A 60,948-nucleotide genomic window follows, 5' to 3' on the forward strand; every position below is an offset into this window, starting at 1 on the left:
TCTTCACACCCTTTGAAGATTGATATTTCTTACCCCAATACATCATAAAGTCTCTCTTTAATAGCTGATCAGCTGGTAGGTGAAGAATTTCCTGCGGTCAGGTCAAGAGGTGAGAGGAAGGGTGAGCTAGTGAAAGAGAACATGGGAATTAATGAAATTATGCATACACTAGCTGGGTCCCAGGGATAATGCTGGCACTATTTATAGTTGAGGCAACATGCAATAAGCTCCTCTCACTGTTTCGTATTCTTGAAATACATATCCAAATGCTTTACTGACTGGTGAGGTCATGCCAACCCTGTGTTTTGTATTTGTCATAACAATCTGATATTAATAGGCCCCTTTTCTATTCTGTTGGTTAAAGTTTCCACTATAATTACCTTTCACAGGCATGCCACTAAATTTATAGGGGAGACTATACATTTTTTACAATTCTAACTGTTTCTTTTTTTATATATCTTGATTTGCTGTTAAAACATAAACATACCGACTTGGGGGAAAAAAAAGTCACTTACATCTTGGATGGGTCAGTAAAATTAACAGCAAATTTCCATTTTTGGGTGAACTATCCCTTTAAATCTCCAGTTGACAAACATTACATCTGTAATATAACAGCAACATTCAGTTTTAACTTTGTTTAATAAACTTAATCATCATTTATGTGATTAGTGTCTCCTATGGTCCCTGTGTTCCTAGTGATTGGATTATTAAAGATTATTATTATAAAAGTTTTTGAGTTAATTCCTACCTCTCCTCGTCTCCTCATTCCCAGTTCCTGAGAAGTGTGACAACAGTTACATCTTTAAAATGAGGCAGAAGTTTAAAAATAAAAAATTAACCAGGTTTTACAGTATATAAAATCAAGTCAAGTCACCTTTATTTATATAGCACTTCATACAATACTAAACGTGTCAAAGCAGCTATACAGAGTCAATCAAAAATATTTTTTTCAGTAATGAGGACAAAGAGGACAAGAGGACAACAACAAGTCATTTTTCCAGTTAAAGTTCATTGTTGATTCAGTGATGACATCATCCGCTTCAGCTCGCTTCCAATAATGTCTGTGAAATCAGCCAAGCATCCCCAAATAAGCAAGCCAAAGGTGACAGCGGAAAGGAACCAAAACTCTGTCGGTGACAGAAATTGAGTAGAATACCTTGGGAGAATCCAAACTTAGTCAGGAGACCAGTCCTCATCTAGCAAGACAAAAACAGCATAGTGTGGTTTAATTCCAGGCTGCAGCACAGGTCAGATTGAGCAGAGGACATGTCTGGTTCTCGTGGTCTTATCCCAATGGCCAATGAGGTCTTCGGAGGGGATCTGTCTCTGGAAAATTGTGTGCATTATCTACTGATTCACTATCTAGGGAACTGATCGAGATTCCTTGAATGGCCTAGTGAAACGATTTAGTTGTTCAATTTCATTTTGAACGAAAAACACCTCTTCGAAGTTCCTTCACGAGACTGAAAACGCAGTTTGAAAAGAGTGACATTTCACCATGGCTGGTTGTTAGCCACGTTAAATGTCATTTTTTTCAAAAGTTTACACATGCAAAAACCCATTCAAATGAGCGCATTACTGTGGTAGATTTCGGTTAATGTTAGTTGTAAGCATAAAGGCTAAAAAAAAAAAAACCTCTTCATATATTTTCATGTTACAATGCCAGAATTAGCTAAAATTCATTGTAATAAAAGCATTTAACATGAAGGACCCTATAATACACCCGGCGCAATGCGACGCAAGGCGCAGTGCAAGTGTGTTTGCTAGATTCAGTCCGGCGCCGTTGTAATTTTCCCATCCAGCGCCACGTTGTTTAATTAGTAAATGCATTTGCACCTATTTGTGCACCCATGGGCATGCTGGTCTAAAAAAGGTGTGTTCAGGCGCATTGATGGCGCAATGCTATTTTAAGGAGCTGAAAATATACTGCACCATAGACCCACTCAAACCTGGTCTAAAGTCAGTGTTTTTTTCTTTGTTATTTAAAGAACGTGTTAGTATAGGCGGATCCACAACGTGCGTAAACGCTGCTTATTAAACACAGGGACGCACAGCAGCACACAAACATGCCAAATTCCAACATGTAAATAGCAAATCCGTTATGGCACGAGCGCAACTGCCTCTTAAAGGTGCCATCTGTAATGTTTGGCAAAAAAAATCAAGTCATACTCCACATTCCATAACAGATGGGGGCAGTATGCCTCAATAAAGTGAATTGGTCTACTCTAGAGTAACAAACGAGAAACGGCATAGTCTCTATGCTCCGCCCCTACTTTCACAACAACACTACAGCCATAGCCGAAGCCTAACTGTGCGTTCACACCGCCGGCGTCTAGAGCGTCAAAAATCGCTCTTGCCGCTCTGCTCACGACGCTGCAGAAAGATTTGTGAGCGCTCAGACGCTCTAACGTAGATCGAATGCTTATTTTGTATTTAAAGCAGCCGCAAAGCAAACAAGCTTGTTGATCTCGTGCAGACTAACCACAAGGAGTTATAACCTCATTAAATATTGTTGTGGACGAAATATTAGGATCCTTTACTTAAAATGAACAATCTCATACACCTTGGTCCACGTATCACTTTTAATTAATTTTTTTATGTCCCTGTAGGCAAACAGGGACACATCATAGATTAATACAAACGCTTTATTCTGCTTGGGAACTAATGTGCCAACTCTCAAGCATTCACCGTGAGACACACGGAATTGACTCTTTTCACACGCTTTCACGCCACACATCAATTTTTTCACGCAAAGAAAAACCACGAAGCAAAGAGGACACGGAGACCAACAGACTAGACAGAGCAGGTTAGTTATGATAATAGGGCTGTGCAAAAAATCGAATGCGATTTTCATGCACCTCTCATCAGTAAAGACGCTCCTGTAATTAGAAGTATATCTCCAGCCTGTGCGTTCAGATCAGGGTTGCCAGGTTTTCACAACAAATCCTGCCCAGTTGCTTCTTAAAACTAGTCCAAAACTAGCCCAATCGCGTTTCCGGGAGTTTCCCCGATAAAAATTGCTGCCCGGATTAAAATATAAATTTTTGGGAAGGGTTTCCCTGGTAAAATTAGCATTTTAGGGGCTAAATATCACATTATTGGTATTGGGATTGCTTCAAACCGCGGACATGAAAAACAACCGCAGACTTGGCAACACTGGTTCAGGTGGAGCGGCAGTAACTGCACAGAGCCTTAGTCTACCGACAACTAACACAAAATCGCTTTCAAAATCGACAAAGAATCGCCTGCGATTTTAACATCGATGTTGTGTAGATTGTCAGTGAATTACGGCTCTGTGTAGTAAATGCCAACCAGTGTTGCCAAGTCTGTGGCGGTTGTTTTTCATGTCCGCTGGTCACAGCGACCCCAATACAAATAACGTGATATTTAGCCCCTAAAATGCGAATTATACCAAGGCAACCCTGCTAAAAAAAACTATATTTTAACCCCGGGAAGCAATGTTTTATCGGGGAATCTTCTGGAAGCGAGATTGGGCTAGTTTTGAGAAGCAACTGGGCAGGATTTGTTGTGAAAACCTGGCAATCCTGATCTTAACACACGTACTGGAGATATACTCCTAATTACAGGAGCGTCTTTACTGATGAGATGTACATGAGTAAAGACATGCACAGCCCTATATAATAAAATGGGTAACGTTAAGTTATAGCTAGCTAATTATCAAACGCAGCTACGGTTAGCCATCGCTAACATTAGCACGTTTATCGAACAGCCTTCGATACATTTCTATGTTATAACTTCCCGAAAACAAATACACAAACATATAAAACAAACTTCTAGCGAAATACTAACAGCATCTAACTTGCAAGTTCAGAGTCGAACCTCATTTCTTTCAGGTCCATCAGTTGTCTCCAGCGATTAAAAGCAGTGCCGATGTTTACTCTGGTATTCTTATCGGATCTGATTTGTGATTCCGAGCGCAGTTGTTTCCCTGTAGCGGGAGTTGGTCTCTTGCCAAGGGCTGCAGCTATCCTTCCGCTCTCTTCTCTGAATTGAAAGTAGTGGGCTGTACTTTCCACACGATTGACATCAGGTCCAGGTACGCCCTGCGAGTTATTCGTGTATTGTAGGTTGGCTGGTGGTAATGTCGCCCGCATACCGCCTCCCACGGCCGAAACTGGTATTACAACACCTGCCGGGCCGGGGCTAGTAATGCTAATGCTAATTAAGGTTGATATCTCTGCAGCACTATAACTTGACATTTTTTTAATGACATCATCGCCCTTATTTCTTCTCATTCTTTTGATGCGTGTAGGTCATGTTATGGATATTTTTACCTCAATTTCTGCATATGGCACCTTTAAAGGGAATGGAAGATGAGACTCTGAGTGGTTTATTGCACGTTACGCCCCAAAACACCCATTACTCATTAAGAGGATAGGGACAACCCGTTTAGACCATGCGCCCGGGCACACCAACCGTTTTTCCATCGTTAAAATAGCAAAAGTGGATTTGGACACGCCCTGAGTGCACCTACACCGTGCACTTTACACATTGCATTTAGATCGTAAAAATAGGGCCCTAAGGGTTTTATGGATTAAACAAGGTGAAAGACCACATTCCCTTAACTTAAACTTCCCCCAGACATATCACACAATGCTTATTCAATGTTTTATATACAGATGCATCTCAATAAATTAGAATGTTGTGGAAAAGTTCATTTATTTCAGTAAAAACCCCACCAATTCACAATCTCAGCAAATTAGAATACTTCATAAGACCAATAATAAAAAATAAAAAAATGTATGGCCTTCTGGAAAGAATGTTCATTTACTCTACATGTACTCAATACTTGGTAGGGGCTCCTTTTGCTTTAATTGCTGCCTCAATTCTGCATGGCATGGAGGTGATCAGTTTGTGGCACTGCTGAGGTGGGATGGAAGCCCAGGTTTCTTTAGCCCCTTTCACACTGCCATTCCGGCATATACAGGGGTAAAGTGTTCCTGTAATTGTTCCCTGGTCGCTAGATTTTGCACTTTCACACTGCCAGTGATGACCCGGTATATGTGCGTGCTTTCACACACAACCCTTGAAGATCCCGTAACGACACGTGACATCAGCGCGTGACGTGTAATGTACGAGTCGACAACGCTTGGCACGTTATACTTTAATTGAAGCAAGCAAACGATCTCTGCATCAGCGCGGAAAGTGAGGAACTAACTGATCTCTGCTTCATTACAGTTTGCACATGTGTTTTCGTCGCGAATGTTGATCTTCCTTCAAAACAGCCGGTAAAAGAGTCGCATCACTTCAATACGGAATTAGATCTGGCTTTTGTTCACACAGCGCTCGTTCCGGATCGATTACCGCAATGTTACTAGGTCCCCGACCCTGGTTCAATTCGGTAATCAATTCCGGGACGTGGTTGCTTTCACACAGAAGGCGACCAGGCAATGTTACGGGAATATTGCGGGTCCGACATGCAGTGTGAAAGGGGCTTTTGTCAGTGGCCTTCAGCTCATCTGCATTTTTTGGTCTCTTGTTTCTCATTTTCCTCTTGACAATACCCATAGATACCCCGAGATACCCCATAGGTTTAGGTCTGGTGAGTTTGCTAGCCAGTTAAGCACACTGTTCACTGTTATTTTTAACAGAAAAGAATGCAACTTGCTCGTAATCAGAACTTCGTAAGTGGGAAATTGGAAGTGCCCATCAATTGTTGTCCCGTTCCGCTGTTGCGTTGGGTCCCGCAATCGTGCAGGTCTCTACTTGGAAGGAGCCTGTTATAATGTTATGATCGAGGCTCTGGACTCTGACACAAAATATAAAATATTTTCTATAAAACCATTAATGCCCTGACAGTGGAAAATATCTAAAGTGTTTGCACACCAAATGTTACTGCACTTTTGTTCATTTAGCTGTAGCCTACTTTTAAATGAAAAATTTGCACAATACACTACTTTTGAATGCATTACTACATTTTGTGCATTTGTGAATTTTATAATTATACATTATTATAAAAGTATAATTATAATTTATAAATGTTTTAATACTGTATATGTTATCTTATAAATTTTGTTATCTTACCAAAATTCCCAATCAAATACCTACTGTACACAGAAAAAAAAAAAATCAGAAATAATTCACTGCCATTAATTTGAGAACTAACCCCACTCTGCAGTGAAATACATTCACATTGTATTGACACGATCAAACACCTTATATTGAAAATACAGTATATATTTATATATGATTATACTAGGGCTTTGGCTGTTATTAAGGATTATCTTGCTTGTTGCATGATGATAGCTGAGTTAATGCGGCTCCATGTTTTCATTTGACTTGGCTTTACAGCTTTGAAAACAAGGTGTGCATGCCAGCTGCTTCTCTGTACTCTGTTTTCCTTTAGATATGAGTTTGCCATCTTCCTCCATTTCAGAGTTGGCCATCTGTGTTTCTTATCTCTCTGGTGCATGGCAGTGGTGATGTTTTCTAACTACAAGGTACATCGACCAGTTCTGCGTCAATCAGCATCTTTTGCACACAGCTGCAAGGTATGACAAAAAAAAAAAAAAGGTTTTGTTTGGATTTGTCCAAAAACACATTGTAGAACATTTCTGACTCAAAATCCCAATTGGATGAATCACGTTCGAAGCCATACTTGTGCTTCACACACATAAATAGCAACATTCTTGTAATGCAAGTGTGCGTGACTCTGTGTGTGTCAACATTTCCAATTTAATGAAAGGTTTTAATATAAGATGGAACGGCACGTATTGTAAGGTCATTGGGAATGACCCGCCTAGATTTATTTTCCTCCCCAAGTTCCATGATTCATTTTATTGCAGCTGACATCTCCATCCCCAAGCAGCAGACCTTCTCAAACTTCGCACAGCTGCGCACGACTTAAAGACCGTCCCTCGACACCAGCGGTACTGTAGCCAAGTGTGCGAGCGCATTCGCAAACGCTAACCTGTCCCAAGACAGTCTTCACCTTGTAGCCAGTAGCATCTGTGCACGTGTGTCAGCATGGATTTGCACGAATAAATTTTGTGTGAAAATATTTTCTCAGACCTGCCCTGAGGTGCAGTTACCATTCATTACCTCACTAATGGATGTTTACTGTGAAACTCAAACACATTGTTAGTTGTGAGAAAACTGTAATGCACTTGAAAGGAATAGTTGAACCAAAATGAATATTCTGCATGGCATGGGTGTGTGTTCGTGTGGTTTGATTGGAAGGTTGTGCAGAAATGTGAGAGTGTTTGTGTTTGTGAGTATGTGTTTCTTGCCAAATCAGTCGTGATTTGGGATGTTTTTGTGAGAAGTGTTGACATGTCTATTGAAATTGGAGATGTAAAGAGAATAAGGACAATGGTGATGTTATTGTAAAAGCATGTGTTGATAGTTTCTCCATGTTCAAGCCAATCTGATCGTTTAATTATTGTCAACAGTACATATTTAAATTAACTTGTTGGCCTCTCAAAACCCTCATTTTACTGAGGGTTTTGAAAAATGTTCCCATTGTCCCACAGAACCACTTCATCCACAAAAAGAATGGCAAACCATTCAAAAATAAACATTTACACATACTTATATCATCATCTGAAGTATAAAGTAATAGATTGAGAAAATTATAATTTGAAGTATCAAATATGGAACTTCTTTCTAGCATATTTGTATAATGTATAGAATATGTTCTTAAATAAAAATGCACTAGCATTTAACAGTTAGTGGTCAGAAGGAATGAATGAATGAATTCATTAATTACATTTGTATTCAGCAAGCACACATTGACATGTTCATTAACATTATTATGTAAACACATTATAATGTTAGAAATGATTTGTTTCAAATAAATGTGGTCTTTTTTAACTTTCTATACTTCACAGGACTAAATAACATTTGAAACATTAACTATGCTTTACTTCAACTTTAACATTTTGCATAAGGTTTGCATAAAAATACAACTTGATCTGGAAAAATAAGCAGGTATTAACTTTAATCTGTGGGAAGGTCACCCTTTGCTTTGTCAAACCCACAACTGAGATGTGAATCTTGAGTGTGTTGCCCTCAAGACCAGGGATGGGTACTGAAACCCGGTATTAAACTGGCCCCGGGGCTAAATTATGAAAGACCGTAGTATCAGTAAGATTTGACAGTATCGGTTCTGCTTTCGGTACTGGAGGAAAAAAAATAATGTACTATGTATTTTTGCTTAATAATGTTGTCGTGCACATTTAATCTCACCAGACATTTCTAATGTGTGATCATATTAAGACGTTTGTCCGTTTGATCTGCGTGAACTCTCATGCACGCCACGGAGGCTGTCTGTGTGTCACACACACACACACACACACCACAACAAGCGCACGCACATGCATTAACTGTACGTAAACTCCTGTTAATAATAAAGAGTGACGATGGCGAAGAGATTTGCTTAATGTTATCGTGCACATTTTATCTTACCAAACATTTCTAATATGCCATATTATTAAGACATTTGTCTGTGAGATCTGCAAGAACTCGCATGCGCGCCGAGGAGGATGCCTGTCAGTCACACACACAACAAGAACGAGCGCGGTACACGCATAAAACTCCCGCTTAATACAAAGAGTGACGATGGCGGAGAGAGCAAAACGTTCCGAAGTGTGGTTATACTTCACTAGAGTTAATGCTGACAACCCTCGTTGTCATAAGTGCAAAACAATATTTGCATGTAAGGGCGGAAACACAAGCAATCTGTCAAAGCATCTTTCAAAAGTGCATTATGTGTATCGAGTGCCTAGCTAGCTCGTCTATGGTTGTTGCCCCATCTACGTCAGGTATGTATGCTAAAATCATGTTGAATCAACGTTGTTCACGTCATTTAAAATAAATGTAAAATCTCCCTGGTTTGCTAACCTTACGCAGAAATTCTGTTGATTTCTTTTGGGAAAAATGAGAATGAAATCAACATATTTTCTACTTGTTTTTAAAATTCCAAATAAGGAAAAATCAGTATGTAAATGTAAAAATGTATTTGGCTAACTTAAATACACAGCACCTCAAGTTAGTTTACAAAATAGCCAATTGCCACATTTTGCAACCTTTTTATTATATATAATTTATTGTATGTATATATATATATATATATATATATATATATATATATATATATATATATATATATATATATATATATATATATATATATATATATATATATAATTTATTTTTATTTATTTTTTTAAGCTGCAGCTACTATGAACCAACCAACTCCTCCTAAAACCTCTGGTCCAAGACAAGCCCATTATTAATTTTACATAAAAAAATAAAATAAAGAAATGTTAATTCTGTTCTCAACTTGTTCTTAAAAACACACACACACACACACACACACAACACAAAGTACCGATAAGAATACTGTTAAAGTACCGGACCGTTAAGCAGTATTGGTAAGAGTATTAATACCGTTAAAACCTTAACGATACCCATCCCTACTCAATACCGCAGATACAGAAACATGTTCTATGTTAATGGTGTTTTATGGTTAAACCATTTCAACATACTTTAGACAGACATGTCCATTTCCCTCATAATGCCCTTCTCTCTTTGCACTCATAAGTGAGCGCCATGAGGATTGGTGTTTTTGGTTATTCTGGTTTAATAAATTCCAGAGCATGAAACACCAGGCCATTGAGTTTAGAGAAATTTAGCTTTGTGTGTGTGTGTGTGTGTGAGGAGCACAATGCTTCTGTTTGTAATTTTGTGTGTGTGTGAATTACTTCTGTTTTAACCATTAATCTGTTCAAACTGATTTTGCACACTAGAGAGTCATCATATCCAGTTTGAAGTGTCTGAAAACACAATTTCAGCTGAAGCATTTCTTCATTCATCAAGTATTCCAGCTGAATAGAGGGAAAAAGTCAAATGAGTTCTTCTAGATGCTATGAGCAGAAAGATCCTTTAAATACCCCATGAAATCAAACTTTTTGAAGTTATTTGCATATGCTGCTAGTGTGAAAAGTGAACATTGGCCTAAACATATTAATGACTCAATCTACATTACACAGATTTTTGTACATTGAAATGCTCTCACCCCTAATACCTAGAGAAGGTATTAGAGGTGAGCGTTATTCACCTAATACCAGAAGCTCTAATTATAGCTCATGTGACATAAAAATAAAAGGACAATCCCTTTAATCAATCAATTTTTCAGTAGGAAGTAGGTCAAAAGAACTGCTTTTGTGATTAAACTACATAGGAGTATTTAAAAAAAGGATTGAAAGGGGGTAGGTGTGTGAGGTGGCATTCTGGGAAATTCAAGCAAGACTTAAGCCAAATGCTGGGGTAAAAAAAAAAAAAAAAACATCTAAGAAAGAAAAAAGGGGATTTTGAACTGTATTCACTTTTCAGCTCTCCTGTCCTCCATAAGCTTGATCATTGTCTGTCCTTGCAATCCAAATCATCATGTATATAATTCTTCAAAGAGTACCTAGGCATTTATCTGTTTAATTTATTCTTCAATCAGCAGATCCAGAAATGGCAGTCTTAAAGATATATGGTGGAGAAATCATACAGGAAAGTGTCTCTGTGGAAATTCTCCTGTAGTTGAGGCCAGGTTTCCCCTGTATGCCTCAGTTCTGGCCTGGAGAAGTCTTCAGGAGCGGTACACAAGGGAGCACCCTGCCGTAGACTTATACATATATCTTCTTACAAAAACACTGGTCCGCCACTGTCTCCAACGGCACCTTGATAAACAACTCAATGTGTGTTCACCTCAGTCTTTGTGTTTATGGTTTATAGACCGTGTTAGCTTATTGGGTGTTTAAACTATGCAACTTCTTAAAACGGTTACTTCCTCTCCTCAAATCTGACTGGTTGAGTATCGTTCCAATAGTGCTGATGTATAGTCTGAGTTTGCATGTTCCCATCAAATTGTCATTCTGTGAATTAGTAATGTGGATTTTTTTGAATGATTCTTTCTGCAGGTTGCATCTTTAAGCCAGTAGTTTGTAACAAGTATCTTTATAAGTGTGTCGAGTCATTCAACTGATTCACAACAGAAATGGTAGAAATGACTGGCGTTATCCAAAATCCCATACTTAATTAAAAGGTTTTATTTTATATTTTATTTTTTTCTTAAGTACATACTTCATAGCTTTATGTAGTATGAATGTGTGTAGTATAAATGTAAACCAGATGTACTACATTCATCATGTTGTCATTTTAGTAGCTCTTCCAGAGACTTTTTAACGACTTCTTTATGAATACTGTGGCTTCAGGCATACTGTTCTAGTTTTCGCCTGCTATTTAGAAAAGCTTGCATATTCTGTTGCATTCCTTTTATTTATAAATTATTCGTTCAGTCATACATTCAACAAATTTTTATTATTCATGTATTTTCAAAATCAGATTTGTTCAGGAATAAACCTGGCTTTCTTTATGGAGTCATATAATTTGACTGATTCTTATAAAAATGCTGATTCAGTTAGAAATGATACAAGTGAATGTCTTTATGAAGAGTCAGTAAATCATTAATTCAACTGACTTAAAAAAAGAAAATGAAAAAAGATTTAGATGGCAATGAAACATTTGGCTGTATTTACGAATGACTCACTGAATCAGTTTTGTTCAAACTGATGTTTTGCTTTGAACTGATTTGTTCAAAACTGTGATTCATTCCACAACAATACAAGTGATTTGATACAAGGGATTTGTTTTAATGAGTCACTGAATCATTCCTTCAGTCGGTTTATCCAAAAAATGCTGACTCATTCAGAAACAAAACACCACTGCTACTTTGCTTGGAATGATATTTCCATAAATGCTTCCATGTTACTCCAGCAGTGTTTTCAAGCTTGGACATCTTTTGAACTACCAATGGCATACTTTTTGGTTTTAAATTATGTAAATTGTCTGTTGAAATGTTGTAAAATAACTTGTGTGATATTGCTTTATTATGATTGCTGTATATGTTTTGCATTGGGAATTTGGCAGGTGTAGAGATTCTTATTTTTTTTCTTGGTGGTGTCAACACACTAATGGCTGAGTTCTTCTTCTAAACGTAGCAGGGTTAATGACTGTCCTGCATTTCGACACTCCAAGAGCAAACACATTACTAGCTGTGGTGACTAACTGGGCACAAAAACTCCAGAGTCTCAGCCAAGACACCAAACACGCTTTAAGAGCTAATCAACCCTGGCTCCATCTGCTATTCTGTAGAGGGCCAAAGTGTCTGCCCTATATGTGTACTGTAAGTGCATATGTGTGTTCTCTCTCATTCTCTCTCCCTCTCTCTGCTGGATAACAGGAGGCCAGTCCTGCTTGTTTCATAAATCATGGTATTATTCATGTTACTCCTGACCAGTCATTGATTGAAGCACAGGTGTCTGGGTTAGTTTGACTCGAGTAGTTGACATAATGCAGCTGGCTCTATTAGATATGGGGTGTTCCTTCACCCGGTTCTGTTTATAAAGTGCATGGTCTGTATAAGCAACTGTGTATATTTAAAAATTTTGGCTTATGATAACATGTAGACATGTGTTTTAAAGGATTAGTTAAACCAATAATAAAAATTCTGTCATCATTTAGCCAACCTCATGCCATTTTAAACCGGTTTGAGTTGTCTTTTATTCTTATTCAAATTTTACATTTTTCATTTTTATAAAGCCATACAATACTCTTCCATAAATTATGATAAAAATAAGTTGATATTTTGATATTCTTTGCTTCCAATGAGCTGTTAAACATTGAAACTGAATCATAGACTTGTGCCGGTATTCGGTAATGCGATATATCACTGTAATGAATAAGTACAATATTGTTATCGTGGGCACTTCTAAATACGTTGAATAATTATGTATTACAAATTATTCAGAATTTGGAATGCATTTTAAGAATACTATTCCCATCAACTGGTCAAAATGCACAACACCGCTGTATGCTGCTTGAAAGAAGTGTGCGCTCTGATGTAAACACAGTTGTTGAATCTGCAATTACATCAGAGTAAAGTCTTACAATCCTTGATGCCAGGATCTTTAACTCTCCATATTTCCTTTTCTGTTTTCCATTCTTTTCAAAAACATTTGAAATGTTTAGGATTGATGGCCTGATAATGGTGCTGACAGCTGATATTTAACTTGGCAAATACATGTTTATTTTTACCTCTACTGTAGATAAGGATTGAATTTCTATTGTATGTGTGTTTCTTTTGAATATTTCAGTTTTTTTATGTCCTTGTGGAGATGAAGCTTCCCTTGATGAATAGTCAATCCTGGCATCTCTACAAGGACAAAAGGTTCACAGGGGGTTTAAATATTTAATTCATGTTTAAAACTATTAATCTAACACAGCAGTGTATTATGGTTTAAAATGTTAACCAATAGATACAGTTTACTCTTTGAAATGAAGACTAAACGTATTTGGACTCTTTCAAATGTTAGTGGATCATGTTCGTAGTTAAAGTGTTTCTCTACACCTGTGGTTACATTTTAATAACATCTGCATAAACATGAGGAGAAATGACTTTATACATATACTTTACTATGCCGATTACAATACAATAAAAAGTGGTTCAGAAAAGTGAAGTTGTGAAAAAAAAGATCTAGCTGCAGGTGCAAATTGCTTAGATATTCAGTTATTTAATGCAATGATGTTCAAATACAGTTCTGCTCTAAAAGTGTCAGAATCTGTCTAGGAGTCACTATATTTGAACAGCATATGAATAGGAAGCTGTTAACACTAAGCAGGCAAGTATGTGTGTGTGAAATATAAATGTTAGGGGATTCAATAGTCCCCTGTTGCTAGTGTTAATTCTCATTGAGTGAAGGCCAGAGTGAGGGGAGGTGTAGGTCAGTGACTCTCACAGGACCAAACCATCTGATAGGTCACTGGATGATGTCATGCCCACCCCATTAAAACAAAAAGAGAATTAAAAGAGATTTATTCCTATTAAGTCGTAAAGACTTAAGACTTTATAGACTTACACATAAGTCATGTTCCCTGTTCCCTCAGTCTAACAAAATAAACAAATAAAACCAAAAAATTCAAAAATAAATCGATTTAGCAGCCCAGTGAGCCAGGTTCAAAAATGTAGTTTACTCTGTTGGGAGACCAACAGCTGTACAGTATGTTTGGGAACATATTGAGTTACGTAAGATAACCTGGCTCAGTGGTCTCTATATCTCTCTACTCTCTCTCTCTGTCCATTGTGTCTTGAATCCATTGTTGATCACTAATGCTCTTCAAAAGCAAAATAGTAATTTAAACGGGCTTTGTCATTGAATTTTGGTTGAGAAATGAATACATTTATTGCAACCAAGTCCACTGGAAAATGTGCCTGTGATGTACAGTAAACGTCAAAATGTGTTGGTTTACAAATCATGCACTATCATGCACATTTCAACTGGAAACTGTTGTGAATTGTATGTATAGGTTCATTTTTGGAGTTTTGCAAAAGTATAGTTAGAGTCATGTTTTTCCAGTGAGCATAGGTCTATTTGTCACATATTAGCTTAGGAAGCACTATTTTCTATTAACTAGTTACTTATTAGGATGCATTTTACTAGCATATTGGTTGCTTATTAGTACATTCTTAATACCTTATTATGCATTCATATTCTAGATCCCTTAACAATACCCAATACCTAAACATAATTACCCCCTTGCTTACTATCAATGAGCATCAAATTAGGAGTTTATTGAGGGAAAACTCAAAGTGAGTATGTGTTCCCTAATCTAAAGTTTTACAATCTGTTCTATACTGTACTGCACTCTACTGAACTCTGTTCTACTTTACTACACTCTACTTTGTCATAATCTACTTTAATGCACAGTGTGTATGTCAATTACTTATGGATTATACTTACATTGCTCTGTAACTAGTGGAAACTCAGAATCATTTTTAGAGCAGTGCTGCCATAGAATACTTATAAAGTATCTGTGAAAATGTCAGGTTCCTATCTGATCTCCCACCAGAGATCAATTTTGAAAACAAAAAAAGAAATTCTCAAACTGAATCTCCAGCATGCACAATAGGCTTAAGACCATGCAAAATGACCATAAAAGTGGTATTTTGATTATAACATTTGGACTTAGGAACAATATAAATATCAGGAATGTGCATAATGTTTATACTTTATATGTCTATAGTAACCCTTTATTTATTTATTTATTTTTGACATAAAGATGATTGCTGTGGTTAAAAAAAGTTAAAAGAAAGTTTTGCAATACCAATACAAAAAATAAATTAAATCAATCAATTTCCTAGGTTTTGAACTTCTTGTCTGGCCCCTCATTTATTTACTTTTCCCAAATAATGCTTCATATTGAGGAAGTGGCATAATTGCACAATGAAGACCAATAAGGTGAATAGTGAAAGTGGACATAGATTTCTACGTGCCATCAGACATGTATACAAACACACTTTAATGAGCGCTTTCGGAAATGTGAAGCTCTTGTGTTTCATTAGTGCTGTTCAGGGGAGTTAGTACAACTCCCAGGGCATAAAAGGTGGTCCGGCAACACCCCAGAGAGCAACAGGCCCACGTGTATCCCAACCAGGTCATCCTTCAAACACAACCCGTCCCAATAAACAATCTCTAATACACTTGGTCTAAAACTAATAAACTACAGGGTGGAGGCAGCTGAGGTTTAATAACGGGAAGAATTTCTAATGGCAATAAACTGTGTGTGTGTGTGTGTGTGTGTGTGCACTCACTCGCTCACTATTAAAAGCTAGGGTGCTAATTAGTAAGGAATTTGCAAACATAGCCTTGAAACAGACATGGTGTAGTAAGGTCTACAGTTTCATTTGTGTCTATGTCTTTGGTTGACCATTAGACTGAGATCCTTTTTCTGATTCATTGCGTTTAGGAGGATGTGTGCTAGTGATTCTGTCCACTGAACTCATTTTTTTTATTTAGATTGATAGGCTCACTAAATATTTTTATATACACTGCCGTTCAAAAAAATCCTGAAGTTTGATTGAGTAATGTTTACAACAGGCATCGCGACAGCAGTCTGTCAGAGGGTGATTACTAGGGTGTCATATTTACATGAACACGTTTTCAAGAAATACCATGTTTTGAACCTGCACATTAAATTTACATTTATGCATTTAGCAGACGCTTTTATCCAAAGTGACTTACAGTGCATTCAGGCTAACAGTTTTTACCTAACATGTTCCCTGGGAATCGAACCCACAACCTTCTGCACAGCTAATGCAATGCTCTACTACTGAGCCACAAGAGCACTAGATACAGCAGATAGAGCTGTGCTAAAATTGTTTTTACCTAAACTAACCAAAAGGGACACTATTTCTTCAATGATATGTTGGAAGTGTCAGATGGGGTTATGCTCCAAAATGCAGTTGTCCTGAGGCTTTGAGAAAGTCTCCTAAATACAGCATAGTCGGCACCTTTACATATTCATTCCATCATTCCAAGTCCCCTGGCAAACCGTGGGGTCATGTAGTTGTAGTTAATTGTAGTTAGTAGAATGTCAAAAGAGGACAATTGAAATAAAGTTTCATCTAAACCTTTACTGCAAACATGTTACTGGAATGATGATGAAGCATTAGCCTATTTTTTGTGGTATGTTTTAAAGAGATATAAGGCATACAAATGTGCTGTATTAAGTCAGCTATTAAAATGAAACACACTTTACGATAATAGACATTTAGTATTTATGATGATCAAGTCAGATGAGGAAATCTGCACTAGCCAGCAGTTTTCCTGCTAACATTTATTACTTTGTTTTGCATATCTTCTGTTCATAAGAAGGGCTTCACATCACTCATAAATCCTCCAACATCTTCTATTCAGGTCAGCCGTGATCATAGCTGTGCCGATATCTCATCAGTCATAATTCTTATTCTTTCCCTCCAATGTTCAATTTCCTGTTGAAAGCAGCTGGTTTTTGTAACATGTGCAGTATTCGGCAGAGATTAATGTTTAGGGAATTACTTCACCACAACAAATGAGCAGCACTCCATCAGATTATGCATTTGTTCTCTTTCTTTCTTTCTTTCTTATAAACTTCTGACCCATTGAAATGACAAAACATTGTTTACACTACTAGGAAAATTATTAGTGTTATCAGAGAAAGTCTTCTTCAGATTGACTAACTTGATTATGAAGTAGATTTTGAACAGCATTTGTACAACTCGTGTACCCAGCACAGGTTCTTTATTGTCATCTATAACCTTTAATTCAATGGCATTGCAGAACCCACGTTTTGAAATATTTATTGTTTAAGGACCCTTTTTCTGTTAGTAAACACTAACTGAGAAAAACACTAACGCTAGTTATGAAGATTGTTAGCTTGTTTTTTAAAAATGACTGGAGAAAATCCAATTTTACTTACATATGTAAGATGACTCACTGTCTGGGACCACGATTACTATTTGAAAAGGTTAACTTTAATGGACTAAACCAAATCGTACGACCCGTACACACTCACTCGGTGCTTGGACAATCTGACAGGATTCCCTCCGGATGAGTGACTCACATCTAATGAACTCACCGTGACTATCTAGTATATTAGTATAGTATATTAGTATAGTATATTCATTTCAATATCAGCAGGCAACTATTTTCACAGCTACATTATTATTCCAGCCACAATTAATCACAACAATGTATATACAATTTCAAATGATAAACCTATAAATCGTCAGTTTGTTGTTTTACACACATGCACACAGACATTATTTCAAACACTACATAGTCGCTAGATGCATAAGAAATCTTTAGACACACCTATAACAACAAAAGACAATAATTTATGAAACCTTTTCTGATAAGAAGTGTGCGCTGCAAACATAAGCATTTTTGAAGATCATTTCAGTCCAGTCGGCTCGTTTTATCGCGTTTAACCACAGCTGTTGTCGATTTTTTTTTTGTCTGGCAGTGGCAGCAGGTATGCAATAACATTTCTAATATGAGGCTATATTACGTCGATTGGCCGCCTCTAGTTTCCCCCAGCTAGCTCTGTGATTTCCTAAAAGCGTCTATGTGGAGATAAAGTTAACTTCTAAAGCCACATCCTTATTTAGGGCAAGTATACATAAGTATACAGAACAACAAAAGAAAAACTATTAATTTTTGGCATTTTTGAAGTGCAAAATAACATCATGCTCCACTGGCTTTCATTGTATGGACAAAAACTTTTGGAAATTCTGCACATGAAAGAAAGTCCGGTTTTGGAATGACATGAGGGTGATGAAATTATGACAGAAGTTTCATTTAGGGGTGAACTATCCCTTTAATTCCCTGATTGAACGTTGCCAAACCTCTTTTATCATTTAGTGTTGAGTTTGGACTAACTTTCTATCGAGTTAAGATTATAGTGTTTCACATGACTTTTGTTTTACCAACCCAGTGAACCTTCACCTCCATGCAGGCCAGTGTCCACTGAATGTCCATTCCTAGCATAGATGGTTTTGATAAAACGGGATGCAGAGATTAACTCAAGCTCAAACATCTCTTAAAAGGCACTTAAAGGCTTAGCAGCTGACAGGAAAATAGATATCTAATGAAATAAAAACTAATCTGAGGCTTTAAGGAGACTCCAGGCCAGATCTCCTGTGGCTTTTGAAGGCATGTTTAGGAGCTAATATTTTGAGGGCCTCTTTTCCAAAGGAGATGAGTAAGTCAGGGTTTGTTCTCTGTTCTCTGATTGATTTATACGATGAAATCCCTCGTTCCTCAGCGTTTAACTGACAGATCACTACTCGCTTTATAGACGCCTGCCTTTACATCAGATAACCACAATAAACCAAATTCAGTATTTGTGTCATCATCACAATGATCATCAACACATACACACATGGCTTCACTTAACTGGATCTGGATTTTTGAATCTCACATGAAGACAAACTTTGACCTGTTATGCTCCTCAACTCTAAACAACAGCTGTTGAATTTGAGTGTGTGTAGTTGTATGTGTGCATTATAAGTTGGGGATCCATTGATTAATGACGGATAGACCACTGGACAGTGGCATGAGATCAAGTTAGGCAGTAGACTGTTGGAGAGTGACATCATCATTTGGCAATGGCTTGGCATTGGACTTTATAGAGTGCTGCAGAGATGATGTATTTTTGTTGGTCAAATCCTAGAAACAAGCTAACATTTTAGCACTTCCGGGTTCCTTTCACTCAATGTAATGGACTTTAAAAAAAAAATTTTCTTTCGCTAAATGCCTGAAATAAGGTCTGTGGTGAACACAAGCTTAAGATATTTTCACGGTTTGTTCTTCAACATCAGTAATACCACTTGTGATTCTTTTTAAAGCTTTTTCTAGTCTTGAAAAAGACAGTTGCTAAATAGCAGCTAAATCGGACTAAAGCTGTTATGGAGAATAAACGTCATCACAGGGAAATCCATCTACTCACTAGCTTTACAAACACATTGTGATTATGATTGTGTTCAAACTTCAGGCAAAAATGCTTTTTAGAAACGTAACTTTAGTGATGTTGAAGTCATTTTACGGGGATGTACTTTGTTTATAGCCTATATTTATAGTTCTTTACTTGTGACGGTGTTAATTAGGCATTAAAATTCATAATAGGCATGTTCCTTTGTACAGGTTATCATTAACAAAATGTAAGAATCATTGTCTTGTTTTACTTCTGCAATAATACAAACCCAATGAAAAAAAAAAACCTATTGGGTTTATGTCAAGGGATCTTTGCTAGTACTTCTTCAGTTACTTGCTTGGTGAAATGCCGTGATAAAATACAAATCATCTGTGAAGGATCTTTAAGTGGATTGCTGTGATGTTACACCCATCCTTTCCGTCACGAGACGATTCTGACCCTTATCACTTCACCTTGTACATCACCCTTTCATCACTACTACTAACTCCCTTCTTCATCATCAATGTGTCAGCACAGAGAAGTTTTTGGTGCTCATGTAATTTTAATATCCTTTCATCACACATAGGCGTAAGCTCTTGTACCTGGATCCAGCATCGGATATTTGACCACCATGTCGTCCAGGAAACTAGCCAGCAGGAAAACACTCTTCATGGGTTATGAAAGCACAGAGAGGCTCTCTGCCTCCCCTTCTTTTTCTTTACATTCCTTTTGACAAACTCTCTCTCTCTTTTCTTTGCAGGAGCAGTTATCATTTCCCAGTTGCAAACCCTTTTTATGGTGAGAGTTATATGGATTTGCTATGACATCTTTACATTCTAAATATATGGTGGAATAAAGTTCTCTCTTCTGAGAATTTGTAACCGACAGGTGTACAGATTACATCAGTGGCTTTTATTCAGACTGCTCAGGTCTGGATAGTTTCGTTGATGCATTGAGTAAGAGAATGCTTAGTAACTATCCTGGCTGTTTTCATAAATGTTGTATAGTGAATCTTGTTTAAATTTATTTCCCTACATTTGAATTTCTGCATGTACCGTGTGTCTTGTTCTTGGCCGTGGTCTGTGGCGGTGTAGTGCTCTGGGGTTTAAAGCACGGCTTGGCAGCTCTGTGCTTCCCCTAGAGGGCCTTTCTGTTTGACTGCCCCCTCTAAATCATACACAGCACGCACCTACAGACCCTCTGTTTGTTATTGCATGGGAATTGACAGCCATTAGGGTTGACGTGGATCGCTCCCCGTGTGTGTGCATGTTGGTGTGTTTGTGTGTGACTGATACCAGCTTCAAAAAGGAAACACGTTAGAGGCACATTTGACTGGTGTGCAAAGTAAGGCCTGACGCTGTTAACTCTTTGAGGGTCTTTTCCCACCCTCATTTTTTCATTTTTTATTATGAGAAACACAAAATAAGATATTTGACATTAAACACTGTATAAGCCATGGTGGTTCCTCAAAATATCGTATCTTGTGTTCCACGGAAGAAAGAATTTGATAAAGGTCTGGAACAACATGAGGGTAAATATGATTACTAGAATACTAGACATTTTTTGGTGAACATCCTATTATTTATTTTTTTGTTTGTTTGTTTTTTACAAATGGTTAGCATAAAAAAAAGTGCTTAAGCTTAAAAAAATGGAGATTATCCTCAACCTCAAAATGTCAAATTAAATATATATATATATATATTTATGTTTTTCCTAAATCTGCATTTAATTGAACAAAATACAGTAACAAATGTATAATAGATTTAAAAGAAAAATGTTTTGGAATGTATCCTCTATTTTACTTGGGTAACAGGGTCGATATTGCAATTTGTGTATGAATTAACAAACTTGAATGACAACTATGGGGGAGGATTGATTAATGCTTGCCAAATTAATTATAAAATGCTTTTTCTACAATAAAAAAATAACAATTCAGATTGACAGATTATGTCAATTTAACTTGTGGGAACAACTGGTCAAGACAGGCCAAACTTTGCTATTCGTCATGTAATATTTTATATCACATAATGATTTATCTAATTCCTCTAAGAACAAAAACATGGGATGGAACACCATAGTGTAACATATTCTTTTAATTTGCCTGCATAGATATGCAAGAATTTAATTAATGCCCAGTGTTATTCAACCACATTTGACATTTTCTCCAAAACAAGTATTGCATAACCATTAAAAAAAAGCCTAGTAGGCGTAATAATTAGATGACTAATGGTTGGACATCAATCATAAGAGCTCATTGCTTTTATTGAGCATGTGCCCTCAGCATGCACTGACCCCACACCGGACCTCATACCTTCTCCAATTCATGCTAATAACCAATGCAAACATCAGCCTGAGTAGAGGGAGGGATGCCAGGGTCAGATAACGGTTCTGTACTGTTTACATACACAGTATATAACCTGTAAATACGAGGGGAGGGTTCATCCTTACTGCCCCGCTAACCCAAACCATGTGTGCGAGGACAGACCCCCCCTCAAGCACGTCAATCAACAGGCCAGGGGAGCTGAGATCGTAATGGGACTGGCAGAGAATCCTTCAGCCATCCACACACAGAAACACAGCGGTTTGAGCGTGCACACAAACACGTACACGCATTCAAACATTTATCTAGAAACAGACACTCTTCAAGCACAGAGAGCAAGCAAATACACAGAAACTGTGAGACAGACACACAAAGAGGGGTTCTTTGGGGGTCTAACAGATGTTTAGCACTGGGTTCTGGGGGTTTGCGTGGGGAGCAGCAAACTCGTTGCATGCTTTTCATGATAACCGACACTGTTTATACTTGGTATTAGAATTCATTTCTTAAATGCAAGTGTGAACATGGGGCAAAACATTTTGTGATTGGATTATTTGAACTGTATTGAGAGCTAGTCAGAAATGCATGCATTTTTATTGAAAACGCTAATACAAACAACACCTGCAGACAACTGCCTTCTCACTTATCAATTAGTCTTTTCATGAAACAAAGGGGTTTAAACCATGCTATGAAAAAAAAAAAAAAAAAAAAACATCCACTATTTTTTCCAACTTGCATTATTACACAAATGATCTGACATTCAAATGTTCTTCATTAGAACAGAATTAGACAAATGTAGCATTACATCATTTGCTTACCAATGGATCCAGTGAATGGGTGCCATCAGAATGACAGTCAGAAGAGAAATACTGTATGCTCCATCCAGATCAGTCTCCTTTCACAAGCTGAAACACTCCAAAACAGTTCTAAACGAAGTATGTTTGTAACTAAATATGAGTTTGATATGAGATGATGGACCTTTGCACTGCAGGACGCTTTATTATGGATATGGAAATTATTGTGATGTTTTTATTGTCATTCTAATGGCACCCATTCACTGCAGAAGATTTAATTGTGCAGTAAAGTAATGCATTTTTTTTTCTAAATCAATAGTAATCAAAACAAAATCATCTACATCTTGGATGGCCTGAGGATGAATACATTTTCATTTTTTGGACGAACTTTTCCTGTAACAGCAACTAAAAACTTCAAATAGATTCAATACACTTTTTTCTTCTTTTTCTTCTTTTTTGATATTTGAAGGTCACATTAAAGTACTGTAACATCATTATGTGGTTATGTTGTCTTTCAAATGACTTAGGAATAGATTTGTTTTACCCTCATTTTATCCACACTATGAAAATCCATCATAGAAATATGAATTACTACATTTTTAGAAACTGCAAATTTAAAAAACACATAAACCATTTGGATGGTTTTTGAACCCCAGTACAGCAGCGTCTTCATCAAAACCAAAAAATTAAAAAAGCTTGAGCTTAAATATGAGCCAAAAATGTTGAAGAAATACTCATCTGAACAAGGGTCATTCTTCATATTTAACTACTTCTGATGGGAGTATGTGCCTTCATTGCTAATATGCCTTCAGAGATGTGTCAGTCTTCATGGTAATGGTTATGTTACACTGTCATTCTTGCATAAGTGTGTTGATATGCAGAGCATAAGTGGGACAGATGTGGCGCTCATCACAACATCCTCTCAAAGCCTCTGAGATCTGATTGGATCCATGTTGTGTGAGTCATGTGAATCAGACAGGGTTGGCTGGTCCTGTAAAGAAGCTTTGTGTTTGGCTTAGCAGGGCTCACAAGAAGAAGAATCCTAGTGCTGAGTAACCCTATACACTCTTACATGTAAGTCAAAAAGATGAGTGGATGTGTGTCAATATATTTATAACTCAGGAAGATAAATGTATCTTTACCCCCTCACATTGCATGAGGCCACAAACAGTTACAGATGTTGACCACCTGTGATACTTTATCAAAATTAATAATTCATATTGAATTCATTCATATTGAAATGCCATGACATTATATTTTGTGTAGCAATTTACAGTTGGTTTGTTAGATTTCATAAAAGGTAACACTTTAGAATAAGGTTCCATTAGTTAATGTTAGTTAATGTATTAATTAACATGAACAAACAATGAATAATACATTTATTACTGTATTTATTCATCTTCGTTAATGTTAGTTAATGAAAATGCAGTTATTCATTGTTAGTTCATGGTAATTCACAGTGCATTAACTAATGTTAACAAGCACAACCTTTGATTTAAATAATGCATTAGTAAATGTTGAAATTAACATGAACTAAGACTTATAAATGCTGTAGAAGGATTGTTCTTGCTTAGTTCATGTTAACGAAAATAGTTAACTAACATTAACTAATGGAACCTTATTCTAAAGTGTTACCTCATAAAATAATAAAGGGATTGCTCTTCCAAAAATGTGAATTCTGTAAATTTCTTACCCTCATGTTCTTCTAAACCTGTAGAAATAAAACCTGTCTCCAGTGGAACATAAAAGAAGATACATAGTATATTGTCATTATTTACTAATGTTCCTCACACAAAGCTATTGTAAAATATTCAATATTTATGATACCATAAAGTACAATAACATTGTTTCAGATATGTGAAACTTAAACAGAAAATGCAACACAAAACACCTTATCATTACTAAAATAAACAGTTTTTCACTGTAAACTATATGGTCATTCATAGGGCCCTATAATACATCCGGCGCAATGCGACGCAAGGCTCAACGCAAGTGTGTTTGCTAGTTTCAGTCCGGCGCCGTTCACATTTTCCCATCCAGCGCCATGTCGTTTAATTAGCAAATGCATTTGCGCCCATTTGTGCTGGTCTAAAAAAGAGGTGTGTTCAGGCGCATTGCTATTTTAAGGAGCTGAAAAATAGACTGCACCATAGACCAACTCAAACCTGGTCTAAAGTCTAAAGTCAATGTTTTTTTCTTTGTTATTTAAAGAGCGTGTTAGTATAGGCGGATCCGCAACGCGTGTACACGCTGCTTATTAAACACAGGGCAGCACACAAACATGCAAAATTTTAAAAATTAAAGGATTGGAATACATAATATTTTATTAGGCTAATTAAATATATATATATATATATATATATATATATATATATATATATATAAAATTAAATTAAATTTAATTAAATTTATGCATTTAGCAGACGCTTTTATCCAAAGCTACTTATAGTGCATTCAGGCTATCAATTTTTACCTGTCATGTTTTCCCAGGGAATCGAACCCCCAACCTTACGCTTGATAGCCAATTTCTGCTGTGTAAATAGCAAATCCGTCGTGTCACGAGTGCAATTCGCTCTTAAAGGGAATGGAAGATGAGACTCTGATTGGTTTATTGCATGTTACGCGCCAACCGTTTTTCCGTCGTTTAAATAGCAAAAGTGTATTTGGACACGCCCTGCGCCGTGCACTTTACACTATGCATTTAGATCGTTAAATAACATACAATTATGTTACAGTGTTTCATGGTATTTAACTCTTAACTAATTTACAGTGTTTTATTTATTTTTCTGTGAAAATGTTAAACACTTCTACAGCGCAAAATTAGTTTGGACTTTTATGGCTAATAATTTTTTGAGCTAAACAGCATCTGCCATCATTCACTGTTAGGAGAAGAGCACCTAGGTTTGGGATCATTTTGATTGAAATGCCCCTTTAATTCATTTGAACATCAATGAGAAAAGCTGAGTGAATAATTACTTATACACTGTGGCATGTCTGCAATACTGTAATGTCAAATATTATGTTGTGACCTGCCTTCTAAGTTTACACAGACCTCAAAGTTTTAGCTTCTGCCTTGTGCTTCATTCCATAATGGCATGAGTTGAAATCCTGATTCAGTAGTAAAGAAGAGTATGTCCCAACGGCACGATAACAGAGGTGGGAGATAGAGTTAAAAAGGATGAAATACTGCACCAGGGCAAATCTTTCTGTAAGCTGCAATATGAGCGATGCTGTTTAGAACATTTTGAGGCTCAAATGACATTCCAGCAAGATGATCCAGGTGTCCATCCTTTTTCTTAATAACTAGTATTACCCAGTGGGTTGTGAATTTAAAACGTTATAGAGTGGATAACAAAAAACACAATTTAGTCATCATTAAAAAGTACTTTAAAAATACTTCAAAGAGTTTGATCTCTAATACCTGTCTTTGAATTTGCAGACTGGATCCAGATTTCCAGCGCTGGAGGTCTGTGGTGAACCACCCACTGCTGGCAGCGGTCTAACCCGGCTGAGGCAGCGGATGGGGTGGGTGTTGAATCTAAGGCTCCCGTGGAGAGCACTGGAGACCAGGTAATCCACCCACACCTGCAGGATGTCCTGTCAGACAGTATGAAACCTACAGGTTGACGTCAGTTGACCAGTCCTATGTTTTTCAGGTTATATAAACTCCATGTTGTATTATTAGTATCTGAGTTTTGCTTATTTAGAGGGAGGAATTCCGAGGTGGGATTTTGATAAGATTGGGCAAGGCCCTGTGTCTGATCCTGATTTATATAATTATGGGTGGCACTGTCAGATTGTAAAAGCACAATACATGACATACTAATTATTTAGCCTTCTTCTAAAAATAAGCTGCGCTTTTTCATTTTCGGATATTTAGTACCATGAGATCCAGATGAGAAAAGGACTTTGCTTTAAGCACAACTATGACCGAACAGAGATTTCTCAATTAACATTACATTTCAAGTTCTTCCGAGACAGATTGTTTGCAGATTTCTCAAAAAAAAAAAAAAAAAAAAAAACTATGAACAAAAAACGAAGATTGACCCAATATGATCAAAGAAATGTTTGTTTTTAGTAAGAAGCGGGGATGGATTTCTTTTCATGTGCGTTAACAGCAGAAAGAATCCAGATTTACGGAGGAAGAGAGTGAGAGACAAAAGTAAAAGAGAAAAAGAATGAGTAAGGCTACACTAAATATTCTTACCAGATGCTGTTTTTGAGTGGTTTCTTTAGGAGTGGTTATGGTTGTTTCTCTTGATCTTGGTCCAAATTCCCATAGCCAAGCAAATCTTCCAGGACCAGGTAGATGTCTGTTCAGGAAATTAGCTAGAGAACATGTAGTTTACAAGCATCTTGTGTCCTGCGTTCACATAAATATTTGAATAATTATTGCATTATTGTCATCATATTGGAATAGTGTGGATTTGATCTATAAAATTAATGCTGTTACACATTTAATCTTTTAAGTCAATATTTTTTCAGAAGTGAGATAAAAATGTTCATAATGTTTTAAATATGGATATTTTTCTTACAAAAATACATGAATCCAGGAGGCCTTTATTCTAGAGGTCTTCACGGGTCCAAAAATTCTTGCCCGCACCCGACAGAGACCCGTAATGTACTACACCGAACCGACCCGGACCCGTCTATTATTTCAAAAGCTGGACCTGGACCTGTGTAGATCCGAGAAATGCCTACCCGGACCCGACCAGGACCCGTATATTACTTGAAATCTGGACCCGAACTCGCCGGGAAGACACAGACCCGACTGGACCCGACGTTGACATATTCCACCTTAAATTGCTATTACAAGTCAATAAACCTGTTGCGAAGAATACAGCTTTTTGTCTTACCTAATTTAAAGAGCCGTGGTCTCTCTTCCTTGTACCTGACTGCTTGTGATGCATTACAATCCTCCGTCAAGAAAGTTATTCATGTTATTCCTCTCGTTATTCCAAGTCCAAGCTGAATCCATTCATTATTTCAGCTTCAAAAGTCCACTTGATGTCACGGTGACGGATGACAAATGCTACTGTGCACATGTACATTCTGACTCGAGTTAATTCGCATAATAACTTACACTCTTTGCCTTTTGAACTATAATAACGATCGCTCGTGCAATGCCATGGGCGCTGACATTATTTATTTACTATCATCTGATCTCTGTCTGTGCTCTCTGCTCTGCATCGAGTCTGAATCTGAACCACTAAAACTTTAAGATTAAACAGTTCATTTATAATATTATAAAAATGGGAGAAAATGTAAAACGCGGTTTGGCGGTCGAAGTGTCCCTCACTGCTTGCCATAGAAACATGACTGCACATGCGTGCTAGCTTTATCAACCTAAAATGCCTTAACGCAATTTGAGCGTAATAGAAAACATTCATGTGACAGTTCACCTCAGATTGTGTTGCTGATTTGAAATATATTAAACATGAGTGTGTCAAGTCTGCAAGCATTACCGTGTGTGCACTTGTATTAACTCTTGAGTCTGCGAGCGAGAGAGAGAGAGAGAGAGAGAGATCACTTTTTTTGGCTCACTCTTTTCTTTTCCTAATTTTACAAGTTGCAAGTTACAAAAAACACAAGCAGTCTTTGATAACGGCCGGATGTTCTCCGAGTCCGATGACTCAGATCGGCGATCGCACGGGTATTACACACAATGTTAAACAGACCCGGGACCCGAGGTAATAGATTCGGACCCGACCCGGACCCGGCTGATGATTTAAAATATAGACCCGAACCCGTACGGGTCCCGGGTCGGGTCCGGGGTCGACAGGCCTCGGGTGCACTGTGAAGACCTCTACTTTATTCACCCAAGGAGGGTGTGAAAGGCACATTTTACTATGGATATGCATGCTTTATTTGACTTCTTTTGGACTGTTAAAGGAATAGTACAGCCAAAAATGTTAAATTACTGAAAATTTACTCTCGTGCTATGCAAGGTGTAAATGAGTTTGTTTCTTCATCAGAACAGATTTGGAGAAATTTAGCATTAAATCACTTGCTTACCAATGGATCCTCTGCAGTGAATGGGTACCATCAGAATGAGAGTCCAAAGAGCTGATAAAGAAATCTCTTACTATAAGGGTTAGTTCATCCAAAAAATGAAATGATTAGCCCATGTTTTAATAACCCTCGAAGCATCCTAGACGTGCAGTACAGTATATGACTTTCTTCTTTCAGGCAAATCCAATCAGAGTTATACAAAAAATTATCCTAATGATGATTTATTAATTTATTTATTTTCATCCGTCAGGTAATATTGATATTTACGCTAATCTGTTCAATAATAAATTTGATGATAACACACAAATCAATCATAAAATCATCACGTACAGTATCTAGTGATTTATATAATAACAGTAACAGGGATCATTAGAGATATTTAGGAATGTATCTAACAAACATTCCTTTGTTATAGCCACAGGAAAAATCGCACTCTTTCCTCCTCCTCTGTCATTCTCTTTGACCTGTTGGTGGCATTCTCATGTGGTGTTACATAACTGCTGATACCTCTGAACGACTCTCATGTTGACTCTTGTGGACATGTTGCCCAGTTATGGCAGATCATAAACCAGTATACGGTGTGTTTGTCTTTGTGTGTGAGAGCAGTACTCACTCTGTCACATCATGTGCCAAAAGCAGCAGAGAGGGCATCCTGAGGGTCAGAACCACCTCCACAACCCCTGCTCTGTGCTTCACAGCCATCACATCTTTACATCCTCACTCCCTCCTCTGTTCCCCAGAAAGCCTTAAGACTGTCATACTACATACTGTACATTATTGTTTCTCCTCTATGCCCCACCTTCTGAAATGCGTTGATTTTTACAAGGCTCATCGGACTGAAAAGCGAGGTGTGCTGTAATTGGCCAGCTATCCAGTGCGTTGTGATTGGCCGAATACCTCAAGCGTGATGGAAATGTTACGCCCCTTAACTAATTGTGATCCAGTCCGGCCGGAGCGATGAGACAAACATTAAAGGGTTAGTTCACCCAAATAGAACGAGTAAGTCTGTTGTTCGTTATGTGGTTCGGCTCGGTGTTCATCTTCAGTTTTCTCTTTGCATTAGTTCAGTCAGTGTACTGTTTGAGTAAATGAATTACTATGGGATATTGGTTTGTTTTAACTCAGAGGGAGTGTCAGCCACATTGAAAAGGTTAACAGCTTAAGTTATTTGTGGATTAATGCGTGGAGACGCGAACCGTTTAAAACGATTCAGTTCGATTTGGTGAACTGGTTCAAAAAGATCCGGTTACATCGAATGATTAGTTCGCGAACCGGATATCACTGCATTGTTTTGAGCTCTCTCTCACAACAGACACGGAAGAGAAGACAATGCTCAATAAAGTCGTAGTTTTTGCTATCTTAAGGCTATTTTTAGTTTTTGCGGAGGCCTGGAGTGAGCGGAGGCCAGGAGTGAGCGGAGGCCTGGAGTGAGCGTATGCCTGGAGTGAGCGTATGCCTGGAGTGAGCGGAGGCCTGGAGTGAGCGTATGCCTGGAGTGAGCGGAGGCCTGGAGTGAGCGGAGGCCAGGAGTGAACGGAGGCCTGGAGTGAGCGGAGGCCTGGAGTGAGCGGAGGCCAGGAGTGAACGGAGGCCTGGAGTGAGCGGATGCCTGGAGTGAGCGGAGGCCTGGAGTGAGCGGAGGCCTGGAGTGAGCGGAGGCCTGGAGTGAGCGGAGGCCAGGAGTGAGCGAAGGCCTGGAGTGAGCGGAGGCCTGGAGTGAGCGGAGGCCTGGAGTGAGCGGAGGCCAGGAGTGAGCGAAGGCCTGGAGTGAGCGGAGGCCTGGAGTGAGCGGATGCCTGGAGTGAGCGGAGGCCAGGAGTGAGCGGAGGCCTGGAGTGAGCGGAGGCCTGGAGTGAGCGGAGGCCTGGAGTGAGCGGATGCCTGGAGTGAGCGGAGGCCAGGAGTGAGCGGAGGCCAGGAGTGAACGGAGGCCTGGAGTGAGTGGAGGCCTGGAGTGAACGGATGCCTGGAGTGAGTGGAGGCCTAGAGTGAGTGGAGGCACAATTTATGAATGTGAATATATAATATACAAACTGTCTGACCAAACAATTAAAATGCTAATTAGGCAAGAAAACTTTGTGCTTTGTTCATCTGAACAACTTAATTAGACTTTATAAACTGTATATTGAATGCGATTATGCACACATTTTAATAAAGCCAGATCAGTTTTTATAACAAGTGAATATGTTCGTTGACTTAAGACATAACACACAATACACTCTTTTTTGCCACCTGCTGGCATATTTTGTGTAATACGAAGAAATGATCAGTGAACGATTCTGAACTAGTCATTTTGGTGAACGAACTGAAAATGAACGAATCTCTTGAAAGAATCATGATTTCCACCACTAGCTCCAGGCATGATGAAGAAAGGACAAACAAAGATTCTTTGCATGAACATCTTGGTGGCGTTATGCAAATCTTCCCACATAGTGACGTAGAGATGTGGGGGCGTGTTAGAACACTCCAAAAAGAAAGGAAACATTGAAATTGTTTCATATGACCCCTTTGTATGTCACACACTGAGGTGACTCTTAAAAGAACTATAACCCCACTGCTTTCAATAGAGTCTCAGAACAGATTCAGTCTTCCCTTACTTATTTTCACTTGTTCCCATGTTATACTTGTGAGATCAAAAAGCTACAATTTCACAAATGGTAACATACAAGGTGTTTTTCTGTGCATTTTTTGTTTTTATTTTTTATTTTTACTTTGTGTGTATGTGTTTGTTTTATTTCTTGTTTGTGAAAAAAGCCAAACAAATTAAATAGGAGTGACACACTGTAAGAATAGATGATAAAATGATCTGTGGAAGGTGAAACGTGAACAAATTTAATCATTTGATTTGGATATTTTTGCAACATTAAATACAAATGTATTTATTTATTTATTATTTAAACTAAAATGTATAAACATAAAAAGTCGTGTCAGTTTTAATTGCCATTATTGAAGGCTAAAGGAAATAAACCAAGTTAAAAAGAAAATATGTCCTCAGACAAATATATTTACTTAAAAATAGTGTTTTCCGGTGCTGAAACGTCCCACAAAAGTAAATTTAATCTCCAAAAGGAAGAGGTTTCCAAGGAAGTGTGTGTGTGGTGCCAAACTGACTGTGGCACTTTCCAGAAGAGTTATCAGGGAACATTCCCAGCATCAGTAACACACTCTGACATGCGCTCAAACACTTCGGGTCATCTTTAAATAGCGTGTGATAGGCTCTGATGCCACTTTCTTTGGGAGCAGTGTGGGGGCTCTGCACGTCTGGAAAATAAATTCCCTGCTGTCTCCCTGTCCGGATCTGCCTGAGCAACAGTCGGATCATGCCAGGGACCGGATGGGCCGGGAATAGACAGGAAATCTCAGGAAGCAAGGGGGTCGGATGGAGTGCCGATATTGGGACCACTACAGAGCAGATATCAGGAAAACTGGAATTTGTTTTACAGTTTTTCTGAACTGTTGTTCTTCCTCTTCACCCCTGCAGTCGCTGTGGTTGGCTATTCCATCTTTACGTCTATTCCACTGAGTTCACGTGTACACGAGTGCTTATGGAAAAGAGAACCTGTGTCTAAATGGTTCTCATTCAAACAATCCCTTAAAAAATATTTCACTTTACAATATTTTCAACCACCACAGTAAAGCCATAATATATTCATGAGGAGGTTGTAAAATATGTTATTTTATATTTCTTTAAACGATGAGAGTTCCACAAATATATACACTACTGGTCAAAAGTTGATAAATATATTTCAAGTTTTTTGCTCACCTAGGCTTTTTATATTAAATCACAGTAAAACCAATAATATTGTGAAACATTACTACAATTTAAAATGTTTTCTATTTAATATATTTTAAAATTACATTTATCTACGTACTGGCAAAGCTTCATATATATACTCTATACTCTAATTTTGATCAAACAAATTAATAAAGTGAGCATAAGAGACTTTATAGCTCCATTTAAAAATGTAAAATAAATATTTAAAACTCTAAATCTATTTAAGTAATGTCAATATAACTTTATTATCTACTGTATACTTCACTTCTATAACCTTTGCACTTTTAACTTTGAAAGCTTTATAACAAATGTGTTATTAAATTAACTAATCATAAATGCATTAGATTTTTCGATTAAACTATGGTTATCATTGTAAAAATTATAGATTATTTTTATAGATAGATTATAGATTAATTATATATTATAAAGATTATACATTCTCTTTTTACACAGTATGAGTTGAAAAGATTTATTTACTTTTGAGTGTGCCTCCATGTCTTCATGCCACTATCCATAAAACATGGACAACATCATCTTTTGTAAAAGTCCTGAAAAACACCAGAGGCCTTATCCAGCAAGCCATCAACTCACGGGACTTGGGCTTTTACAGAACAAGACATTATGAGAGATTTAGAAATCAAAGCTTCATTTCTTTTTCCACTACCTCTTTCATGGAGGCCAGGAGCAGGTCTGGCCCGACACAATCCCCTGCTCAGCTCCGGATGTCAGCGCTGTTCCAACTTCTAAGAGTCACCGCAAGTTGTATTGTTCTGCTTTTACTTTTTGGAAACTTCTCATTCACCTGGAAATCGCCAACATCCTTTGCCTCTAAGCTGAAATGCATCTGGCATCAGCTCATTTCCAGATTAGAGTGACTTGTGAAGCTGTTATTTATGAAGGAATCAAGAACTTCAGCGAGTTCATTATGTAGCCTATGCAAACATTACATCATGTTGTATATGTGGAGGCCGAGCCGCGAGTGTTTCCCACGGGAGCCACTAGAATGTATTTAGTGGAGAGATCGTGTTGCACGAGGAGTATATCGTCCATGATTTCCACATGCCCAGATAACAACTGGAAATATGAGATGTTATGAAACTGGATCCTTCACAGTGTAAAAATAAAGCAGAGGAGGAAGATGTCCACCCACTCTGAGCATCCCAATTTTCATCCGCACAGGTTCCTGTTTGGTCGACTAATTTTAAAGATGTGTCAGTAAGTGTGGAATTGCACGAGCAATGAAAGGAAACCGTGCTGTTGAGTAAACTCTCAAACAAAAAGCCAATTTTAGAACGTTCCTCCTCAACAAGCATACAATGGCAGGAAAACAAAGAACGTCACACGAGGGGATTGACAGGGTCAGCTCAAGGCAAGGTCTGTATGTACATGTCCCTGTCTGCAAGGGCACTGAGTACATTCATCAGATGATGCTATAGTCTCCAGACACAGCTGACTCAGTGTGTTCATGAATGAAATGGGTTGTTTTTGATGTTTATTTTAGAGACACATGTCTTGCAGCTGTGTAATCGAAATTAGATCTGTCTTATGAAGCGAGGGGCTTCCGAAACCCACTTTTTAACAGTAACATGTCTTACAGGAACATGTCTTTTCACTCTCATGTCATTCCAAATCTGCATGGTGTTCTTTTTTTTTTTTCTGTGACATATAAGAACAGTTCAAAGTGATCACGCGCAATCAAGTCTAATAAAAAAAAATGACCACAATAAATCCAGACTAATTTATCCCAACTCGTTTTTAATTTATGACAACTACATATAAAATGACTTGTAAATTAATCTCTGTGTAGTTATGCAGGTTTCTAATTAATTATGTTGGATGTAAATAACAATGAACATGATTGGTTCTTGCCTGTCTTGTGTCTGAAAAACAAACAAAACAATGCACAGATACGGAATAATATGAATGTGAGTAAATAATTATATAATTTTCATTTTTGAGTGAACTTTTCCTTTAATTGTGCTTCTCTTGTGATAAAGATTTTTTTTTTTTAAGTACTTATTAGGGAAATAATATATTTTAAAATAATATACTTACTGTAGTGTCAATGTAGTTTTTTTAGACACTTTAATGTAAATTTCACTGAAACAATAATGTATTATTATTGATAATAGTTAATGTTGAACTTTTTTGATTCACTTAAGTACATCTTTAAACCGTGTGTAATTTCATAACGAAGTCTGAATATGTAGAAGCAAATTTAAAATATATATTTATATATCAGAATATAAAGACATATATATATATATATATATATATATATATATATATATATAGCTGTTTATATTTAGATGTATATGTATATTTATATTATATGTTTAGATATTAAATATATTTATCTGTAATATAAATAATCTCTTTCTTGTTTTTTCTTTTTTTCACATCCTGATCTGATACAGTAGTGTTTACTATAAAATAACATTATCTTATTATTGTTTGTTTTCTTTCAAGATGTGCTATTATTAACACGTCAAACGTAAGTCACGTAGGCCTCAGGAAGATGTTTGTTTAATGGTACCTGTGTACAAACACCTGTGCTTTGTAACAATGTAAATGTAAGTCTTTAATATTCATTTTGATCAGTTTAATGTATAGATAAACATACAGTATAAATAATAAAAATAAAACCCAAACTATCGAATGGCATTAAACAAAAATATTGACACTATATCCTTACTTTATACACACTCTATGCATATACTAATGTGAGACACAAGTTGCTTTTTTCTTATGCTCTGAGACAAAATGTGATCTAACCTAGTAGTGTTGCTGTTAAAATTCAAGTTTACATATGTACACAGAGACACACCTTATTATATGCTTTAAAATGCAGGTGTTTAAACAGATTTGACATAATAACAGATATTTAATGAACTAATTAGTGACTTTTATAGTTTTGTAAAAACTGTAAATCATGATGTTAGGTCAGTTTCTGAAGGTTCAAACTCCTTCCCTGAAGTTCTCTATACTCTTTCACACTTTCTTATTAAGCAAAACTTGAAATTTATACAGATTTCTTTTAAAATGACATCAGTCGCTACCTTGTATTACATCAGTGCTGACTTGGACCATGCCCTCTTTGTGTATCTCTGTTTAACAACTTCCTAAAGGCACCAGAGTTGAGTGGAAATCAGACCCAGCTGCTTTATGGGTCCTGCATGGCATCTTTATGAGTGCATATTTCTGTGGATGTGTATGTTTTACTGTAATTCTACAGAATGAAAGCATAGCTTTACTGAGAAGAAAATTCTCTGCAAGAACCACTTAAAAGCATTTTTGTCCATGCAGTGAAAGTCAGTGTTGTCCAAATCAACCTATTTTCTTCCACTCTAAGGACAAAAATGTTTTTCAAAATATCTTTCTTTACATTCCACTGAAGAAAAAAGTCATACACATTTGAAACGACATGAAAATGACAAAATAATGACAGAATTTTCGAACAACTATCCCTTTAAGAATAGGACTAAGTCATTACAGACATAACATGCTCTTTTATTCACATTGCTTGGAGAATTAAATAAATATTAAATAGATTTTAAACACAATCCGTGTTACATAAAATAAAAACATACAGTTACACATCTTGTGTGGCCCGTTCATTTCCTAAATCTTATCTAAAGTGTGGCCTAAATATGTCGAGTTCATCTTTAAACCCAAGCAGATATGTTCTATGTCTCAAAATTATCAGCATTTTTCTCACTCCTCTTGTTTCTGACCTCCAGAAAGTCCCGAGACGAGCAGCCAATGACGTCTGTTTAGTGTTTTGAGCTGGTTCTTCTACAACCAGGAAGGACAGTCAAAACAGCAGCCCGAACCAACACAAACAGATCAATCCCATTGACGTAGTGTGGACGCAATGCCTCGCTCTGAACTGACTGTCATTATATAAGAAAAACCTGACCTTTTAATACAAATTTTGACATCAAGTATCGATTAACTACTATTTTTATTGCCCGTAACTGTATTTAAACATGAAATACACGGTTATTAGTTGTCAATCGTATTTAATAAGCAACTGAATACAGCCTGGGACCTCTTAAAAGAGACCTTGGCTGTCTAAGTGCTCTTAAAGACTGAAGCCAATATCCTCTTGTAGTCTCAAGTGGATCTCAAGATTGCAAATGTTTAAAGCAACTTGTGCAACATATGTCTACACTCTCAACTGAATGTTTGGTGCATAAGAAGTCCTTTATAAAACTTGCTGAACTAAAACTAAAAATTGCTGAACCGAAAATTGGTCAATGACATGAGGCTTGTCCCAAAGCATAAAATACTTTTTCCATAAACAAAATCTTGAACTTTTCCAAACTTTTGGCTGTTGCAGAATATTTGATAATAATCATAATAATAAGCTGAATTTATCACACGTATCATAGATGTCCAAATCTTCAAAATCACAATATCTGAGTAATCTTACATGATGTTCAGTGCATAAGAAGTCTTTTATAAAACAGGAAGTTATTGAAAGGAAATTGTTCAATGACATTATGCTGGTCTTGGTTTTGTTTTTATCCCTTGAATCTTTTACATTTATTTAAAATTTCTCAAAAAATATGTGATTCAACGGGGAAAAAAAAGAGAGTAGTTAAACTGACCAGAGTAATAAAAAATATTGTTCAAAACCTTCAACCAGTGTAGTATATTTACTGCAGAATGTGCAGTGAATTCATTTTGCCTTTAAATGTTAATTGTATCTGATTATTATTAGCATTCTCTCTATTTAATATATCACATGCATTTTGTTGTCATGTGATGAGAAAACCATGAAGAGGAAACTCATGGTGCATTTATGTCACGTGGAATTACCATATTTACGGGATTACGTAAATAATGCTCACAGCCTCATAAAACGTTGTGCTTACAACTTGTAAAATTCGTTTTTGTTTTTTTTTTTGATATCACTGGCTTGTCATCTCATAATTACGGTAATACCGGCATGTTATGAGACCTTGTAAACCTTCCTGACTATAGTTGTATTTGTTTTTTTTTTTTTTCATTTACATTTATTACATTATTACTTTTTAATTTGGTCAGTCAAACCATTACACTAATCATATATATCAGGGGCAAGGGAGGCAGTGCCTCCTCAAAATATTGCGATACGTGTGATCATTTTAGCTGAATATAACACTCTGTAATCATCCCTCAGCAGTCCAGCTCAATCAAATATCAGTTACACATGGCGCCCTTGTGTTGGCATTTAGTCGCTAGATGGATCATCCCTTTGATTACCAAGCCAAAGGTTTCAGGTCTCATCTCATGCATCACAGTGTCCTGAGAGGACTTCGTGTGACATTTCATGCCCCAGATTGAGAAATGTGCGTGTTGAAATGTTTTGTCCCTGTCAGTAAGTCATGTAACTTATTTCTGTGGCTTTTTTCTCAAAGTGTTAGCTTACATATTTGTGGAGAGGCTTTTTTTTTTCACCCCAGATTCATCCAGGCTTCACATGACCTTTGCTCACGATCTGCAAGCATTCAAACCACTGCTTGTAAAACTTTAATTGGATGTAATTTAGTTGTAGTACCCTGATGTTTTTCTTGAGGAGTTGTTAGCATTTCAGAGAATTCTGCCTACGGGGATTCGATTTTCTGCACGTTCAGTTTCAACATTGTGGTTAATTGAAGATGAGATGTAAACTTAAGTGAACCACTGTTCGCTTCGTCATGTTTGAGTATGTAGTACATCAAGCGAAACAACACAGCGCTACCACAGTTTATGCAATGAGGGCATTGTCCTGAGTTTCAGGAAACAATAAGAGCTGTTTGGAAGACCTGCGATTGTAAATCTGTATAAATTTGTATACAGGCTCTTTAAATGTGATGTACAGCAGTGGTTCAAAAATTGGCCTGCATGTCTGTTTTGATAAGTAGTGGCTCCTAACTACAGTAATATAGCTGTGCAACATAAATACTACGTTTAAATGCAGAAGAATAAACAATATCTTTTTTAATGTTGAAATATCAGTCAACATCAAATGTTTGAGTTATAAGTCCGACTCTCTAAACATTAGGCCACGACTGCCTCTAAAGATACAATAGTGATTTGAGATGCTGGGGATTGAACCTAGGACCTCATACATGCAAAGCATTTGCTCTACCAGCATTTGAGCTACATCCCCAGTTACCAAAAATGTAGTCATACAGGTTTGAAACAACATGTAGGTGGTTAAACTAGGGTCAGCTATCCCTTTAAGACATTGTAAAAAGATACGTGAAAATCCAAACAGTAGAGTAAGAAAAATGCCTGAGGTTCATCAGATAACATACTGTTTCCTCCTCCTTGAAAAGTATGCGCTGAACATGAACAGATTTTTCCTTTTGTTCAATTTCACTCTGCATGGGGCCTGCTCAGGGTTTTCAGCCAGCTCTGGGATGGCTCCAAGGGAAATATTGGACTAAAGTATAGGGGCATGAACATCACTGAACAAACAGTTCAGAAATATGTCCCTGATTTTTCGCTTTCTCATAACAAAAGCAGCCTTGCTTGGTTACAAAGGTCTTCAGGAAGAGCCTCTCTGTTATAATGTCAGTGGCACCAAACGTATTGGTGTCCTGCAAGAGGCATGTCATATTAAAACTCCCAAGTCCTGCCGAGGTCATGTGTTTCATTCCTGAATCGGATGTATTCATTGTTCCCTTACAGATTCATTGTCAGAAAACACAACGAGAAACATGTGCGTGGCTACAAATGCCACTCACCCTACACATAAATGATCAGTGAGATATGGGTCCAATTACAAACAGTCTGCTCAAAGACTACAGGGCAAGCGCTCTAACCTCAGCCCGGGCCAGTTTTGGGGGTTTATGGCTCGAAATGATGCCGTGCATCTGGTTTCGGTTATTGTTGTTGTATTTATGACTGGTATGACATCGCGAGGTAGAAAGAATCGTGTTATCCGTCAGGAGCAGGAGGCCTCACATTAAACCCGAATCCCTCTGTGAGCCCAAAGGTAGTCTGGATCGCATGTTACCCAGGAAACCTTTTAATTGCATAACGATGCCCTCATCTGTTTCCTTTAGTTTGAGACTGGTTGGAGAACATAATTATTAAGGGAAAGGAGCTTGATCTTGTGACCTTTCTCCTGGAAATGGGCCTTGGACTAAATTAAAGGGATAGTTCATTCAAAAAAGAATTACTTACCCTCATGTCGTTCCAAAACCGTATGACCTTCGTTCATCTTCAGAACACAATTTAAGATATTTTTGATGAAATCCGAAAGCTTTCTGACTTTCCATAGTCAGCAAGGTTACTACGATGATCAAGGTCCAGAAAAGTAGCAAGGACATCAGTAAAATAGTCAATGTGTCATCAGTGGTTCATCCTTAATCTTAGGAATCTAATTTCATGAAGACTGACATTGAAGAGAAGAAATAGTTGAATAAAGTCATTATTTTTGTTGTCGTGGCTTAAAATATAGCATACTACTAAGGTTTAACCACTGATGTCACATGGGCTATTTTTTAATGATGTCCTTACCACCTTTCTGGGCCTTGAATGTTTTGGTTGCGTTGCTGTCTTTGTAGGGTCAGAAAGATCTTAGATTATATGAAAAAATATCTTAATCAGTGTTCTGAAGATTAACAAAAGGTTTTATGCATTTGGGACGACATGAGAGTGAGTAATTAATGACAAAATGTTCATTTTTGGGTAAACTATCCCTTTAAGTTGACTATATATATATATATATATATATATATATATATATATATATATATATATATATATATATATATATATATATATATATATATATATTAGGTAGTTTTGACTAGTATTTCAGAATGAAATAGTAGTTTAGACTAGAATCTTGAAAAAGCACTGAAGACTGGAGTAATGATAATGAAAATTCAGATTTGCCATCTCAGGAATAAGTTAACTTTTTAGATATTTTCAAAGAGATATATATAAACAGTACAGACCAAAAGTTGGGACACACCTTCTCATTCAAAGAGTTTTCTTTATCTTCATGACTATGAAAATTGTAGAGTCACACTGAAGGCATCAAGGGCTATTTGAGCAAGAAGGAGAGTGATGGGGTGCTGCTCCAGATGACCTGGCCTCCACAGTCACCGGACCTGAACCCAGTCGAGATGGTTTAGGGGTGAGCTGGACCGCAGACAGAAGGCAAAAGGGCCAACAAGTGCTAAGCATCTCTCGGGGAACTCCTTCAAGACTGTTGGAAGACCATTTGAGGTGACTACCTCTTGAAGCTCATCAAGAGAATGCCAAGAGTGTGCAAAGCAGTAATCAAAGCAAAAAGTGGCTACTTTGAAGAACCTAGAATATGACATATTTTCAGTTGTTTCACACTTTTTTTAATGTTTATAATTCCATATATAATTCCACATTATTGGAATTACATGTTAATTCATAGTTTTGATGCCTTCAGTGTGAATCTACAATTTTCATAGTCAAGAAAATAAAGTATATATATCTCAAATAAATGCAGCCTGGTTAAGCATAAAAAACATACAATTGGCTTATTGTCACAACTCAAAGTCAACAAGGGTAAGAACAATGAAAGTGGCAACCACAAACATCGAAACAACATATCTCCATTCACCCAGTTATTGAGTAACCATTCAATCCCAGTAGAACATGTTTCAACACGTACACAATAGATGCGGTATGCCAAGTGTTTACTCCGATTTCACCCCTCTCCACAAGAGACCTTGTATCCTTCTGATGCCAACATACATTTTAATGACATGTCTGCGCTCACCTATCACTCTAACTATTACACCCCAGCCACTTAAATCTTATTAAACATAATGGCTTATTATTTCCCCAGCTGAATCACTATATCTGGACATTTAAAACATTAATGTCAAATGTTTGCCAAAACAAGCTAAGACTTTTAATTATTTGCTTTATTGTATTATAAATTGAATTTAAAGAACGCTCGCTTCGGCATGTGATTCTAAATTACATTTTATGCTAGTTCTGCCAAAGTTTGACCTCCAAAATGGATGCATTTGGCTTAGTCATGTCACAGATTTCTTAATTTTACCAAAACCTCACCACTAACCTCTTGCAAAGTCTTACATGTGTATCATGGCTCCGTTCCTTTAGCCTCACTGGCCGGTTGAAAGCCAAGCATGAGCATATCCCAGAGATCCAGTGCCAGCATGCAGCGAAAGGCTGCTGTGCAGAGAGACCAGGTGCAGCTCTGTTTATCCTCCCCTGCTAATTATGTCAAATATTATTCCAGTCTGTCTTCCACATCCTTCTGCAATGCTCTCCGGCTCTCTTAGAGAGGAAGAGTGTGTGTGTTACGGGGCACTCACAGGTAATAAAGGTAACTGTACACCAGCAGGATATACAGGTATCAATACTGTTATTCTTTAGAACAGGTTGAGAGTTTGAAAGATTGTGGCATATTTATTTATTTATTTGTTATTTTGTTTAGTTTCATTTCGTTTAGTTTATCTTAGCTAAGTTTAGTTCAGTTTTATTGGTTTCATAATTGATCACCTTTGCAACATTGAAACCGAACTGAATCCAGTTTTAACTCAACTGAATCAATTTTAAATTATATTGAGCTGAATAATTACACAAACATCTTCTGTAAAGCTGTTTTACTGCTGAAATTGAAGTCATTTAATTGCTGAATTGTGCAGCATTTAATATTATTTTGAAGCTGCTTTGAAATGGTCTGTATTGTATAAAGCTCTGTATAAATAAATGTGCTTTCTTCATGGGACTAGATTAGCAAGCTCTTCCCCAGACATTGTACTTGTCAAGGCATTTTACTAGGCTAGGACTAAAGATAATACTTTGAAGTGACACTTTGTTGTAGAATTAAAGAAAAGAAGAGTAAAGCCTTTCGTTATGGTGGAACTGGAAGTAGATGTCATTGTGCACGTGTGTTTAGTGCCTGTGAGGTGTTGAAATATTCTGGGCTTGGGTAACAGCATGAGTAATAGCGCTGGAGTTCAGAGGCCCTGCCGTTTGACTCTGTCATGCCAATATGCAGGAGTTTGGATTTAGTGGTGGGGGCTGAAGACTTTAGAGCAGCTGGATATTCATATCCAGTGGCGTTTTGAAAGGATATATTTATGCACTTGAGATTGGAGAATGGCTATTTACATGACATGCATATGCAGCTTGAAATAAACATACCCTGTGGCTGCTATAAGAGCTCCAGTGCTGGAACACTGTTGAATGGATAAATGAGGTTAATTAGCATAGTTTGGAATTAGTTTTGAATAGGCTGCACCTCACAGGAAGTTGGAAGTGGAATTTGTTATATCTGTCTGTCTGTCTGTCTCTTTCCATATGTCTGTATGTGTCATTTTATCTCTCTGTCGTTCTTTCTATTGGTCTTTTATCTGTCTGTCATTGTTTGTGTCTGTTTGTCATTCTTTCTTTCTGTCTGTATGGCTGTCTGTCGTTTTATCTGTCTGTCATTCTTTCTGTCTGTCTTTCCGTCTGTTTGTGTTGTTTTAACTGTCTGTTTTTCTTTCTATCGGTCTTTTATCTGTCTGTTGTTCTTTCTTTCTGTCTGTCTTTTGCATATGTCTGTCTGTGTGGTTTTGTTTGTCTGATGTTCTATCTGTCTTTTATCTGTCTGTCTATCTGTCTGTTGTTCTGTTTGTATCTCTGGCTGGCTGTCTGTCTGTCTGTCTGTTCTGTTTGTCTGTCTTTCTGTCCATTGTTCTCTGTCCATCCATCCGTCTATCTATCTATTTATCTCTCTACAAACCCGATTGCAAAAAAGTTGGGACACTGTACAAATTGTCAGTAAAAAAAAGGAACGGAATAATTTACAAATCTCATAAACTTATATTTTATTCACAATATAATATAGATAACATATCAAATGTTGAAAGTGAGACATTTTGAAATGTCATGCCAAATATCGGCTCATTTTGGATTTCATGAGAGCTAACCATTCCAAAAAAGTTGGGACAGGTAGCAATAAGAGGCCGGAAAAATTAAATGTACATGTAAGTAACAGCTGGAGGAATGCTACTGTATTGAAATCACAACATGGGCTCAGGAATACTTCCAGAAAACATTGTCGATGAACAAAATCCACCGTGCCATTCGCCGTAGCCGGCTAAAACTCTATAGGCTAAAAAAGAAGCCATATCTAAACAGAATCCAGAAGCGCAGGCGTTTTCTCTGGGCCAAGGCTCATTTCAAATGGACTGTGGCAAAGTGTAAAACCCAAGTTGTTATCAGCGCTCAGTTCAGAAGCCTGCATCTCTGATGGTATGGGGTTGCATGAGTTCGTGTGGCTTGGGCAGCTTACACATCTGGAAAGGCACCATCAATGCTGAAAGCTATATCCAAGTTCTAGAACAACATATGCTCCCATCCAGATGTCGTCTCTTTCAGGGAAGACCTTGCATTTTCTAACATGACACTGCCAGACCACATACTGCATCAATTACAACATCATGGCTGCGTAGAAGAAGGATCCGGGTACTGAAATGGCCAGCCTGCAGTCCAGATCTTTCACCCACAGAAAACATTTGGTGCATCATAAAGAGGAAGATGCAACAAAGAATATCTAAGACAGTTGAGCAACTACAAGCTTGTATTAGACAAGAATGGGACAACAGGATGCAACACAGTGTTAAATATGGCCTTGGTCACAACTTTTTTGAGATGTGTTGATGCCACATCTATCTATCTATCTATCTATCTATCTATCTATCTATCTATCTATCTATCTATCTATCTATCTATCTATCTATCTGTCTATCTGTCTGTCTGTCTGTCTGTCTGTCTGTCTGTCTGTCTATCTATCTCCCTGTATGTCTGTCCTTTTTGCTACCTCAGTTGAAATTCAAGAACTGATGACTTCACATCAAACTTTGTCGAAACAGATGTTTTTGATCAGTAGTTGATTATTAAAACCATCTCACAATTTCTGTCTCACAACCTCTGCATATAGTCCATGACACATCAATACTAAATCAGATCGGCTTTTTATAGATGCCCTGAGGACCATAACTATAAAGCTGAACCCCTGTATTGAGTGTCTTTGGCTGAGAGTGCTGCATTGCGTAATAGGTTGTGTAACAATGGGTTTGATGTTGTGAATAATTGACTTATATAAACTGACTGTTGGCTTTTGATTGATACGAGGTGGCTGTAAATGTGTTTTCAGATGCAGCAAGTAACTTTGATGCTGTTTTAAGAATGCCTGACCAGTTTCAGACCTTAATTTTTCATTTTCCCCCCACTAAACTATAATTTTCTTCCTGTTTAATTTTCTTTACCTGTTCCATGCAGAATGAGTTTGCATTTAGTTATGTCTGAATATGAGCTAATGATCTACATATTCCAGAGAGAATGACCTCACATTTGAGCTTTATCCAGCCTCTTTCTTTTATTATCAATAATAAACTGCAGGTAACAAATAATATTTGGCTTTCTGTGGTGTCCTTTGGCAGTCTTTGTCCTGTAGTGCACAGGGGAAAAAGTTCCCTTGATGCTTTATTTTGTAGCCCATGGAGTGTATTTGTCTGTATGGGTTTGTCCTGGGGCATTTTGGATTTACCCAGTGGTTGGAGTCTTGAGGACCTCTTTAAACACGGTGTGAAGACAAAAGAGACGCCGTACATCAAAGACAGTTTCCCAGTGTGTTTGAGTAGATATCATACCAAACATCCTCAGCCAACAGCATCCAGCAGCCTTCTGTCTCTGAATTAAGATACTAACAGTGAGCGGAGCCTTCACAAGGGGGCATATGGATTTAGGCTTGTCTGGGCTGTGTGAAAGTGACCCTTCACTGACATCAGGTCATATTACGGATGAAGCTGGGGTTCGATTACCCTTTTTGCACCAAATCTGTGCTATATATTGACCTGTTTCACTGACCACATAAGTTGTCCAAAAATAAACATAACAGTCTTTGTTTACATATCATTTGTAAATATATTCGAACTTTCCGTGTGATATACCTGTAATTCAGCATTTTATAATTGTGTAAAATGGGTTTTTTATTCATATTTTGAATCAGTTTTGTTTTTATAATTTCTGCTTTTGTCATTTATAGTTTATATTTGAGGTTAGTTTCAGTCTGAGGTTTAGTAAATTATAATAATCCTGCAATTCAAATATATGATATCTGTCAATAATATCAAGTTATAATAGTGGTAAAAATGATGTAGCCAAATTGTGTATCACAATTGATAATTATGTATCACAAGATACTTTTGATGCCACAATCAGATTGCATTTAAATAAAGTATATAGCAAATAAAAGTTAGGAGTATTTAATTCGGTATTTTATTTTAAATTAATTTTTAAATTAATTCAGCATCTTTATGATATTTCAAACTGCTTTTATGAAACATACAGGGATTATTGTTTTAGAAGGATCGTGCAAATAAAGTAGCTTGAGTTTAAAAATCTCCAAAATTTAGAAAAGGAAAGAAAATATGTTATTTCTAATTGAACTCTCAAAAGTTATTGATATACATTAGGCCTACCAGTAAAAGTCATGGCAATGAATCAGTTTACATGGAGTATATGATGTTTGCATAATTCAGAATCATTTTATTTTGGGCTGATAGACAGGATAGTGCCCTGGATACTGGTTTGTTTAGTAGAGAATAAAAATTTGTGAATTCATATGAATATACTGTACCATGTGATGACAAAGTGACCCATGACTGAAACATTGTGATGATAAAAGAGCAATGCAGAACAATCAAATTATTCTAATTAGTCATAAGCAGACAAACAGTGTTCAGGCAATTCTCATTCTAAAGAATCTCGCAGAGTTCATTTTTTTTTTTTTTTTTGCACTTAACTGTTTTCCTGTGGACCAGTGAACAGCTTCGGGACGTTCTCTGAACTTCTGCCATATACTGCACATTTTGTGTTTATTCTAAAATGTTCATGCTGGTTTTCTGAGTGTGAATCTAAACCATGCAAATCATTTGAAATACAGAATTTTTGAACCATGTGTTTGAATTTAATTTGACAACTGATGAAGAACGTGCGGTTGTTATTTATATGACAGATTGCGACAGAGGATGTGGGGAGGGCTTGAGTAATGTGTTTAATCGGTTAATTCTGTGGATAGACATGGAGAAGAATGCCTGTTCAATGTTACAACACGAAAAATCTCACGAAAGTTGTTTTTTTGCAGTTTCAGCTCTGGTAGTAGAAATGTGGTATGGCTTTGTGCCTTTGAAAATACAATAGAGATGATTGATGAGCTAGAAAATCTTTAAATTTAGTTCGCAGGCAGACGTGAAGGCAGAAGAGGTCTTTTTCTCAGTGTTTTTCTTTCTTAAAGTCACGCCATTGTTCTTATGTATGAGTCCGTCATGCAAACAAGAGTTTTAAAAATTGTCGTCCACAACAATTATTGGCAGGTTTACAAAGTCTTAAATGTTTGGCAATTGTGGCTTTGACAATACAGAAGTCTCTGCGGCCTACAGTGCGTCAGTGTTGACTCCTGTCTGGTATTTTGCAATGGTTACACAACATGCAATTGTATTGAGCTGCTTTTCTGTGTCCCAGCATCCTTGAGACATGAGTGGACAGCTCTTGATTGTGGTCCATTGTCTCTAGGGGTTTACTTAGGGAAATTATGGCACAGAGATCCACATTGCGTTGAAGCAGAGGAACCAAATTCAAGCTTTCAGGTTGGCATTGTATTTCCCTGTACACCTCTCCTCTTACATAGCTATAAAAAGTTCATCCCTGAACTGGACAGTTCATCTGATGCAGTTCTGTTGCTGGACTAGACCAAACCAGACCAGTCTCTGGTCTCCCTAGATGCTTTTAATCTATAGGTGAAATGTGCATTTTATTTGGGTTATCTGAGAGCCTTTAACTCCATCTTTCTCTTTACTTCCTATAATGGTACCTGATTAAAACAAAGAAAACTACACCGTTATCAGATTGGCAGTGTGCACAGACACTAACACAAACACAGTCTGTGTCCAGGACAGCATGTTTTGTTGTTCCACTGTGTAAAGAGATGGATTCAGTCTTTCATCTAGCCCTAGAATCCCAAACTGTTTGATCCATTTGTAAAATAACATTGTCTTAAAACAACATTCACTAACAAGCAGCTCCGGAGAATTTAATCAAAGAACAGTCATGCGGAAAACCTCAAAAGACACGTAATACGCTGGGAAATAAAGATGGGAATCCTCAGGAATCACTCTCATTTTCATTATGCATCCACTTAACAATTTTTTTACTCTTTTTGGAGTCAACATTCAGTTGAATAATAGTCTGAAGTTGGCGTGTTGCGAAGATAACATCACAAAACTCTTATTCATAAGCACAGAACATATTTAGGACAATTTATAATAAGCAATCCTCTTTCCTCAATGGCCTCCATCTTGGATGTTGCTTTCTTCAATAAGGATACTATACATGCAATCCTGCCTTATAATTAGGCTAAATCAAGGTATAATTAAAATGCATATTTTGGAAAAGTTTTCATGCATGTTATGCCTCGAAGGAATAGTTTACCCAAAAAAAAGTGTTGAAAATGTTCTTCTGACCCTCGGGCCAGCCGAGATGTAGATGACTTTGTTTCATCAACAAAACAGATTTTTTTAAAAAGGTAGCATTACATTACAAGTTCACCAGTCAATCCTCTGCAGTGAATGGGTGCCGTCAGAATGAGAGTCCAAACAGCTGATAAAAACATCCCCATAATTCATGAGTAATCCACAACACTCCAGTCTTTAAATTAATGTCTTTTGAAGTGAAAAGTAAAAGTGAAGTGTGGCCAAGTATGGTGACCCATAACCGGAATTAGTGCATATTAGTGCATTTAACCCATCCGAGTGCACGCACGCAGTGGTGAACACATACCTGGAGCAGTGGGCAGCCATATTGTTTCAGTGCTTGAGTTTTATCATCTATTTGGTATCTCATTCTGACAGCACCCATTCACTGCAGAGAATCCATGTACAGTAAATGATGTAATGCTAAATTTCTCCAGATCTGTTCCTATGAAGAAAAAAGTAATAGTTGATGGCCTGAGGTTGAGTAAATTTCAGCCAATATAAATTTTTGGGCAAACTATTCTGTTGTTATTTCTGATAACTCATGTTTTAGAGCAGATCGAACTCATTTAATCTTAAAATGGATTTGGCATTCACAGTGGATGTGTGCTAGAGAGATATGAATGCAGTCAGAAGGAAGCATTGGTCTATTTGATAAGCCAAAACATCACTACCATCTGTTTCCATTATGGCAGCTGGATGTGGAATTCGTGTAAAGTTCAGTTTTACAGTAACACCATCTGGAAGAGTGAACAAATGTAACCATAAGAGAGCTTGTTTATTGTCCTATCTAGTTAAGCAATTTCCAATGAACTTCTTCCAGTGAATGTGGTGTTTGTTACACAGAAAAGGAGTAAATGCCAGGAAGCCTGGACATAGAGAGAAAACAAAGAAGGAAGTAAGACCTTAATCATATATAACTTAAAAGAGACAGTTTTTCATATTGGGAAGATGCATACAATGTAGGTGGTTGTGGTTTTTGGCTGTAATCCCATTACACGAGAATTCTGGCTTTTTTTATTGAGAGCTTTGATTAGTATTAGTACTTAGTACTTTTATTAAGCAAATATGCATTAAATTGATCAAAAGTGAGAAAAGGATTTACATCGATTTAAATAAATGCTGAGCCTTTAAACTTTTAAATATTAAGCAGCACAACTATTTTCAACACTGATAATAATAAGAAATGTTTTCTGAGCAGCAAATTAGCAAAATATAATGATTTTTTTGAAAGATTGTGTAACACTGAGTTTACATTAAATACATTTAAAAAGTGTTAATATTTTCTGAATATAGTCATAGTTGTTATTTGTGAATGTTGTTATTTGACTTCATTGTTCTCTTCCCTTTCTCTCAAACCATCTCCATTCTAGACCAGCCCTGCTGAATCATGCTAAATGAAGATGAAACCGTGCTGGACTGCTGTGTTTGTGTGAAAGTGCAGCTGTGTAGGTAATACTAGTTCAGCTGGACCTCTCAGTGCCCTGGTTTGGGATGTTTGTGTGTATTTCCTCAGGTGTTTTCCTGCTTTGATGCTTGATGGAAAGCTCTTTATAACATCAGTAAACTTACTGAGCATCAATTCAGCCTGTGAATCCACAAAGATGTCATTTTCCTGCAACTGTTTCATGACAATTGCAGTTTCCATGAAATTCTGTTCCCGCATATGACAAAGTGCGCAGTCGACAAGGTTAAGGAGAAGAAACAGAATCTCTCAAGTGAGCACGGCCAACAAATCGTGAGTAATGGGAACCACATGTATGACATTTTGATTTAAGTGGTAATACATGAGAAAACTAAAGCTTCATCTTTTCCTGCAGGCTCTGTGTAACTCTAGCTCTCCATGGCTACTCTTCGGGCAGGAGGGGAGAAGATGTGAGGGGTGTGATGAGGTCAATCCCCTGGTGCCTGATAGTGAAACTGAAAAATCATGGAGAAACTATGGACTTATGGCACACACTACAGCATTTCCTGTACAGTCTCTGGAGTATTGAGGTACAACACAATTAAAAATGTATTACTTATTTACTTATTATATTAAACTTATTTTTTCCTTAAAAATATTAATCCATATCATAACATTTTATTAGACTTTAGATGTCATAGAAAGTCATGAAAAGGGCAAACATTGAGTTTCTGTAATCATTTGCATGTATTTATTTTTTATTACAGAACAATGTGTAAAACTTTTGCAAAGAGTATGTCAGTATACATGTGTGCCATTTAGTGGGCATCTGTGCCATAGTTATAGTATGAGTGTGAAAGCATTATTACTATATTTCAATTATTTAAGTAGTAATAATGCAACACTTTGCATCAACACTTTGACAATTTCTAATGAAATCATGTTTCATTGAGTTAGACGAATGTAATAATTAAGAACTTAATCATTTGTAGCATAAAACATAATTTTGCTATATTAATGGGTCTGTGGGCCTGGAACCAATCAACAGCTAGCAAAACCAATCTCAAATCTCATTATATATGCTAAATATAACTTACTTGGCATGTAAATATAATGAAGAAGCAAGATATTACTTGCCTCTGGCTTTAGGGAAGTCATTGCTCATAGAGTCGAAAGTGTTTACCTTTTTGTGGTCTACTCTTCTGCACAATGGTAACCACAAGTACTTCAATAGCAGAAACTTCTTAAAATGTCAAATGCAACAGCAATAAACATTTTCAATAAAAAATAACAATTGTAATATTTATACCACTCATCTGGTCCTATGCAAATCATGCAGAGAAGTACAAATTTACAGTCCAGTTTCCAAAGCTAACAAGATTATTTTATCAAGTTAACTTAATATATATATATATATATATATATATATATATATATATATATATATATATATATATATATATATATATATATATATATATTGAATACATACATAATTTGAAATCGGGACTTTAAAGTTTAAAGCATTCAATTCACACGGACTGACTATCATGCAGAGAACACCTGATCATGCTGGATAAAAATGCACACTTAAGATCTAAGGGCTGGATTTGACTAGGCATGTTAAAGCTCTGAAATGTGTTATTTTTAAATGACTGGGTAAAAAAATTATATAAATATATTATAAATAGAATTCAATCCTTTTTTTTCTCCGCTGGACACAATATAATTAGTTTTTTAGCAACATGCAGAATATTATAAACAGTAGAATTTGTTTATTTTTTTTCTTTAATTTTTTCTTTAGGAAACAAATCAAAGACTGACATCTTTATTTAATCTAAATCTGTAATTAGTTAATTAATTAATTTTAGTTATATAATTTAAAAATAATTTGATTTAATAAGAACCCAATTTGAAGCAAAAACACAATGTTCTGACAAGCTTTGTAAAATTATACCACGTAAACTTTTCAGAAGACAGTCAGCTCCCCTCAGAAACACATTCATATAAACCCCCAAATCAATATTGTGTATTTTCCAATAGTTCGTGCATCATGAACAGTGAGTGATCTGCCTGCTACAGTATTTTTCTGTGTGTCTCTGGCCTGTGTTAACAGCCGTTAACAGACTTCATGTTATCACATAAATGACAATGGGAAAGTATTATAATGTTTGCCTTTCTATTACTAATAGGCCTAATATAAAATCAATTGTTATAATACCTTCGGTGTGCATTAATTCCTTTGTTTAACCATTCTATCTGATTATTAGACAGACTTCTCGTATTAAACAGAACTGTTAACAACGACGGCAAACAAGAGAGAGAGTGTGAGCACTGAGTGCACTCAGGTGCTGCCGCTCTCAGCACCCTCAAAATAAAAGTCCTGCCTCAATCACATAGGCCAAAGAGAAAAACGTATACATATAAACTAGAATTTCAAATGCTTAAAAATCATTGAATTAATAGATAAATAAAACCTCTGTTTTTGCGAATGTAGCAGTAAGAAATTACTCATCATCCAGTTTTTTATATCGACTATGCTTTCCGTTAGTTTTTCCAATTTGTTATGTTTTGCCAGGGCACATAGAAATATAGAGCTAAGTTTCATTAGCATAACAGTGAAAGCTAACACTGTTGTTTGATAATATCTCCAAAGGGTAACGTAAAAAAGTAACGGCCCTAGTACTGAGCCTTGAGGTACTCCATACTGCACTTGTGATAGATATGATACCTCTTCATTCACTGCTACAAACTGATGGCAGTCAGATAAATACGATTTAAACCGTGCTAATGAATTTCCACTAATGCCAACAGAGTTTTCTAGTCTATTAAAAAAATGTTGTGGTCAATGGTGTCGAACATAGCGCTAAAATCCAGTAGCACTAATAGAGAGATACAACCATGATAAGATAATAAGGGCAGGTAATTTGTAACTCTAATGAGAGCAGTCTCAGTACTATACAGTCTAAAATCTTACAGAAAATTCTCACAGATACCATTTTTCTCTAAGGATGAATATAATTGTGAGGATACTACCTTTTCTAGTATCTTTCACAGAAAAGGGAGATTCAAGATCAGACTCTAGTTATTACATCCTTGGGGTCAAGTTGTGTTTTTTTTTTAAATGAGAGGCTTAATAACAGCCAGTTTGAAAGGTTTTGTGGACATATTCTAGTGACAATGACAAATTAATAACAGTCAGAGGAGGATCTCTGACTTCTGGAAGCACCTATTCTTGGAGCTTAGATGGAATAGGGTGTAACTTACATGTTGTTGGTTTAGATGATTTAACAAATATATAAAATTCCTCCTTTACTATAGTGGAGAATGAGTGGAATTCCTCTCCAGGGGATCGATAGCGCACTAATCTGATGCTAATGTAATGATCCTAAGTGAGTGTTTTCCCCATAAATACACCCTATAAAACATCTTGCTACCAGAGAATTGTGGTTAGCCACATTTCAGTGTTGGTCTATGGCCTCTGGTCTTGTAAAATAAATATTTGATCAGAAAAGCTAGTTACTGCAGGCTTTTGATGGCTATGTAATGCTCTGCGCTGTGACTCTGGGTATGAGGTGAGTAAACTGGCTTCCCCTCTGGTTCACAGAGAGTGTATTTCTATGGGAGCCAATAAACTTACACCACAGTTCATTACTCAACATTTATCTAGTAATAATGTCATAATTCTAAGAATATGTCCTGATGACATCTGTCTTATTTATTTCTCATAGATATTCTATCTAGGCCAGGTGTGCTTCATTCTGAACAAATCTAAACAGTTGCAGATAATTTTATTTGTGACGGGAAACCCTCTCAGTCTGGTTCTATGCAGGGAACTACAAAATTACAATCCAATTCCCAAAGCTAACAAGATAATTTTATCAAGTTAACTTTAAAAAAATATATATATATATATAATAAATAAATAAATGCATAAATTTGAGTTGACATTAAATGCAGTATTAAGTTAATTTAATGATCAACATTATTATGTCAACAGAACTAATCAAAATAATGTTGCAACTTGAGGTTTAATTAAAAGTTAAAATTCTTGAATTTTAAACTTGTTATAATGCATTTACTTAAGTTGTAGTAACAGGTCCAATGAACTATTTTTTGCTGTGTATTTTCCTCGTTCATAAATGTCATTAGCTGTATATTTTGTGATTTGTGCATGTAATGTTTATGAGAGAGGTGAACATGCAAGTCTATACAGAAACATTTTTTGTTTAAAACAAGCATTTCAAATGAATGAAACCTGTTTTTTTTTTTTTTTTTAGAATTTAGCAGTAAAAAAATATGCATTCCGTTAGTTTTTCAAATTGGTATGTTTCTCTGGGCCACAAAGAAATATAGAGCTAAGAGTCATCAGCATAACAGTGAAAGCTAACACCGTGTTTCCTGAAGATATCTCCCAAAGGTAACATGTAAAGTGTGAAAAGTAACGGCCCTAGTACTGAGCCTTGTGGTACTCCATTCTGCACTTTTGATAGATATGATACCTATTCATTTACTGCTACGAACTGATGGCGGTCAGATAAGTACAATTTAAACTATGCTAATGCATTTCCACTAATGCCAACAAAGTTTTCTAGTCTATTAAAAAAAATTGTGGTCAATAGTGTTGAACGAAGCGATAAGATCCAGTAGCACTAGTAGAGAGATACAACCATGATCAGATGATAAGAGCAGGTCATTTGTAACTAATGAGAGCAGTCTCAGTACTATGATATGGTCTAAATTCTGACTGGAAATCACCACAGATATAATTTTTCTCCAAGAAGGAATATAATTGTGAGGATACTACCTTTTTTAGTATCTTTGGCAGAAAAATGAGATTTGAGATCGGTCTATGATTAACTAGATCTTTGGGGTTCAAATTGTGGGTTTTTTAATGAGAGGCTTAATAACAGCCAGTTTTTAAAGGTTTTGGGGACATATTCTAATGACAATGACAAATTAATAATAGTCAAAGGATGATCTATGACTTCTGGAAGCACCTCTTTTAGGAGCTTAGATGGAATAAGATCTAACATACATGTTGTTGGTTTAGATCAGTGTTTCCCAACCTTTTTTGAGTTGCGGCACCATTTTGATATTTTAACAAATTTATGGTACCGTACAAAATAAATTTTGTCACAATATTTGAATTTTCTAACTTTGATACTATACTTTGAAAAGTAAAGATTTTTGGTACAACTGCAGAAAATAATGTCATACAGATGTTTTTTATATTATATTATATTTTTTTTTTTTTTTTTTTTTTTGTCCATGGTGGCACAAATTTTACTCACTCAGTGTATTTTTTATTTTAAAGTGGGGCAATTTTGTTGCAGTAGCGCTTGATTTCAAACTTTGACGTGAATAATAAATGACAATAACCAGTCAGTAATAAAATAAGAACAAATAAAGAAACGAATAATGATAGCAAAAATAAAAAAATAACGACAGGCCTAGAAATGAAATAAATTGCATTTTATTTTTTCAGGTTTAAGAGTAGTAGGGCTATTAAGAGATTTTTTGTTGTATGTTTTTTACCAATTATCCAAATAATGTTTAGTCCTAGAAAACTATTGTTAGCAGAACACGAGAGCATAACGTGGTTAACAGATCAATACATCGATTTTTGAGTGGAGTTTGCTATTCCGATGAGCATGAACAATATATAAGTGGAGCGACTGAGTGGTGCGCACGTGCATATAGAGGGATAATACACAGAGCATCACACCACATGAAAGTAAAACCTGAGCGGTGAACTAATATTCGACAGTCGGAATTTCAGTGCATCTCTAATTATAGGCGACATCAGAAATGGGTATTATGTAATAGATGTATTTTTGAACATTTTAGCAAATTAAAAATATTAAAAAGGGATTTTTTTCATGGCAACACTGGTTTGGATGATTTAACAAGTTTATAACATTATTCCTCTCCTATAGTGGAGAATAAGTGTTATTCTTCCTCAGGGGATTGATAGCGCACTATCTGATGCTAATGTAATGATCCTAAGTGAGTGTTTTCCTCATAACTCCACCCTATAAAACGTCTTGCTTCCAGAGAATTGTATTTAGCCACATTTCATTGTTGGTTTGTGGCCCCTGGTCTTGTAAAAGAAATATTTGATCAGTTACTGCAGGCCTTTGATGGCCATGTAATGCTCCGCGCTGTGACTGCTGTGAGGTGAGGAAACTGGCTTCCCCTCTGGTTCACAGAGAGTGTATTTCTGTGGGAGCCAATAAACTTACGCCACAGTTCATTACTCAACATTAATCTAATAATAATGTCGTAATTCTAAGAATATGCTCTGATGACATCTGTCTTATTTATTTCTCATAGATATTCTATCTAGGCCAGGTGAGCCTCATTCTGAACACATCTAAACAGTTGAAGAGAATTTTATTTTTGATGGGAAACACGCTAAACACAAAGCATTCATCAAATATCAAATGTCAAGGTGGCACTTCTGTTAAACAGTCACAGTCTGTTTAATTTTGCTTGGAGGTGGCATGAAAGCATTTACATAACAAATACAATTGTATAATGGTATTCACCAGCTATAATTTAGTAATTTTGAGCAGGCAAAGGCCAGCCTTAACTTAGCCGTGTAAAGATGACTAAATATTTAACTCCTACAAAGTTCATTGCTTGTGCTTATTACAACAGCACTGTATGAAAGGGAAAGTGTTTTTTGTTGTTGTTGTTGTTGTTTTAATCCCAACATGCCTCTTCTTCTTTCTCTTCAAGCCCTATGATTACAATGACAATAATGGACTGTTGTAATTCAGCACACATTGCAGTTTAATGATTGTTTGTGGAACCAATACTCTGAGTTGGAGATATACAGAATATTGATATGTTCCAGTTTATGCCTTGTTCTCCTTTTACCTAGAAAACTGCTTTTTAGGTCAAGAAGGTTATGACCAGAAGCCTGTTTTCTTGGAAGAGTAAAGCCCACAGCACAACAGAATTCCATCCTTAGGGATTTTGGGAAGCAGCACAGCAGACCTGGATAGCCTGGGAAATTGGAGGAGGGAGGCAATGGGAGGTCTTATCCAAGAACTTTCTTAACAACTCAGTTTGAAACCCTAAGGGATGTTTGTGAGAAATTATCAACAGGTACTGAATCATCTCATATTGCAAAAGACCATTGTTGGGTCTCATATTTGGAAATTTTGTGACTTTCAAAGTCCTTTTCTCAAGAGTTTTTATTTTCATTTGTATTACCATCAACTGCATCTATTTGTATCTTTGTATAAATTGATAAATTAAATCTGACAATAGCTTTGGCGTCTTCCAAAGATGCAAATTTAACTAATGTGCAAAACTGGAATATCGCATAAAACATTTGCAAATGTAGCAACGTTTCCATACAACAAGAGAGAACAAAATTGTCACTTCCTGATAAACTGGCACTAAATATCACTAGGAAAGGTAGGAGAATGTAATAATCTTCATATATGTGACCCTGGACCACAGGGTGAATTTTTTTAAACTGAGAGGTGGATGCCTGCAGTCATAGAAGACAATTATACAGAAATACTTTGCTCAGGCCTTTCAGAATGACCAAAACTACTTTTTAGATACTGCGCAACAAGATCAGAAATTTTTTTCTTACCGGATAAAAAGCTTATCATACTTAATTGCGCGTATACATTTTTTTAATGCTCATTTTTTAGAATTTATGCACATTTTGGTGTTTCCATCCAGCATTTTTTAAAATACAGTATTCCAAATGCGCATACAAATACATGTATGTCAACCATACAATTGCTATTCTTTTCATTTTTCATTCATCAAAGAAAAAAAAGTGTAGCTGCCACACAAAAAAATATCAAGCAGCACACGATTTAAACTGATCATAATTAAAGCTGCAGTAGGTAACTTTTGACGCTCTAGCGGTTAATAAACAGAACTGCTTGCGTCTTGCGGAAGAACATCGTAGCCGGAACTACTTCTCTCTATTTATGTCTATGAAGAATCACAAAGGTACTGGGTTACTCCGCCGCGGTACGCCTGAAGCAATCTAAATTAGTCAGAATATAAACACTTATTATAGGTGCACCCTAGTGATTCAGGACAAGCTAAAAACACAGTTTAAAATGGATTCATGGTGTACTCGCTTATTATATACATTTTTCTACATTTTGAACACAAACAAGGTTACGGACCGCAGCTCTGATTGGTTGTTTCTTAACGGGAGCGATGTATTTCTGCAAATGGCAATAGGACCACTGGGAGGAGCCAGAGGAGCTTGATTTTTTCACAGATTATCTGTCTCATATTCTACTGTCAGGACATAATGACAGGTTTAACAAATATGTAAAAAATATATTTTTACAAAAGTTACCTACTGCAACTTTAAAAAATGTTTCTTAAGAACTATATCAGCATGTTAGTATAGCTTTTTCACCACTCAAATTTATTTAAAAATATATTTTTATAATATAATTTTAGTATAATATAATTTCAAAATATATTCAGATACAAAGTGGTTTTATTTGTAGAAAAATTTAACAGTATTACCATTTTCACGGTATTGTTGATTAAATAAATGCTGGAAAAATAACTAGGCCTATATCAATAAAGTTGCCGGTATGCAAAATAATGCTTAAAGATTCATTCAAATTTCTGAGTTGCAAAGAAAAATAACTATCAAATGAGTAAGAGTAAGAGTAAAACATTTTTTTTTTTTTTTTTTTTTAGATAAACTGTTCCACCACTAAGGGAGGTTTTGCCATGGTAAGTCAAATCATGTTAGTTTGATTTAGTTTGAAGGTCATTTATATTTGTGTTTATGTCAATATGTGTTTGTGTATGTGCAGGCATTTTTTTTGCGTTTGCTGTATTTTCAACATTCCCCCCATAACTCACTTAGAAACTGACTTACTTTGTTCTTAAAGTACATGATACAGATTTGCCCTCCTGTTTGCCTTCCTTCACTCTAATATAACCACATTACTGGAATATTCTTTCAAATATCTGTATGTATTTGACACTGATATTCTTAAGTCTTTGATTCTTCTCCCATTACATTACATACACACATGCTTTTGTGAACACACACGGCACCAGGTTGTGGATTGGCTGTCATGAGTCACATATTATTGTCTTTGATCTCAGGACTTTGGTCTCATCCCTTAATCAAGCCAAGAGTGAGCGAGAAAGAGAGATGGAAGAGGAGATGTGAATGGAGAGACGGCCTGCTTTTACATCTGGCTGAACACCAGGTTAGATCAGCTCCATTTGTACACCCTTCCCTGCCTAAAACAAGCTGATCTTTCTGAACATCTTTCAAGGATTTAAATTACAATTTCTGTGTGTACAATTTCCCAACTGTGTGTACCGATATCTTTTTAACTTTATAATGTTGAGACTTCCTTGTTCTCTATATATGATGTGGTGAGGTCTGGGACACAGGCTTCTGGTGCCACATGTAGTTCATAAAACTTTTTTGCATCATTTTATCATAGACGTCTCTGCGATCATGCAAAGTGCACTTTATATTGGGCACTGCATGATTTATACTCTAGGGCAAGTTGTTTGTATGTGTGTGTGTGTTTATGTGTGCCACTTTGCTCCTCACTGTTTCACATTACCTAAATCAGCAAATAAAACCTGAACTTGTCAGAGGCACACAAATCAACCACATGTATGATAAAGTCATCCAACCCATAGCTGGTGAGCGGCCCCTTCTAACACAGTTTTCCTGGTAGACCTTCATTCAGCCAGACACAGTGAAACTGAACTGCGCTGGCACTGAGGCCGAAACCAGATACTGCTCAGACCTCTCAATCCCAGCTACATGCCTGTAGTTACATAAAGTATATACTATTTTTTGAACACATGAACACATTTAAGAAAGACTGTATCTCGGCCCTTATCAAAAGGGGTGGAAAATTAATCAATATTATTATAATAATTATATGTAATTATTTCAATATTTTCTTTTGAATACCTTTTTGTTTGAAATTAAAAACTGTTTTTTATTTATTTACTTATTTAAATTATAACGATTTTTTTTTTATGAATGTGAGCACATTAGAGACAGAATTTACATCTAGACCCTTGACAAAACATAAGAAAAAAAAAGGGTCTGAACATTGTCAAAATATCTACTTAATTATGAAATGATGCCGTTGTTGGCACAAAAAGGAAATTAACAGTTAAAATATTGTCATATTAGTAAATATTGTCAAATTATGTATTCATCTATATAAACGTTATCATAATTTGAAAAATAAATACATCCTATTTTAAATATTCAAATATGTTTTTGAAATGTTACGTTTTTATATAAAATATAAAAAGATATTGGGGGTCTGAATATTGTGTCTAATTGTCTATATTTATGTATTTTTCTGTGGAAATTCTTTCATAAATTGAAAAATGCATGACATTTAATCTTAAATGTAAATTTATACCATATGTGTGTGTGTGTGTGTGTGTGTGTGTGTGTGTGTGTATTAATAAATAAAAAAAATAGCCTGCTGCACCAGATTGTATTTTTTATTATTTTCTGCCTCTTTACTGCCCGTGACAACATCAGCTCTGTGTTTTGACATAATCAATATCATCAATATTAAAATCAGTGTTGGCTGTGGTAAATCAGAAATCAAGATTAAATCTAAATATTTGGATGCTCAATTGTGATCCGCTCTGAAGCGACTCCTGATGGGAATTCTAGGAAATTTCAGTGTGCAGTATCCCACCAACTGTGACCTAAAGTTTATTGTAGAGGATCATGTTGTCGTATATTATTACGTATATCATATATGATTACACCCCATGCCCTGTGTTATATCAACGTTACAGTTTGCTTGACTTGCCAAGGTTTGCAGTAACAGGTTCTGTGTAAACCATCCATTGCCTGGTTAGAGAAATGACTTCCAGATGCCTTCACTGCAAAGATAAAGTACCTGCATGTTGGTCAAATCAGACAGATGCTCAGGGCGTTTCTAAGTATTCTCCTCTCATATGGGCTCATATGCATAAGTAAACAACGTGGGCAGTTTGTTAATGTGGGAACAGAGCAGAGCCTTAATGGGTCATTGAACAGCCATGGATTCGTCTCTGAAGACCTGATTTACACCTCATATAGAGAGCTGGAGTGAATGAAATGTGCACTGAGAGGGCAGCTTGTGTCTTCCCTGTGAGACGTTTGCAGTGGTGTCTGTTGTGTCAGGAGATTTACAGGCAGCTCTGTGTTTGTAAGCACCACAAAACCACATAAAACACAATGTGCTCTAAATCTCTGAAGACCAGTGGAATTAACACCAGAAGCAGGCCGACCAGCTGCTCAGCAGAGGCATCTGTAGTGATGGCCATTATCAGGAATGCATTGATTACCCAATTTACTTTTGCTAACATCATTTTGTATCATTGTACTTGAATCTGTTGACTCTCTCTCTCTCTCTCTCTCTCTCTCTCTCTTGTTGCAATCAAGGTAAAGAGGATTGCGGTGAAGTACAGGAGTCTGATTCAGGATATACAGGACACACATTCAGGATAATGTTTTGATTTGTCTTGTGTATGTTGCTGAATTTAAACAATGTGCACAAATGTATCCATTATATAAACTTCTAATATCATTTGGTTATTTGAAATCCTTTTGGAGTCTACCTAATTTCCCTTTTTTAATCTAAATTTATTTTGAAAGAAGCATGTAGAAAATACAGTTTTGTGAGAACTTTGCTTGGTTTACTTTGCTAGATATAGTAAACAGTGACAAAATTAATGTATTGAGCAGTATAAATGCATAATTTTAAGTGTGTGATTAATCACAGAAAATTTTTCTGTGAATAATCATGATTAATCACACATTTCAT

At 36.5% G+C, this 60,948-nt stretch overlaps 1 long non-coding RNA gene across 4 annotated transcripts; it reads left to right on the top strand.

The window, feature by feature from the left end:
* Positions 1 to 23,286: 23,286 nt before the first annotated feature.
* LOC127983913 (uncharacterized) lies at positions 23,287 to 59,574 on the top strand. 4 transcript variants are annotated; one of them, XR_008160514.1, is made up of 7 exons: positions 23,287 to 23,487; positions 25,853 to 25,983; positions 49,092 to 49,456; positions 49,539 to 49,713; positions 56,013 to 56,239; positions 57,827 to 57,862; positions 58,244 to 59,574. It is a non-coding gene; the product is annotated as an uncharacterized LOC127983913 (long non-coding RNA). The 4 variants fall into 4 exon arrangements; XR_008160513.1 differs by lacking the exon at positions 56,013 to 56,239; XR_008160515.1 differs by lacking the exons at positions 56,013 to 56,239; positions 57,827 to 57,862.
* The last annotated feature ends 1,374 nt before the right edge of the window (positions 59,575 to 60,948 follow it).

The sequence above is a fragment of the Carassius gibelio genome, chromosome B20 (genome assembly GCF_023724105.1).
Source record: "Carassius gibelio isolate Cgi1373 ecotype wild population from Czech Republic chromosome B20, carGib1.2-hapl.c, whole genome shotgun sequence".
In the NCBI taxonomy this organism is placed as follows: domain Eukaryota; kingdom Metazoa; phylum Chordata; class Actinopteri; order Cypriniformes; family Cyprinidae; genus Carassius; species Carassius gibelio.